Below are 72,089 nucleotides of genomic sequence, written 5' to 3' on the forward strand. Positions count from 1 at the left end.
ACGTGTGTGAGGCTCTTCCTTGTTGTGGTGTGTCGAGGCCCACATCTTTACCGATTTCCCCAAACACCCACTCCTGCACGGGGGCCGCATGCCTCCGGGACCGTCACCCGACATTCTGTGTGGGGGTGGGTGCTCTCATCGCCAAGCAGGCGGCCTCGGGCCTTCTTGCTGGCCTCACCCCCACGTGCCCCTCTTCCTCCTCCGCGTCCCCGGAGAGCAGACACACGCCTCGTGGGCCACAGAACATTCCCACTCACGGGAGTTCCAGCTTCTGCTCTGGGGCATTCATCAAAGAGCTGCATCGGAGTGACTGTCTTCTCTCCCCAGAGGCTGCTTTCTCCCACTCCTTGGGACAGAGAGACAGCGAGGGGAAGGGAACGGCTGGCATTTTATCTGTTGGAGCAGCCTCAGCGGAGCAGGAAAGAGAGACAGAGCCTACGTTCTGGTTTTCCTGGGACTGTCCCAACTTAGGGCTAAGGCCCCCCTTTCTCAGAAGCATCACGGTTTAGAGGATAAATTATATGGTCATCCACATGGAGGACGTTTGTGTATTCCTTGCTTTGATCACGACCGCTCTAAGGAAGGGAGACTCTTCCGGGCAGAGGGCATAGCCAGCCCTGGGCACAACGTAAAGGCGAAGCGTGAGCAAACATTGGCGTGTCTGTTCACGTCTGTCCGAGGAAGGAGCGATTGCTCTGGCTACGGGACCCGTCCCATAGGCAGGCCGCTCTTGGTGAGGACACAGCACCGGGGGTGGTCATCCGTGGACGGGACAGTGCCACTCCAAAGGCACAAACATAAATACCCTCTGATGAGGTTTTGGCTTCCCATAGAGTCTGGCCATAGAAAGGAAAGTTATCAGACACATGGACACGACTCTTTCCGATGATCCGTAAGTTAAAGCCCTTGTTGTAAAGAATCCTGCGTCTCCCTAAACCATCTGCTCATTTATTTTTGTTGGGTTTTTTTGGTATTGTGGGAAAATACGTATAACACAAAATGTACCATTTTAGCCATTTTTAACTGTACAGTTCAATGGCATTAAGTACATTCACGTTGCTGTGCCCTGTTGCCACCGCCCGTCCTCGGAACCCTTCCATCTTCCCACAGAAGCTCTGTCCCCACCGAACACTAACCCGTTCCCCGCCCCCGCCACCCCCAGGTCGCCTCTATTCTACTTCCGTCTCTGTGAATTTGTCTCCTCCCGGTACCTCATGCGCTTGTCCTTTTGTACATCTGCCCATTTTCTCAATTTTATTTTCTGTTTCATCATCTGTTTCATAACGGGAGCTAACCTCACATTTAAGGTTATAACTTACATTTGTGCAATGTTTTGTACCTTCTAAGAATTTTCTAATGTATTTGTGTGTATGAGTCTCCTGGCCGTTCACTGAGGCAAGCACAGACCCTCGTGAGACTGAAGTCCAGAGAAGCTAATTAGGTTGTGTAAAGTCACACAGCAAGTGGCTGAATTACAACGAGAAGCCCGGGTCTGCAGACTCGATCACTTTTTCCAGAGTCTGGCAACTTGTCAGAAGGAGGGGACGATTTCTTTCCTCTGGAATCTAAGCCTAAAGCTGGGCTAACTGCATTTTGCAGAAGCAAAGAAAGACTCATGTTGCATTTGTGAGCATGTAATTAGGGGAGAGCCGTCATGTGGCGGGCAGAGCCCACTGGCGGAGGGCCGACCTGGGTGGGGGTCCTCATGCGTGTTCGTCTTCCTGGGAAAGTCTCCACCTGCTGCCTCCGGCTTCATGCTCCTCAGGCCCGCCGTCTCGACCTGGGTTTCTTCCCAGCGGGAGGGTTTATGATGCACAAGATACGCTCTTCCAGAAAGGTTGGGCATTTCTCCAGGAGCCAGAAAAATCACCGAGCGCTCAAACAGGCTGGAAGACAATTTTGTTTTTCCAAGCTCTGAAATAATCAAGATCTCACTGTGTGCGTGTTTGCAAACAAGAGGGAGACAATAAGCTCATTCGACACGTAGAGTTTTATTTGCAGTTCCGCCGTGCAGGACACCCGCTTGATTTGCGAGGACTTAATACGCTGAGGTCACTTTGTGAAAAACCTGGTGAGCCCGGGGTCCGACTCAGAAGTGAGAGCCTGGGATCCATGATGGGCCAGAGCGTGATCTCCCCGGGCATTAATGGTTCTCCTGAGGGCCGGGAGGTCAGTTTGTTTATTTATTTATCTGTATTTTAAGAAAGCTCTCCATCCAGCCTGGGGCTTGAACTCAAGACCCTGAGATCAAGAGTTGCACGCTTGCTCAGGGAGGTTGGTGTAAAACAAAGGAAAGCTGACCAGAGCTGAGGGACCAGACCATGGTGAAGGCATCTGCTCACCGATCCTCTGAGCTGGAGCGGTTTCCACTTTAACGTGGCAGTTCTGTGTACACGCATGAGTATTCTAATTACACTTCTAAGGTTAAGACTCAGATTTGCTTTGCAACAGGAGTACTGATGTTCTGTTGACTTCCGTAACTGGGAGTGTAGGGGGGAGAACCTTGGATGACGCAGGGGTTTGATCAGTGAGGTTTCCAAGCCCGTGTCTGTGCACAGAGCGAGGGCCCCCTGCCAATCACTGACTGCCTTTTGGAGGAGAGGTCTTCTCGATAATTCTGTGTAGCGTGGGGCCTCTCACCCCCAGGCCCTGCTGCCTCCTAGTCACCCCAGGTAGAGCTAAATGGCAGGGCTGTTGGGGATTTGGGGACCTATGACAAAAGCCAACTGTATACAATTTCTCAAACTTCCATCCCCCACCACCTGACTTGGTTCCTGCTGAGAATGTGGTGTGTAGTAATAAAAGTGACATGAATGACCGCACACTCTCCTTGCGTGTGGCGCTGGGGCGGGGGCAGGCACAATTCCAAACATTTCACCTGCAGTAACTCATTTTTGAGTTCTCACAGTTCCAAGTGAGATGGTTTCTAGCATCTTCATTCATGGTTTATAGGTAAAAACACAAACAGAAGTTACTTGCTTGCCCCGAGTCTGCACGGAGAGGTAACAGAGATGACACTCAGACTCTAGCCCCCACCCAGGCCACCCTGCTGAGGCTGCCTCCCTCTGGGCCGTGGGGAGAGGGGGGAGAGTAATGGTATCGAAATCCCTAATGTGAACAAAACTGCGGAGACACGGTGAAACTAGGCACTAGAAAAACTTTCTGAGCATTTGTGCAGTGCACCTCCTGATCGCTAATATTTCTGTCTTTTGAATCTCTGTGCTGTGTCACAGTGTCTTCCTGTTAAACCACATTGTTTAAAAGGTGAGTACGATGTGAACCATTTCTTGATCAGACAATATCGCTCTGATCATGGCTGACATCATACGCAGCATTTGTTTCCCATGGACGTGCCAATGTCGCTCAGCATTCAGCAAGCACTCTCTGAGCAAGTACGTTACGATCGTGGACTTTCGTCAGATGGGGCTGGTTATCAAGAAAGGCGTCCTATCTGCTACATTGGGAGCCCTTACTCTGTGACATTGTGCTAAAGCCTCTTACAAACACTATTTCATTTAATCCTTACAAAATGCTGCCACCACGAGATAGCACTATTATTAACCCTTCCCCTTTTTAAATAAAAGAGGAGAATGGGACAGAGAGATAGGGGGAACTCCCCCGAGGTCATGTGATGCCAATAAGTAGATTCTCTGCCAAGGTTCCGTGGATGGGGGTGGCAGTTGTGAGAAAAGAGATGTTACTTACATGGATTTGAAAAAGCAAACTGACTCGGAGCTGAAGCTTCATCAAGAACCGCCTAACAGATCATGATGCCCAGACTGCACAAAGGTATTATCAGAAAGAAAACCAGACAGTAACTTCTCATAGGAATATATGTAAGAGATGCTGAAATCCTTTATTTTTTTTATTTTTTATTTTTTTAAAGATTTTATTTATGTTTTTGTCAGAGACAGAGCACAAGCAGGCAGAGAGACAGGCAGAGGGAGAAGCAGGCTCCCCGCGGGGCAGAGAGTCCAATGTGGGACTCGATCCCAGGATCCTGGGATCATGACCTGAACTGAAGGGAGACCCTTAACCAACTGAGCCACCCAGGTGTCCCGAGATGCCAAAATCCTAAACAAAATACTACGCTATTGAGTCTTGCACTGTATTAAAAAGGAATACACACCATTCTGGGAATGCAAGGATAGTTTGGGATTAAGAATCTATTAATACAATGTATCAAAAGATGAAGAAAAAAATTATGATTATCTGCATATTCTGAAAATATATTTAATACAATTTAATATCTGATATTGATTATGTTTTTTGAAACACTATTTGGGGGGGATGGGCAAAGCCAGCTGAGGCTTTATTTGGGACAAGACACTCGAATTGGCTTATAGTTGGAAACATGGACAAGACGGGTACCCAGGGCAGCAGACTGCCCCCAAGGGCAGGCTGAGGACTGGGGCTGAGTCTTAGGTGGGTCTCCTGTTCCCGACGCTCCCCTGCACAGCTCCTTCCCCCAAAGGCTCTATGGCAGCCACGAGAGTGGGGGGGCTGGGCGGGACCACGGTGGTTGTTCACTTGGACAGGACATCAGATGACTCGGACACCAGCTTCCCGTCACGGGTCTCAATCTTCTTCACTACCACAGCTTTGGAGGAGCTGCTACGGCTGAAGGACGCAGCGGGGCCAAAGCTGGCCCGGAAGGAGCTCAGGCTATAGTTGAGGCCAGGGCTTGGGAGGCCCCCACGGGCCGAGCTCAGGCCACATGAGTAGCTGCTGGTGGTCTTAGTATGGATACTCAATGTTGGGCATCCCAGACTCCAGCCGGCTCTCCTCGCCCTCCAGCAGCTTGCGGTAGGTGGCGATCTTAATGTCCAGGGCCAACTTGACATTCATGAGCTCCTGGTACTTGCACAGATGCTGGGCCATGTCCTTCTTGGCTCGCAGCAGGGCGGCCTCCAGCTCGGCCACCTTGGCATTGGCGTCCTTAATGGCCAGCTCCCCGCGCTGCTCAGCATCGTGTTGGCCGCCTCCAGGGCAGCCCTCTGGTTTTTGAGGGCCTCGATCTCAGCCTGGAGTCGGCTGATGCTCCGGTTCAGCTCAGAAATCTCCATCTTCGTGCGACGGAGGACATCTCCGTGCTTTCCAGCCGATGTCTGCAGCTCCTCGTACTTGATCTGGTACAGGGTCTCGGCCTCAGGCCAGCTACGGTTGGCAAAGTCCTCGTACTGGGCCTTGGCCTTGGCAATGATGCCGTCCAGGCCCAGGGAGCAGCTGTTGTCCATGGATAGGACCACAGACATGTCGGAGATCTGGGACTGCAGCTCACGGATCTCTTCACACATCCGCCCGAGGACGTCGATGTCGTCGGTCCGCCCTTCCAGGCAGGACTCGAGTTCTACCTTGTTCCTGTAAGCTTCGTCCACATCCTTCTTGATGAGGACAAATTCATTCTCCATGTCTGCGCGCTCTTGGAGCTCCTCCTCGTACTTACTCCTGAAGTCGTCCTCCTCCGCCTCCGGCTTCAGCCTGTCCGGCCCAGGGTGTCCGCGGCCGCCGGAGGTTGCTGGTGCAGCTCTCGAGCGTGTGTGGGCTGCTCTGCGCGGTCTCCTGCTGCTGCACGAGGCTCTTCTTGGTCTCCCAAATTTTGTTCTGCTGCTCCAGGTGCCTCGCCGTGTCGGGGAAGGAGGCAAATCTGTTGTTGAGGGTCTTGATCTGCTCCTTCTCCTGGGTGCGCACAGCTTGGATGTTGGGATCCACTTCCAGCTTAAGGGGGCTCAGCGGGCTCTGGTTCACCGAGACGGCCGTGATGCTCCCCATGCCCCCGGCCCCGCCGCCGTAGCCCCCGACCACACTCATGCCCCTGCTCACGCCCCCCCGGAAGCTGCCGCCCAGCCGGGAGAAGGCGGATGAGCTGATGCGGGCGCCAGGCCCGCTGGTGTAGGAGCGGCTGCATCTTGTAGGACTTCTGGGTCACCCTGACGGACACGGTGGAGGCCGGAGCGGAGGCCGGAGCGGAGGCTGGAGCGGAGGCCGGAGCGGAGGCGAGTAGGCTGAACCTGACAGAGGTTCTACGAGGAGCCGAGAAGCTGCTTCTAGTTGAAACACTATTAACAGCCTCTCAGTAAGCCGGGAGTCGAGAGGGCACTCCGCGAAGAGGGTAAAGGACGTGAACCCGAAGCTGTCAGCCTGTATCTCACCGCCCGCTAACGAAGGGCGGGAGGCCTTCCCCTGGAAGGAAGGTAGAAGCCGGGAGCCAGCTGTGCTGGAAACCGTAAGTCCCGATTCGAAAACACACACAGAAAAAGACAGCAATATCCGATGGGACTTTTAGAAAGGAGAAGATGGGAGCGGCATTCTTTGCAGGTCTTATACCTTCACTTTTTTTAAAAGATTGTGTTTATTTCAGAGAGAGCGAGCACAAGCGGGCGCAGGGCGAGGGGCAGAGGGAGACGCAGACACCCTGCTGGGCAGGGAGACCAACGTGGGGCTCCGTCCCAGGACCCTGGGAGCGTGACCTGAGACGAAGGCAGACGTTTCACCGACTGAGCCACCAGGCGCCCCAGTATTAGACCTTCTCACCAAGAGTCAACGGATTGACGTCTGGAGCTCAAAAGCGAATCCAGTAAGCCTGTGCTTCTTAAACATACAGCACACAATCTGATGCAATAGGGAAAGAACAGAGTTGGGTAGTTGTCAGAAAAGGGAATATAAATGGCTCTTAAACATACGGAAAGAGATTGAGTCTCGTAATCAGAGAAATCACATGAAAACCTTGCCGAGACGTTGCTTTTCACCGATCAGACTGGCAAAGACTGAGAAGTTTAAAACCACCCTGTGATGGGGCGAGAGACTCTCTTGTTCTTGCCGTTGGGATGTAGACGGATGCAGCCTTGTCAAAAAACAAGCTAGCCTCATCCACCCATACTCCAGATGTCCGTACCCCTCGACCTATCAATCCGCCCCGTATTTGGAATTGATCCTACAGAGACTTCCATGTGGGTGGGCGAAATGATATGTTTACAAAGTTACTTACTGCTGCATTTTTTGGAAATAGTAAAAGATCACAACATTTCAAGTGCCAGTCAGCAGGGGATTAGTTAACTAGGTCACGGCGTCCATACTATGATGGAGAACCTAGTCAAAAAGGTGGGTACTTTGCTTTAGTTACGAACATGGGGGTCATCTTCAAGTTACATGTGAAGTGAATGAAAGCAAGGACAGAGCATCGTTACAACATGACAAGGAGAACACCGCGTGTTTGTTTGCACCTGTACAAAAGGCCTTCCAATGCCTGGCTGAGGAGCCCACGCTATTTCCAGGGGTGAGGATGTAGGTGGGAGACTTTGTACAACTTCAAGCCTTTGGGCCACGCGAATGTAACAATATTTTAAACTTAAATCAAAAGATGATTCTACGAAAACAAACATCTTTTTGATGAACCATCATCCTCATTAATAAGGTAAAGGACGTATTGGAATAAGATCCTATTCACAGGAGTCACAAGCACGAAATAAAATCTTTAACAAGAAGTGCACAGGGCTCGAAATGACAAAATATGTAATGGTGGCTCTCTGGGTGACAATACTGATCAAAATCCTCAACATGGACCCAACAGTTTCACTTCTAGGGGTTTATGCCCAGGAAATGGTCCCAGATGAAAACGAGGGTTAACTGGCGAGAATGTCTGGCCCAACCCAGCTTGTAAAGTAGCACAGTGGAAATGAGCCGCGCGGGTAATGTTGGGAGTGAAACATGGGTTGAGTGAATTACACTAGATACACACGCAGTGGACACAAAGTCTGGGCCTTGTCAGAGTCCCTAGGCGGTCTGTTCGTCTCTGTCTTCCGGGCTTCACGCCTCTCCCGCGCAGTCACCCTCTCCTCCCAGCTTAGACAGGGTCCCACGAGGCAGGGCTTCCTGAACGAATGGCGGCGCACTTCACAACAGCACTGTGAGTGTGGGAGAGTCAGCTCCTGGTGGGGGTGACCCTTGACCGATTGGAAATCGGGCAGATACACCCCCATCGTGCTTCTCCCCTTGGGGAACTGTGTGGTGATCAGGTCCCTCCTTGCACCCCTTCTGGGGGAAGCTCCTGATGCCAGGGGAACGCGTCTGTGGCACGACCTGTGTGTCTCTCCGGAGCTCGTCCTGAAATAGCTGCTGGTGTGCTGACTCATCGGAGAGCACTGCTTTGTGTTTTTCCCTGGATTTTTTTTCTTTCTTTTCCTCACCATCTAGGCCCTCAGCCCGCACCTCCCAAATAAAGTCTCAGCCCTTCAATTCTTGCCTGAGGCTGTCTATTCTGGAAGATGTATGTGAAGACATTAGACACTAAGCCATTATTTAAAACGAGGTTGAAGACTCTATTGTTTATATGTATTTTTCATCTTCTCTATATTATGATAGGTTTTGACATCTTAAGAACATTCTGGCTGGGGAGAGACTGCCCCTCCCCGGGCTAGCAAATTCTTAGAGATGGCAGACGGCGCCGCTGGAGAACCCCCTTCGCGTGCAAACTAAGTAGTCCAGAGCCTTACCTCTTCTCTCGGTCTTGCATACCCCAGGAGGCACCACTCCCTGCTCTCATTATCCCAGGGCTAGGTACAGACAACCAGAGGACACCCCTGGAGCCCAGAGCCTGACAAAATTATTCAAACTAGCTAATCTAAGCTGCTTGTCCTGTCCCGTCTTCCCTTTCCCAAGGAGAATCTGCGTGCCATGCTGTGCATCCTGATTCTAGGACCCGGTAGGATATTAAACTTGGCTTTCCTGAGCCTCTCCTGTGTCCTCTTGTGACTATACTTGACTGACCATCACCCAAGGGAACACTAAGCAAAGACTATTTTATGACACACAAAAACATTCACGTCGGGTGCGTAAAGAAAAGCACGTTTATAAAACAATATGTTTTAAATAAACAAACATACAAGAAAACATTTGGAAGAAAAATATCAACATATTGATGGTAGCTAACGTTGGAGGTAAGATCGTGGGGATGTTTTTCTTTTTGTACTGTTACTTCTGAACGGTCTACATTCATTTAAAAATTTGTACCTGTTATCTATTGCTGCATTAAAAATGACCCCCAGACTTAGTGGGTTCAAACAGCTCTGTGGTGACCATTCTGCGAGTCAGCAGTTGAGGCTGGGCTCGGCTGGGTAGTTCTGCTGGTCTTGCCTGCCTGGGCCTGTGTGGTCCACAGGAGCCTACCACGTCTGGCTGTTGGCGTTGGCCTGCCCGGCCTCTCCCTCCAAGCGGTGCTTCATCTGCCCACTGCCAGCTGGGGCTTGTTTACACGACAGTGGCCTTCTGAGAGGGCAGATCTAGAAGCCAGAGGCCTCTTCAGACCCATGCTCTGTGCTCACCCAATGCCACTTCCACGCCAGTCTATTGCTCAGAGTAAGTCACAAGGCCTGCGCAGACCCGAGGGCAGGGGAACAGGCCCTCCTCTGGCTGGGAGAAGTGGTGAAGGGCCAGGGCGAGGAGGCTAGCAGACGGGGATGGAGGGAATGATCGGAACCTCCCTGTAGACAGGGACAAACGTGTGACCCTGGCGTTCCAAAAACGTTTTCAAAGTTTCTTCTAGTCTGTGTACCCGTTTTGAGACAATAAACATAAGTAACACTTTTGTATCGATCATTTGGGGCAGGACTCAAGATTCTAATGGGACTTGAAAGGCGAACTTAAAAAAGTATTAAGTGAGTCCTAGGGTGGAGATATATATATATATATATACACACATATATATATATGTGTATATATATATATATTTTTTTTTCCCAAAATTGATTGGCTCTTCCCCTCCATCAGTTTGAATTACTGAGATTTACAGCATACGTATCAGGGAAAGAAAACTTCTTTAATTTAGTTCCTGGCTGCCAGACAGATGGTCAGATTTGTGCTAGTGATTAAAAAATGGAGTTCTCACAATTCTGCAATGAAAACCCTACCCACTTTCCATTCCTGATTATGTGATAGGATAGGAGACCTCTCTGAGTAGCTTCATATTATTAGATCAGCAAGAAGATGTCTAACATGACTCAGTGTTGTTCTTGAGAAATAATTAGCTACTCAAGTGGAACAGACCCCCACGGAATACAAGTCTCTCTCTTTTATAACATTTAAATTTGGAGGCTTAATTATCCAGTGAAAAATAGTCACTTTAGCTCTTTAGTCCACTTGGCTGTATATTGACATTATTAAAATGCTTTCCTGGTCTTTATGCAAATTGGCTTTTTTTTTTTTTAAACCAATTTATCTCCTAGCAACCCAAAGCGAAATAAGCACTGAAAAATGACATCCCAACAAGACTTTGGGCTCTTAATCCAAGCAAATTCCTCGGGTTTACCTGTTGATTGTCTAAATGAACAAATGGATGCGCCCACAGGTGTGTAGGACGCCGAGTCACTTCCTTCAACTCAACTTTTAAGCGACTAATTCAATAGTCAGGTTCACACAAATAGACAGTTAAATCTACTGCATTTGGTCACCAGTTCCGAGCTGTAAGTCTGCGCTCAGCTGAATGAGAGAACCGATGTACACTTGAGACTTAGCCATGCCCTGGGTATGCGCAAAGTTTCTTTTCTCTCTAGAGATGCACCTCGGCTGTGGGGAGCTGGAAGCCACCTCTCCTCCCAGAGCTTAACTTCCTTCTTGGTGAAATGTGCATGATGGGGTACCCAGGTGGCTCAGTGGGTTAAATGTCTGCCTTCAGCTCAGGTCATGATCCCAGGGTCCTGGGATGAAGCCCTAATCGGCAGGGAACCTGCTTCTCCCTCTGCCCCTCCCCTCCCCCTGCTCATGCTCTCTCTCTCAGATAAATACACAAAATCCTTTTTAAAACAATGTGCACCAAGTCTGTGCTCTAGGCTCAAGGCTGAGAAGGTAGAGTTAGACAACAGTATAAACGTGCTTTAGAGACAGCACAGAGATGCCAGCCATGACTTCTCTCTTAGATGATGCAGCAGTCAAGATGGAGGCTACAGGCCCAGCGATGACCCAGAGGGTACCACCCCCTTCCTGCCAGCCCACCTCCCTGGCCTGAGGCTGTGTCCCTTGGCTTCCTGACTCAGTTGCCTTGCCATTAGAGTGCACTCAGACTCACTTCCTCCTGCCAGTCCCTTCACTCCATCCCTGAGCAGGAGGGCTGGGCTCCAAGTGTGGGGAGACCCCTCTTTGCCCTGTAGACCATGTGTCATCATGGCCTTGGGATTGGGGCTCAGGCTCCCACTCCTGCTGTTGTGGCTGCAGGCTCTCCCTGATGGGAGGTCAGAGGGTACCCCTGACAACCCAAGCCTCTGCCCGGCCAGTGGCACTCCCAGGGCTGCCGCTTTTCAGACACACTCACTTCTAAGAAAAAGGATGCATGAGCCTGGACAAGGTCAGAAGCCAACCACCCCACAGCCCCCAACAAGCAATCACTTCCCTCACAGCATGGTATCTGTGGTGACTTGCTCACCTGTTCTTTTCCAGGACTCTTTGAGTGTGACAGAAGCGCCATTCAAACCCGCAAGTTTAAGCAAAAAGATATTTAGGTTTAGGCAAGCTTCCCTGTGTTTTGGGTTGTGCTAGCTGGAGAAGGCACAGGTAGAAAAGAAGCAAGCCGCGGGGACTCGAGGCCGGTAACAGACCCCAGCTGCCTCTGCTCGAGAACCCAGGTGGACCTTGTGCTACAGCGTGGGCCCCATTGTTTTCTACTCTGGGCCCAGATTGCCCTCGGGACTCTCTATCTCCTTGGTCTGCCTCTGCTGGTTGTTTCACTCTCCCTGACAGCAAGGGGGTTTTCTTCTGGGAACTGGATCCCTCCAAGCAGGTGTCCATTCAGATCATGGAGGACTCTTCCCTTCCTGCTCCATCCAGCCAAGTCCCAGGGCAGGATTCTGATTGGCCTGGCTGGATCATGTGACATCCCTGAACCAATAACGGTGGTCTAGGTGCTGAGGATTATGATTGGCCCAGGATGGGTCATTTGCCCACCCCTGATCAGAAGACTGGGTGTGAGGCTTCAAGGAGTGGTTGGGTGCCTTGTTCATCAGACATTGGCCAGGACCAACCCAAAGAGCTGGACAGACTTAAACCGGGGAAAGGAGGATGTGGGGTCTTGATCTTTCCCTCTCAGAAGGCTGCTGGACTCTAAATTTAAAATTTCCCCTTTCTCCCTATCAATCTTCTAGCTCTATATATCAATGATTTCTCTCCTCCTCCCTCTCTGCTTTTACTTCTAATTCATCAGGCACTGTGAGTTCGAAGGGCACTTATACCTCCTAAGCTCCATCGAGCTGGGTGTGTTTTGTGGTGTTCTAGGAAAACTCTCTTCTTCCATTCATCAGGCATGAATATAATATGGAGAAAAGTTTTGACAAAGGATACTACCACCAAAGAGCAAATGGAGAATTTTAAAATATTTTTCACACCTTAGGGCAATTGACATTTTAGATTCATGCTTTTGCTCTCCCTTACTAGAAATAAGACTTTCACTTGCCTGACCTTAATGAATGTTAAGGGAATTCTTTCATCGCTCAAAGACAAGTGCAATATGTAGGAAGCTAGTGGTAAAAACCAGGGGAACACTGACTGGTGTGAAACTGACACTCCAACAGATCATCGTCCATGCCTGATAGAAAACATGTCTTTTTAGAATCGGATGTTCATTCACTCTTTCATTCAACTAATATTTGTTAAGTACCCAGAAGGTGCTTCCTAAGGAGTGTTGACTAAGATCAACAACATTCCCGCTTTGAAGGAGCTTACTTAGAGTGGGGAGATAGAAGATAGGCATGCATGAATGAAAAAAACAAGATTGTTCCAAGAGTGAATGTGGCAGAAATGCAATAAAGCAGAAAGTAGCCAAGGAACCCTCCCCGAGCAAGATCTTGACTTTGATTCGAGACCTTGGGGTTGTATGTTTGGGATGTGGGTGTGATTAGCTGGGGAGAAGCAAGAACCAATTAGCGGTTTGGGGAGACTAGAAGGGACACCTGAGTGGCCGAGGTGCGTTGTGTGGGCAAAGGGAGAGAGGGGGTGGGTCAGAAAGGGATGGTATTTGTAGGGCCATGGGCCATGGTGAAGAATGGGGATCTTGAGTCCGTGCAACAGGAAGCTGTGAGCAGGGGAGAGACGCTTGAGGTTACAGTCGTTGGAGGATCCTCCTGGCTTTCATGAGTGCAGGTGAGAACTGCGCGTGGTCTGGCTGCAGGTGGAAACAGAGGAGCGTGTAGAGGTAGAACAGGCACTTCTTGTGGATGGAGAGGATAAGCGGGATGAAGAATGGAAGGAGATGGAGGTCACGGCACCCCTCCCTCCCTCTAGGCTGCTCAGGGAAAGCTGAGCCCATTGGCCGCCCAGTGAGCCCATAGCCAAACTTGGCTGCCTGTGGCAAACTGAGTTATCTGAGTCACTGACAGTGCCTGAGTTCTGTCTGTGTTATCTTGGGGAAAAAAGAAATCCAGGTCAGAGAATGACATAGAATTTGGTTTGGTTACATGAAGACAACTGAATTCCAGTTGAAATGTCATTTCTGTGCCAGCAAACAAACTCCGCTCCATCACTGACCTTGTGGGACCTGGGGATTTCTTTTCACCATCCGTAGTAGTCAAGTTGAGCTACAACAGAATTCGGTTTGGATGTGAATTTCAGCTAAGCAGCTTCAGAGTCCATGGATTTGGAAGCACATGTTACCAGCAGCTTTCAGAATAGTATCCCGTCCTCACCTGAAGACGGAAGCGCCTTGCAAAAAATCACGTTACCACCCACAACTCACAAAAACTGTATGGATTCTCTGGGAAAGCACTCCTCTCCCTGCAGGACCCTGTGTCAGGAAAGCGTCACCCTCCGCTGGCACTGGGACTGTCCCGCGAACTTGATTACTTAAAAAATTGGGGTGGGCAACTGCGTTTGGTGGTAAAGGACCACTATGGATAGAAGCACAAATCCTGTGTCATCTGTTGGTCTCAGCGGCTCTGCAAGGGTCACAGAGGCTTGTGCCTTTCGTCCCTCTTTCTCCTCTCTGCTCAAATTTCCCTAAATCAAAACAGCCCACACTCCTTCCAGTTAACTTGTACAGGCTACACATTCTTCTGCCAAAGAGCTGGAGTGGGAAAGGAAGTGGATTTGTGCAGGGCACAGAGTCAAAGGAAATAACATGAGAAAATCCTTCTGTTATGATTTCAAGTAAAAAGAGCAGGATGCAAAATTGTCTATATGATATGGTAGGACTGTATTCAACGTGTGCATGTGCCCAGAAAAAAAGGACTCGGAGGAAATATTCCACAGTCTTAACTACAGTTGATTGGGGGATGACAGGATGATGGGTGATGTTTTTGCTCTGAATTTTTAACATCTTTCCATGATTTAAAACAATGAATATTTGTAGTAGATATTTCTTGTTTTGTCCGTTCAGAAGAAACGAGAAAACTTCTTTCTCTGCTTCAGCCCTGTACCTCTGCTGAGGGCTGCCCATCACTGCCCCCCACCACTCTGAGTTGAAGGGATGGAGATACTTTTGACCCAAATAGAGCCAGTAATTCTACCCCATTCCCTGACCCCAGCTCAGGAATGAGCATAGGACTCAAGCCAGGTTCTACGATGTTCTAGTAAATGGAGGAGCAAGGCAGGCAAGAGAGTCAAAGAGTTACACCACGTGAGGAAGACATAGCACAACATTGCTGGCTTTGAAGATGGAAGACGTGTAGGCAGCTTCTGGAAGTCTGGAAAGTCAAGAAAATGGATTCACTGAGGAACCTCCAACACCCTGACTTCAGCTCAGGGACTTCTCCGCCCCAGAACTGTCAGATAATACACGTGTTTTGTTTTCAGGCACTAAGTTTGTGGTCATTTGTTGCAACAAGCAGTAAGAAACTCATACAGAGGAAGAGAGGCCAACTCTAGATGTGGCGTGTTGCGCTTGGCCAAGAACGTTAAGGCACAGCTGCAAGCTGGCTGCCGAGTCCACCTCGGGGAACTCTGGGGGGAGCCCTCCAGTCCCACTGCAGCCAGTGGATGCTGTTGGCTCTGGTGCTCCAAGCACACATCTCAGTTCTGTGGGTACTCACGGGGCCCCTGGGATTACTGGGGAAGCGGGGGGGAGAGGCAGTCCCTCTGGGGTGGCACAAGTGGGCCATCTTCCAACCATGGCCTGTGGGAACAGGGCATCTGGAGGCAGAGGGGGCCAGCTGTGTGGGAGCATCAGAGCACAGGAGGCCAGCTGAAGGGTTAGGGGCAGGTACTGGGCACCCCACTGACATCTTGGGCCCCAGGGGTCTTTGGGGAAGGCCAATGCTAAGGTGTCCTCCCACCCCCCCCCCATTTCTATCTCATGGATAGCTGAGTTAAAACCAGTCAAGGTGAGGGGCGCCTGGGGGGCTCCGTCTGTTGTTGAGCATGTGACTCTTGATTTCAGCTCAGGTCATGATTTCGGGGTTGTGGGATCAAACCCCATGTTGGGTGTAGAGATTAATACTTATAATTTCACATAGAGCAAAGTTTCTCTAATGTGAAATTAATAGAAACTAGGAATTCTAAAAAAAAAAAAAAGAAACTAGGAATGCTGATGACTCAAGAAATGTCTAATTTGACATTATTCCACAGGATAAAGTATGTGAGAATTTTTATAAGGGTATAATTAGTGATTTTGATGAAATTAAGTCAGAAATACAAATTTTATGGAATAAGTATGTAATTTATGAATTATGGATTTCACCTATGCATTACTGACCCATCAGTAAAATATGTGTATACATATACATAATAATTAAATTTGACCATCTTTGATATTTTGGCCAATTTTCTGTCATGTAAAAACTAGAGTCAAACATATTTTTACATATTTTACATATTTTAATTTGTTAATATTTAACATACATCTACATTTTTAACATATTTAATCATTTTTAACTTGTTCTTATGAAGTTGTTTAAGTTAAATGTAATTGCTTGAGTGGCATTTACTTGGCATTCCCATTTTAAGTCTTAGAGAGGTTGTAGGTCAGATTTGATATATGCTTGATCAAACTGTTCCCTTTCTGGGCAGATCTAGAAAGTACCCTTTATATGCTTGGTTAATTATTCTGAGGAATGCATCACTAGCTAACCTGAGACCATGCGTCCCAGTAACAAAGTCGAATTATGAGCTATCCACGCGTTGCTTCTAACTTTCTCGCCAAAAAACTTGGGGCCATACACTTTTTGTTTACTGTGTTTGATGCCATTTTCATAGACTTATTCTCAACAAGCTTTTAACATCTTTAGATATAATCTCTACACCCAATGTGGGGCTTGAACTTACGACCCTGAGATCAAGGGTCACATGCTCTACCCACTGAGCCAGCCAGGTGCCCCCTTAGCAAGCTTTTAAGTCAATGCCACAAATTGAAAGTTATTTTTCCAGTTCTTAAATAAAAAACTACTAGGTATAACAACAGTGCAATAAGTTCTTGTTTTCTTCTTCAACAATACATATAATCAATGTTTGCTGTTCAACATGACTTTTGTCAGTGATACATCTAGTTGCATTGAGTAATGTTTATTTATGGTATTATTGTATGTAGGATTGATTCTCTCACTTTCTTACCTACTGAATTAATCATCTCATTTTTAATTATTCCATCCTGAGTAGTGATTGTTTGTTTTATGACTTTTATCCGCCTTACATTTTTGGCCATCCTAGCCTAAAAATTGGGATTATTTCTATTAAACCTGGAACATTTTTATTGCTTTCTGTAAATATTGGGGTTTCAGTACTGTAAAAAGCACCATAACTCTCAGATAAACACTGAGCTCAGAATATATCATTTCAGAACATCACAATAGTGTTGTAGACTGGCATGTACTTGTCATTGTTAAATACTGTTAGCGGTTTGCTCTTTATTCACCATTCTTAAATTTTTAGTACTTGCATGTGTGTACTTTTTTCTTACATATGCCAATGACATTTTGTGTTATTTTGATAAAAAAAATCCAAATGTTTCTGGCAACAAATAACATCTTTGGCCAAAGCTGATCTCAAAAGTCGGCTGTGAGTTACATAACACATGTAACAAAATACGTTGTCTTTCACTTTGGATTACGAGAACCAGCTTTTAGAGGTTCCTTCTCCGTTTGAAAGAATGTTAGTATAAAGTGAAATACTTCGTTTTCTGCTCTGCTCATGCTCATCCAACGAAAAATTGGATTTGCTAATTTGAATCGGATTGTTTTGTTAGAAACATCCTCATGCTGTCAAAGAACGTTGGACGCCATTTTTAGGATTGTCCTACCATAACATTCTCGTGCTGTCAAAGAGCGTTGGATGCCATTTTTAGGATTGTCCTACCATAAATGAGTGAAGCTCCAGAGGCTTCTCTTTCTCATCCAATTTGCTAATTTCATGAATGGATTTTTCTTCATCTTCCAACACACAGGCCAGAGTTGCACTTGCTGCTTCTGAGTTGTGAATTTGTCACGAACAATCCTCTTTTTCATTCTCACCACTTTGATCAGTAATTAAATCTTCATGTAGTGGGGAATATGAGGTCCCAGGGATTTCCTCTGACCTCTTGAAGTTGTGAATTTGATTAGAATAATTTTCTCCCTCATTTTCATTGTTTTGATCAGTAATTAAAACTTCATTAAATATAGAACTTCTAATGTCTTACTAGCAAATTTTGTGTGGGTCGTGTCTGACAGAGACTTCTCATTTCGTTTCTAGCTTTAAAAAATTTATGCAAATCACTTATTTGAAGGTATTCTGTTTCTTTTTTCTTTTCCTTTTTTTCTTGTCTGAGCTCTACGTTCTATTTTTGATTCTCATCATGATCTTGCCTTATATTTGCTCTCAGTGATTTAAAGATTTAAAATAGAATGTAGCTGTGTCTAAAGTAAATACAATTCAAATATTTTTATATCAAAAAACAAATGAAAGCTAATGTGACTCCCCAAAAATCAACATTATTTTTCATGTTTTTAAGAGTTACTTTCTTTTAAAATATTACTATCCGTGAAATTTAAAAGGAAAAAGAAAAGAAAATATCGTTAATGGTATAAAAACTGAAACCATTTTTTAAGAGCTGAATTTCTCTGAAATCTTGAAAGTCAGGCTAATCCCATTAAGTAGTTGACAAAAATAGGACTACTTTCAGTTCTAGTGTTCCCAGTCCATCCAGTTGTAACCACGGGAGCTGGTACCACGCTTCATGTCTGTCATATCTAGATCCACATGTATGCAAATTTTAGAGCAATATGAATTATTTAACTACTGCTAAGTGTTCTTTAATACATCTGGGCCACAAATTGGAATACAAAGAGAAGCAAGAAAATGGACTCTCAGTATCACAAAGAATACTTCCCTATGCGAAAATCTTTTCTGTTCATCCTCTCTGGGAGGATGGATTTGACAAGGGAATTAATTAGTCATTTATCTTACCTAAGCACTTCTGCTGCTCAGATCCTCCCCTATTTTGAAGCTGTGTCTATTTCTGACATCCAGAGGCACAACCCACAAGACTTCACGGCATTTGGGCTCAGGTACTTTTTGTTTCGAGAACGTAAGGGCTCAGGTACTTTTTGTTTCGAGAACGTAAGGCAAGAGCCGTAGAGAAGTGTTTCCCTAGAGCCTGAGCTGTTTTCACCTGAGCAAATGTTTGGGGCTGGAGGGCAGGACAGTGGTGCCTGCGTGTTCTCTGAACTATCACTATGTGTGTGTGTGTGTGTGTGTGTGTGTGTGTGTGTGTGTGTGTGTGTGTGTGTGTTGGGGTGGGATGTTCATACCCCTCAGAAGTCTGGAATCCAGAACTAAGGTCTTCTACTCATTGATCCAAACTAAACTCCTTTTTTTTTTTTTTTAAGATTTTATTTCTAAGTAATCTCTGTACGCATGGTGGGAATTGAACCTACAACTCCCAAATCAGGAGTCTCATGTTACCTGTTGAGCCAGCCAGGCGCCCCTAAACTGAACTATTTTTTGAGTAGCTCCCAGATTCCAGGTTCTGTGCCAGGCGCTGGAGTCACAAACTAGGGGCACTGAGAGTCCTTTGGGGGGGTGGGGAAGAAAACTGGAAAGGTGTGTGGACAGGGCACCAGTGGGGCTGCTCTTGAAGAGCGAGAGAGCACCAGGGAGAGAAGAGGGAGAAAGTGCATATAGAGGTTATAGTCTGTGCACACACAGATCGACAAAGAGCTGTGACGTCTGGGAGTCAGCACCGCTGGAGGACGGTGCTCCAGGAAGCCAGGGACACACACCCCTCCTGAGAGGTCTGATGCCTAGTTTTGTGGGGCCTTGGTGCCTGGGAAGGAATTGGTACTTCAACATGTCAGGCATCAGCCTGACATGAGCAAATGTGTCATGTGGGACAGGGAAACCTCTCTTCTGCCTTCTTAGAGCAGTGGTGGGGACCTGCAAATTAAACCAACAAAAGACAGACTAGCAGGAGAGGAAACCAGGTTAAATGACCCAACAGCACGGGAGTTCTCGAAGAACGTGAGTCAGGAAGTGGTCAGAATCCCAGACTTCTGTTCCATTCTGTAGGGGATGGGGAGGGCAGGGAGGCACTTCTGAGAAAATGAATGCCTTCTCAGATGGGAGAGAGGGCACTGATGGAAAAGCCAATGACATCTTGGAAAGGAAGCTGGCCCCTTAAGAGGATAGATGGGAGATGTGATATTCAGGTGCCAACGCCTGTTGGGGTTCAGAAGATTAGAGGTGAGCTGGGGAGGGATATATGTGCATTGAGTTCTTTGGGGGAGGCTCCGCTTTCAGACAGAGAGGAGATTTCAGGAACACAAATGCCTTCAGCTCAAGGTGATTTTACAGTAGCTTATTCTGAACCCCTTCAATAGTGTGGAGACGCCCTCGAAATGAGGGAGAATAGAGAGAGGAAGCCCCCTGGAAGACCACGGAGGAGTCCGGGCAAGAGAGCCTGACTGAGACCAAGGCCAGTGCTCCTTACAGTTTTACACGGACACTCCACATCTGGGGGTCTGGTTAAAATGCAGGATCTGATTCAGAAGCTCTGGGTTGGGGCCTGGGATTCTGCATTTCTCCTGAGCTCCCAGATGCTGCCGATGCTCTGGTCCATGGGCCACACTGGAAGGCTTTGACCGAAGCAGGAGGCAGAGCTGAGAGGAGAGGGGAAGGTTCTTGACTTTGGCTGCACAACACCATCATCTGCCTGTACCCAGAGCCCTCACCTTCGAGTCTTTGGAGACTCTGAGCTCAGAGTCTTGTAAGGCTGCCCAGGTGATTCGAACCGCAAGCAAGGTTGGGCGGCGGGTCTCAGAGCCGGCGGCAGCTGAACTCAGAGCTTCCTAAAGCCGAGTCACTCGGGATCACTATCTGGATGTCTGAGCTGACCCTGGCATGGTGGCTTGGAATGGCTTTGGGGAGACAGACCTGGCCGGACAGAAGTGATGACCATTTTCTTCTCCATCTTCTTTGTTGTTTTCCATTGTGCTGTCTTCCTTGGAAATGGTCTTCAGTCTTCGTGGATCTCATTTCTCAGAGTCAGAAAGCAAAAGGGAAAATCTGCTGTTGTTTACCACGACTGGGTAAACAGCCTTGAACCCTGGGCCGAAACTGCCATCCACAGAAGACGGAAGACAGAGCGAGGCAAAAACGGAGTGTGAAAAAAGCCCATTGTTTTCTTTTGTTTTACAGAACGCCAATTGCTTTTTCTAATTACAAAAATTACACGGGCTCCTTGTAAAAACTTTCAAACATGATGATAGGTAAGACCAGAAAGGGCCAGGCGCCAGCATCAAGTTGTTTTATCTTAATTTCCATTACAAAAAAACCCCCACAAAACCCCCCCACAACCTGAAAGCACAGCCCCAGAGCGTGCACACAGTTGGAACCGAGAGCAGCTTTCCCGTCAAGCTCTGCTCACATTTGCTTTTTGACTTCCAAACTTTCGAAATGTGAAGTTGCTCTCATCTCCTCACCTGGAGTGATCACTGCTTAATGGTAGTGATTAACCCTCCCGCTCAGAAGGCAGCTGGTTATTAAATAACAAGCTCCTGCCACATTATCCTTCTCCAAAACAATGCGCTCCCAAGCCCCCGTGTTCTCCTCCCTCCAGTCGGGCCCTGGCTGCCGGGGCAGGTGGCACCAACAGTCTCCCCAGGGGCGGGCGGGCACCAGACCCCACCACCAGCTTCTCTCACCCGGGCCTGAAGGATAGTTGCTGCAACAAGACCATTTCCAGCAATTCAACTCGCTTCTTCTGGTTCAAAGCCCGCAAGTCTGCGCTGGTGATGAAATGTGAAGCCAGAAATCTGTGAACGGCATTAATGAAATAAGATACAGATTTTTAAAACACTGTATCGGCACCACCGTGGGACAACTGAGGGAGATATTAAAATTCTGTGAATTCTTCAAGGTGCCAGAGGAAGGGAGGGAAGGGCGGGCGGGACTGCAGACGAGGCACCAGGCTTCTCCCCCCAGAGACGGAGAGAGCTGGGGGCCGGCGTCCACGCGGGGCTCGGGCGCGCACACCTGAAAGAGGCCTGTCCGTCCCACCAGAACTAAGGAGGAGACGGATCTTCTTGAAAGTACCTATCGCAAAGGGCTTGCAGCGAATGAATGAAGGGGGGAAGGAATGAGGCCCGGGTGAAAATGTAGCGAGAGGAGAGTAACCGGATGGGGTGGTGGTGAACATTACCACAGAGGCCTAGAGGTGGAATATTCTAGCCAGAGAGAAATCTTCCCATTTTCTCATCTTGTTTTATTTTCCCTCCATAAGGCCAGGAGGAAAATTACATCAATTGAGATAATTTAAGGTTAAACCCTTTTATTTCTCCGTAACCCCTCTCTATAGCCCCTTGTTTCCTCTGGTGCGACTCAGTCCATTCACCTCCACCGTGTGTCCGAGCTCCTTGGCTGACAAGCAAGATCTCTGCTCCGGAAGAGGCTGCCTGCGGTGACGAGGCGAATGTTCAAGTTAAGTCCAGTTTCCCACAACACAGACCCTCTTGCAAGGGGCCCTCTTTCCCTTTTAATGGTGCCATTTTAATAATATTTTTATTTATTTATTTGACAGAGATCACAAGTAGGCAGAGAGGCAGAGACAGAGGAGGAAGCAGGCTCCCCGCCGAGCAGAGAGCCCGATGTGGGGCTCGATCCCAGGACCCTGGAATCATGACCTGAGCCGAAGGCAGAGGCTTTAACCCACTGAGCCACCCAGGCGTCCCTAATGGTGCCATTTTGCTTGGAGGAGCTGATCCCAGATTCAGGGTCTGGCAAACCGCACGTTCTGGTGAGGGGGTTTCACCTTGCAGGTGCTCTCTGTGTACTCTTCAGAATGTTCCGTGGGAGCTCAGGTCTATGAAAGGGCTCCCACGTAGCCGTTTCTCATCTTTCTGAGCCCCTGCCTCCCATCTGAAGTGTCAGCGAATCAATTCAAGCCACAGCCCAGCAATGCTGATTTTTAAAATAAGTTGGGGTCAAAGTATGATAGAGTATGTCCCTGATGGGAAATGGGAAAGGGCCGCGTATTTTTAGACCCACTCTTATCAACCACAGTTGCCTGCATGATTCAGATAGAAATAGGGTCTCCTGCCACCCAGATGAGCCAGGTAGTTCAGGCTGTGAACTTTGGTACAGGCTGGTAGGCACTGATTGTGGAGGAGTCGCACGGTAGTCATCAGGTAATAACCAAATATGTTGCAAAAATTACTCCCATCAGAAGTCTTGATCTCTTAGTATTTGTGATGCTCAGAAACTCACCATGAAAGCTCTCTAAATATGTTGTTAAGTGAATAATGCAAGGTTCAGAACAATGTATATGCTGCTATCTATGATTAAGGTAGGGGGAGAAGGTATATTTGTATTAGCCTGTAAGTGCTTTAAGTCTCTGGATGGAGAAAGAAAACAAAACACAAATAAAAATTTAGTAATCCTGGTCCCCTGTTGGGAGAGAAGGGGAAATTAACATCATTTTAGGATTTCTTCAGTGTTTGAACCATATGAATGAATAATCTGGCAAAAAAAAAGTCAAATAATTAATTTAAAAAAAATTTCATACCATGAATTGGGGATTAAGGGCTAAGTGAAGGAAGGCTATGTTTAGATGCCCCACCGGTTTCTAATACTTGGTCTTTAACTGGAGAGAAGGAATACTTTGAGCAAAAATAAGGGTTGATGTATTTGCCATCTCTCATGAGCAACTCGAGGACAGCACTTGACTATCCAGCCTGAGGTCATGGAAGAAGCCTGATCACTTGGAAGATTGCTGGCCAGTCGGTGAAGTGCATAGCACAAGGCCCCGGTGTGCACTTAAAAATGGTTAAATAAGGGGCGCCTGGATGGCTCAGTTGTTTAGGTGTTTGCCTTCGACTCAGGTCATGATCCTGGAGTCCCAGGATCAAGTCCTGCCTGGGGATCTCTTCTTCTTTTTCTTTCTTTCTTTCTTTTTTTTTTTTTTAAAGATTTTATTTATTTATTTGACAGAGAGAGAGATCACAAGTAGGCAGAGAGGCAGGCAGAGTGTGAGGGGGAAGTGGGCTCCCTGCTGAGCAGAGAGCCCGATGTGGGACTGGATCCCAGGACCCTGAGATCATGACCTGAGCCAAAGGCAGAGGCTTAACCCACTGAGCCACCCAGGAGCCCCCTGGGGCTCTCTTCTTAACAAGGAATTTGCTTCTCCCTCTGTCCCTCACCCCACTTGTACTCTCTCTCTCTCCCTCAAATAAATAAATAAACAAAATCTCTTAAAAAATGGTTAAATTAGCAAATTTCATGTTGCGTAGATCTTATCATAATCTCAAAAATAAATATACAAACCCCCATTGAATTTTGTACTGTATATCTGAACTGAGATATATCTCAGTAAAGCTGTTAAAACATATCAGACCCAAATTTGCCTTTTTCCGAGTTGTTGTAAGCTCTTTGGAAACAGAGGCCAGGCCTTCTACACACTCATGTCTCATCTTTAGGAAGGCTGGCTCAGACAGGTGCCACTACTGTTTTGATGGCTGAAGGGTGACTCCCATTAGCCGTATGGAGAGTTCAAAGTAATCTACTAACCCTAACTGGCCTGTATTGGAAACCTCCTCTGTACAGTTATGTGATCTTCATTTTCGTAGTCTAGTCACTTTTTCTTTTACAGTTTTTATGATTAAAAACAAAACATAAAACCTTCTTTATGTCTCTACTTAAGAAGACATCACAATTCAGCAATGACAATGAAAAATCAAACAACTCAATTAAAAAAATGGGGACAGGACCTGATTGGTAATTCTCCAAAGATGATGTACAAATGGCCAAGAGGCACATGAGAAGCAGCTCAACATCCGTCCTCATCAGGGAAATGTGAATCAAAACCACAATGGGATATTACCCCACACCCATCAGTATGGCCACTATCAAAAAACCCAAAGAACAAAATAACAAGTGTTGGTGGGGATGGGAAGGTATTAGACCCTTGCACAACGTTGGCGTGATGCTAAACATGATGGACTGCTGGGGAAATGCCACAAAAAGTTAAAAACGGAACTGCCACGTGATCCAGCAATCCCACTTCTGGGGCTATATCCAAAAGAACTGAAATCAGGATCTTGGGCACCCAGGTATCTGGACACCCACGTTCACAGCAGCACTCTTCACAATCGCCAGAAGGTGGAAGCAACCCAAATGCTCATCCACGGATGAATGGATAAACCAAATGCGTTCCATCCCCGCAATGGAATATTACTCAGGCTTGAAAGGAACGAAATCCTGTCACATCCTACAAAATGCGCTAAGCTTCGAGGATGTGATGCTAAATGAAATAAGCTAGTCACAGAAGGACAAATACTATGTGATTGATTCCATTAACATGAGGTACATAAAGTAGTAAAATTCAGGGGCGCCTGGGTGGCCCAGTCAGTTAGTTAAGTGTCTGCCTTTGGCTCAGGTCATGATCTCCGGGTCCTGGGATTGAGCCCCGCTCAGCAGGGAGCCTGCCTCTCCCGCTGCTCACACTCTCTCTCTCTCTCTCTGACAAATAAATAAATAAAATCTTTAAAAATATATATAAAGTAATAAAATTCAAAGACAGAAAATGGAATGGTGGTTTCGGGGGGAAAGGGAAATTGGGTGTAAGTCTTCAGATTTACAAGATGAAAAAGTTCGGGAAATCTGTTTTACAACCATGTGAATATACTTATCACTGAACTGCACACTTCAAAAGAGTGAAGATGGTAAATTTTACGTTACGTGGGTTTTTTTTTCCCACAATAGAAAAAATCAGCCATAAGATTGATGAAAGTTTGCCAATAATGGAAGCTGATGGGTACGCTGGGATTCATCATGCTGCCCATTTTAGTAAAGGCTTGAAATGTCCTGTAATATAAAGTAACTAAGAAAAGAACACAGCTCTTTGAGCACAGGCCACAGTGAGGAAGACCTATGGGGCATCTGGATTTCTAAAACATCCAGAGGGATTTAGGATGCATGAGTTTGGGCGGACACACCATTTTGCACATGGAGCATTTCCGGCATCCAAGAGGGAGAAGATTACTCTGGGCTGCTCATCAGAGTCTAGACCACAGTCGCTAGGAACTTAGCGACAGAAGGTGGCACGTTTTGGCTCCTCAGGTTCCTCTAACACACTACAATAATCTAGGCATTATCCTTATTATGTATGTAATTCTCAGCTGGAGAGATGCAAATAACTCTGATTATAGGACATGTATTTCTGGTCTATTTTATTTACATTGTCTAGTTACCTGCCTGATACCTGATTAAACTTCTCTGCCTACCTTCCTGGAATCAGCAGTATCAACACTCTTAATGTTTTATTAAGCTTCTCAAACACACCATCGATCCCCTAGCCAGAATACTCTGCTTTGTTACCATGGCTTTAGTCCCAAAGCAGCTTCTCAGGGATATTTGCCAAAATATTCTTGGATTCATTTGTAATCCACTTACTAACTTACATTTGAAGGATAATTGTTTGTGTAAAATATTAACCACATTATTATGCCTGTGGCTGGCTACCTATATGAATCAGCAAATGATACAAAAATAACAATAAATAACAATATAATGCTAATGCTAACCAAATGTGGAAAATTGAAAGAATAGGCTAGCTTTCATCCAAGAGATCTCTGCATCAGGCCGAAGTTCCAGATGAAAACAGAAGGAGACACACAGCCGGATGTTTTATTTACCTGCTGTCAGATACCTACACATTTGGACAGATCAGGGATGATTATCAGTGCTGTGGATACAGATGTAACCACAGGCGACTCAAGGAAGACCAGACTTCAAAGGTGATGAAGATGGTGTTGAAGAGCCAGTTGGAGGGAGCAAAGTCCGGGGCATGTGGATATATTATGAGAGGATAAAATGCCAGAAAGTAGTAATGATGGAATATATGTGACACATGCACACAGAGCCACATAGTATCCAGCTCAGGAAAGGCAGTGTTCTGGGGCATCAGAGGGTTCTACCATATTATTTACAGAGGTTTAGTATCACCTTCTTCATTAGGGAGGGGTGCGCTGAGAAGATAGGAGAACAAGTTCCAAGGGCAATATATCCCTCACTGTTCAGCCGGCTGACTGATCTCTCCTGACACTGGCTCGTAAGTCTCCAAACCTTGAGTTATGGGCCTCAAATACAAGTTACCCCCCAAAATAATAATAAAAATAAAGGGCGAGCCATTTCTTGTTGTGGTATTTCACTTCCGAGGCTAGCCTTTGATCTCTCCAGTATACTGAGAAATCAAGTTACTAGGTGTTTTTTTCCCACTCCAGCCATTTGTCAGCAGATGCCATAAAAATCTGAGTTGTCCCTCTTGATCTTTATCAGAGATCGAAGTTTCCTTTGATCTTCTCTGTGTGTGACATTTGTGCATGGTTTCCCTGCTTAATTGTCTGACTTTTAGTTGCTGTTTTAGTTTAAAAGTTAACAGTAGTTTTTGTTCTTTTTTTTTTAACTCCTCCTATCCTCAAGCCAGGCGTCTGGATGAAGTATTCGATCTCCCAATGGCACCTTGTCCGATTAGCAATGCGTGACTCAGTTCAGTTCTGTGCAGACGTGAATTCTCTGCAGTGATGAGGAGCACCTCGAGGGAAGGTTCATGAGGTTATCATGACTCCTCGTTTGCCAGTGTCTTTGTAGAAGGCATCCGGCTGGTTTGCAAAGAGCAAACCTCAGTTTCCCACAGCGGGGCCCAGTCTCTCCAGGTCAGCCAAGTTCCTCAGTTGACTCCCCCATTCCCTTCCTTTCGTGTGACAATCAACAGTGAAGCAGGAAGCAGACACAGGTGACCCTGTTGTCTGCCCTCCCCACATTGTCCCTCCCTATCCCAACGTGGAGGTCTGTGCAGATGCCCCTGCCAGTGGGGGCCTCCAGAGCCCACCACCTCGAACACTAAGGCTTTTTGTATAGTTTCCCACATTTGTTTGTGCTCGTGCCGGGTTCACAAAATCTACACTTTTTTTTTTTTTTTTTTTTTGAGAGAAAGAGAGAGAGAGAGAGAGACATGCAGGAGCAGGGATGTGGGGGAGAGGCAGAATGAGAGGGAGAATCTCAAGTAGGCTCCACTCCCAGCGTGGAGCCCAATGCAGGACTCAATCTCACAACCCGGAGATCAAGAGTCGGACGCTCAACAGACTGCGTCCCTCAGGTGCCCCCACAGTTGGGACTTCTAAATGGCATATATCAGGGAAAGTAGATGGCATTTATTGGTGCAAACAGTGTGTGCAATGCTTTGGAAATCTCTCTGTGCTATGGCTCTCCCACGTGACACAAGGGAAAATGGAGGCTGAGGATGTTAGTTAATGAATTTCTTTTCTTTGTTCACTATTTTAGTGCCTGTTAAGACTCAAGGGTTTTCTGCATTCTATCATAGTACAGGTGCCTTTGGGCTCTCACAGCTCAGTACACACACTTGTGTTTTCAAGTTCACAGTTGAGCTTCACCCAGTGTGGACACAAACAGCAAGTGAGCAAGTGCCGGGAGGAGGCAGTGGTCCCGTGTGGAAGGGAAGGCTGAGAAAATGTGCTCCTGCTTCATTTGAGAGCAAAAAAATTGAGAACGCACTTGAGGCCACTCAAAACACTTAGATGTGCCAGTACACAGGCCCAAGCCCCCTCCCCAGGGGAAGGACCACAGTCCAGTGGTTTTCACCATCCCAGTTCCTGAAGAGTACAAGAAGACTGGAAGGCCATGTCCACCCAAGAGGAGGAGCCCGCCTGCCATCCTCAGGGCCTGGACGTTCTCGAAAGCAGGAGCAGCAGCAGTGAGTGCCCGTTGGTGCCTAGGGTCCTTACCAGGAAGTGAGTGCACAGGACGTGTATTGATGGATGATACACTTACTTTGTGCCATGCGTGGCCATCGTGATGACAACTTTTGGTAGACATTAGCTCAGTGCGAGTTTCCCTGCGTGGCTTCAAGTGCCTTGTAGGCTGTGGTCTCATTAACCACAGGCTTCCTCGTTCGACAGAGCCTGGTAGGTAGAAGGTGCTCAATGAGGAGTTGTTGAATGAGTGAACAAGGCCTTTACTCAGAGCAGTGCTTTTGTCCGGAGAAGCTAAGAAAGATCCCTGGTGGAGGCCGAAGGGAAGCAAAGACAGACCTCACATGGAGAGGAGGGGCTGATGGCAGGGAGAGGCACCTCCTTATCAGGACAGAGGAGGTTAGAAGGGTGGCTCAGTGGAGGCAGGAGGAAGGCCATCAGGTGGGACCTGGGTTCAGGCCGGAGGCTGGGAAGGGGCCTGGGGCGGGCTGTGTGGGCAGGCAGCCACAGGTCCAAGGGAAGGTAGCTTTGCAGGGCAGAGTCAGAGCATAACTTCCTTGTGGGAAGCCATCAGGGACAGGAAGGGGATAAAGCAGGGACAATGAAAAAGGAAGAGAAAGAGGACCTGGGGAAGGAAAGGAGGAGGAGAAGAGGAAGGATGGAAGAGGGAGGGCGGGAGGCAAGAGAAGGCAAAGAAAAGCCAAGGAGAGGAAAAATGTCCCCTTCTCCTCTTAGGCAGAGAAAGCACGAAGGCCAGGCGGACATGATTATTTTATAAAACATCACAGAAGGTGAGGGAAGACAAATAGTGGGGGAGCGGGAGCAGCTAATGTGTGCTGCGGAGCATTAGGGAGAAGAGGCTCCTGTATCCGTAATGAGAGAGCGAGATTGACAGGGAGAAGATGCGCCAGGCAGGGGAGTATAAATAGTAGCCCCGCTTGTTTGTAACTTTCATTTTTAGCTAAGGATGATTGGCACCTGGATGGCTTGGATGAAGGGAGCCTCCTGATCTTTAACTTGCAGGTCACATGGAGAAAACTTTGAGAAAATGCTCCGACATGGAGATGTCAACTTGAGTGACAGCCCCGAGTGAGGTGCCCTGCACTGGCTGCCTCCTTTACACGCATCACTTCACAGAAATGATGACTGCCATTGGAACAGAAGAATATCCTTGCCGACCGGGGTCAGGAAACTGACAGGGCCCACCCATTAATAGAAATAACTGTCACTTAAAATAAAACGCTTGGTGGAAAACTTCAGGAATCTATTAGATAATGTGGGGCCTGTGATCAGGGCCCCCATGAATCACTGGCGCTCCGATGGGAGACGATTACATCCAGAGCAGCCGCCTCCCCCGCCCACGTGACTTCTTCACGCTGGAGGTGTGGGCTCCAGCTCCCCGTTTACTGGCCACCTATATCTCAATCAGGAGCTTTCCCTGCGGGACTACACGGGAGGGGATCTAAAGGAAAAGACGGATGGCAACATACTTTGTTATGTGACAACTTCTGGCAAAATCTCTCCTGGGGAACTTTCATGGGATCTTGTTTTTGGTTTTCGGTTTTTGATGCAAATAAAATGTTGCATTGAGATATTTGGCTCCTTAAAAGGACAATATAACATATAGGCAATTTTTCTTAGAAAATTCAATAGATTTCTCAAACAGAGGGGCCTGCGCTACCCAGAAACAAGAGGGCTTGATGATAAGCTTGCAGGAAATTGCCCTTCATGGCCTGTTCTTGGGTGTGTGATGTGTGTGGTTTGTGCTCAGGCTGGTGGTGTAAATAGGAGAGGTCAATGTCATGCCAGGCATCCACTGTCTGGTCTGCTATGATCTTTAGAACGATGATATAAGTATTAATGAGGTCCTTTTAACAAGGAAACAGCTGAGGTGCAGAATGATCAAGGAGTCTCCCAAGAGCAGCCCCCTACCCAGACTCCAGTGAATGAGACCGCCTTGAAAGATAGGCATTATCTCCCTCACGTTAGAGGTCAAGAAACTGAGGCTCAGGGGTCATGCAGCTGAAAAGAACAGGAAGGAATTCATCCACAGTCCATAGTGTTCCAAAATCTGTTGCAAAGAGCTTTCAAAGAAGACTGTATCAGTCTTCTGTTGCTGGGTAACAAATGAACACAAACGTAGTGACTTCAAACAACAGCCGCTCTCCCACAGTTTCACAGGTGGAATTCTGCTGGGCTTGGCTGGCCTTGGTTTAGGCTCTCACAAGACTGAAATCAAGTTGTCAGCTGGCTGGGCTCTTCTCTGGAGGCTCTGGAGAAGAATCTGCTCATCGAGGCTGTTGGTAGCATTCAGTTCCTTGTGGTTGTAGGACTGAAGTCCCCACGCCCTTGCTGACTGTTGCCCAGGGTCACTCTCAGCTCCTCCAGGCCACTTTCCAGGCTTTGCATGTGGTCCTCTCCAACTTCAAAGTCAGCAATGATGCACTGAATCCTTTTTCTGCTGCAAACACCTCTGATTTCTCTTTCTGCCACCAGCCAAAGTCTCTGGTTATGTTAGGCCCACCTGGGAAATACCCCTATCTTAAGGTGAACTGATTAGCTGCCTTAGTTATAGCTGCAAAATCCCTCTGCCACATCATGTACCATGACTGCAGGAGTGATGGCTCGTGATGTACAGGGGAAGGGATTACAGGGGAGTGGGAGTCATCTTAGAATTCTGCCCACCAGACACCATGGTCAGGAGTCACTGGCCCTTGGGTGCACACCAGTGCACTCTCGGCTTGAGGGACTCCACTAACTCCTTTCTCCCAGGAGGGGAGTAGGGAGTCAGCCCATCAGCCAGAGTCCATAGACACAACTCCCCCAGAGCCTCTGACCTTCCAACACTCAGCCAACAAGTTCTGTTTTCCTCAGAACCCCTTCCCCCACTCCAAGTGTTTCTGGGTCTCTCAAGAATGCTTTCTTCCCATGAATCTGACTGAATTACAGTTTATCACCTCATGTCCCCTCCCTTATGTCACTCTCATTGTCTGGGCTGCTGGAACTCATCTTCTACATGCCAAGTGTGATCAGGCCCTTCCCGAATATCTACATGGCCATGGAGGCTTGGGGGTAACATCAGGGTCTATAGTGGAAATGAGAACACTTATTGTTTTATTTATTTATTTGTTTAGAGAGGGAGAGAGAGAGCATGTGTGTTCATGTGCAAGGTGAGAGGAGAGGGGGAGGGAGCAGGAAAGGGAAGGAATCTCAAGCAGAATCCATACTGAACACAGAGCCTGAATCAGGGCTTGATCCCAAGACCCTGAGATCATGATCTGAGCCAAAACCAAGAGTTGGATGCCCACCCGACTGAGCCACCCAGGCTCCCCTGAATGAGGAAACTTTTAAAATAGATTCCAGAAATTAAATCTCCTAGAGTCCACTGGCCATGCCCTTCACAGGGTCCCCTTCTGGCTCTCTCCCTTCTTAGGTGTCCCTCCCAGATGGCCACCCTCAACGGGACCAGCCACCTCCTCCCAGGAGTGAGGGGACAGCTTTCATCTCATCCCTTTAGCCAGAGCTGATTCAAAGCCATGCCTCTCGTCAGCCCAGAGCAGGAAAGAAACCCCTCCTCCCTGTCTGGTTTCCTGAGTAAGATGAAACTCCTTGCCTTGGAGAGACATACTTGAACATCACCACACAGTGTTTGCTCATGTTGTGGCCTCAACCTCTCCATTCCGGAGCAGGCCTGGGGCTCTACTCTCCATGACAACAAGGATGCTGAAAAGTCCTTCCCACCCCCACACGAACAGACCAGCAGTCTTTTCTCAGGGACAAGGTCAGCCTCCATCTCTAGCTAAGGAGGAAACTGAGAGCAACTTAAAATCCATAACTTCATCCTTAGTCATCAAGATTTAAAAAAAAATAAGTATGATGGTGAGTTCAGCCTCAGAGCACCCAGTTAGAAAACAAAATAAGACACAAGGTGCCATGTAGTGTCTCAATTCAGATTCCCCAGAGCAGACTCTGAGAGGGAGAGCTGCAGGCAGAAGGTGTACGGGGGAGGGTTATGGGGAGGTAAGCCTGTGAGGAAGTAAGCACTGAGCAGAAGAAGCGGGTCCGCAGTGCAGGTGCAACAGGCATGGGCCCAGCTGATCCTTTAAGAGCTCTGAAGCCAAGATGTGCCTAAATCTTGGGAAATGGGCTGGGCTCGGTGTCCCTGCTTTAGCCAGTCACTGGCTGCTGGCTCCCCCGATGGGTCTAACCTTGGGCAAGTAAGTCTATTCCCTGTGGCCAAAGGCAATTGCCAGGGAGGGCTGCAGCTGTGAGCAGCAGGGAGATGAATGCTTTCATCCTAGAGATGGAATCTGGGCAAAATATCCCAGCATCCACCCGGAAAGAGGCACTAAGCGCTGAGAGTTGTGGAAGAAGGAGAACTCCATCCTGGGAAGGCAACCTCTGGAGGACCGGGAGGACCGGGAGGATGGGGGGAGGGAGGACCACGCCACGAACAATGTGGGACCAGGATCCGTGCCTGCCTGATTGCCGGCTGGAGTTGTGGAATTTGCCAGCCATTTCCCCTGGCTCTGGAAAACAGGAGGCGTAGGCTCTGTGAGGGCTGGGATGCCCACGGCTCTAGCAGGGTTTGACCCGGGGTCTTCTATCCGTCAGAAAAATGCACAGGGAAATAAAAATAATGGAGAGGTTAATTAATGGTGCCTGCAGACTTCTTTCTAACCTCCTCCACTTCACTATGTCAATAATAACTCAAGAGTAGACTTTCCCCAGGATATTCCAAAGCGTGACTAATTGCAATAACACCGAACACATTTCCCCCCTCCATGTCTGCTCCAATTTGGAAAATGATTTTGCCCTTTTCCAGATAAATGATGCGAAATGGGTGAAGCATTTGAGGCTATTTGCATAGTAAAAGCTCAGATGCTAAGACCTGGGCACGCTTAGCAAATCCTAGGCACTTCTTCAGAAACCGGGCCCAGCAAATAGCCTGACAGGTGGGTGCCCCATTGTGGGCACGAGGGCAGGGACCTAGAGAATCCCCCACTTCTGTTTATAACAATGCTTTTGGAGAACTAATCTCCAGAATCACATGGGCAAGATTTCTGTTTCTGGAGGTAAATTTTGCTACTAAGAGATACACCTCATGGTGATCCCAAAGGTCCCAAAGATTCCCAAAGGTCATGAAATACATTTATTTTGTAATTTTTATTTAATGCCCGAGACATGAGGCTTTGAGATAGATATGAGTAGCAAGTCTAGTGAGGACAGGAAGTTTACATGGCCATTGTGGGAAGGGATCTGCGTGTCTGGAACAACCAGGGACATAGATGTCCTGCAGGCTAAGCTTACCACATGCCTGTCAGCCCCAAGTCCCCCAAAAGGAAGTCTGCCATGTGGTCACTGTGTGCCCCGAGTCGGGTACTTACGTCGGATGACCAGAACGTTCCTCATTTAACGTGCTCTCTCTACCCGTCGGTTCATCCCCTCCTACACTAGCTCTGGGTTGGCCTTAGGTCTTGCTTTAGCTCCTGGGACATTAGCAAACATGCCAACAAAGGCAAAAAATGTGCCTGAATATTGGGGCTTTCTCTCTTGCTGCTCTATCCAGATATAAACAAATCTATATTTGTTATATAGATATATAGATATAAACAAATCTACATCCAGATATAAACAAATCTAGGCTAGGCTGCCCAGGATCCCTGTCGCCCAGTCAACGGCCAGCCAACCACCACATAGGTGGGTGAGGCCATTCCAAACCCCCGCCAGCCTCCAGCCCACCTACTAGCTGACCACTGAGGCATCGTGGTCTCAGCTGAGTTTGCCTCAGCGAGTCTGACTAGCCCAGCTCAAACTGCTGACAGGCAGCATTGTGAGCTACATAAATGGTGGTGTTCAGATATAGATACAGTTTGGGAGTCTCTGTTATACAGCAAAAGCTGACGGTTCAATCTTAGCCCTCAGTCTCTTCATCTGTAAAATGGGTTCATAGGGTTTCTTGAAACTGAAACATGTCCTAGTCCCAAAGAGGTACTCGGAATTTGTTTGTTTCATCCTTTTCTGTGAAAGATGGGATGTTGTGAATTGGCCCTAGTTCTTTATCATCTCTCCCATCACATCTTGCCATGGCCTTTCTGGGGGAGCACTGGCTTTGGGCTTGGCCATGCGATTTGCTTTGGGTGGGGCTACGTGGGCAGAAGTGGCAGTGACTGGGTTTTGAGTCTAGAGTTTGAGAGGCATGGAGGGCTCCCCAGGGGCCCCGGGAGCCCCTGCCATTGTCCTTCTCCTGGAAGGCCCCTGGTTGCGGGAGAAGGTTGAGAGATGAGTCCTCCCAGAGCTACCTCCAGAATTCCCCCAACCAGAGCGGTGTGAAGCAGAGCTCAGCCTGGATTGCTGATGCCAGCTGACCTTCACAGCGGCGAGAATAAATCCTTGTTGTCTTAAGTCACAGAGGTTTAGGGTAGTTTGTGGCACGGTGTAATTGTGGCAGTGGCTAACTCACACGGGCAGGAGGCAAACTCACTGACCACATTTGAAAGTCTGAGTTCTGGACGGTTCTCGAGAGGATCTGGAAGCAAGGCCAAGAGAGAGAAGGTACGAGCAGGGGCTGGCCCCTTACTCCTGCCATGTACTTGCTGACCATGAACATGCTTGTTGACCACTGCCGACCCTCCGTGGGGAGCAGCAGAATGGAGAATAAGCTCTTCCGCAACTGATGGACAATGTGCCCAGCGTCCAGGGCCGGTTAAACCCTCTGCATGCATCCGCCTTCCTCCTCAAGGCAGCACTAGGAGGAGGTGCTGTAGTCATACCTGCCCGCCGAGTTGGGAAACAGCAGCAGGGTAGGACTGAGGAACATGGCCAAGGGCGCGAGAGCTGAGAGTTCAAGTCAGAGGTCTAAGGTTCTCTCACTCAGCCACGCCCTGGCGGCCTAATTCCACATGGAGGGCCCGGATCTCCCAGGTTTTTACTGTCACCAGCCTCAGCCAGTGCTTTGTGCTTCTTGTAGAGGTCGGCAGCACTGTGGCCTTGAAATATCGTATTTCAGTTTACGGACTGAAGAAGGTCTTTGTGCAGAAAATCAGTTCCTCATACCAGAGTCTGCCTTCATGATGGGGAGGGGAGCACCACAAATTACAGTTTTCTCTTTTGTTGAGGGCCCGCTGTTGCAGACGTGCAGCAGTGCACTGGTTTCTGCGAACGCACTTGAGGTTCACGCCCGGGCTGGCACCTTCACAGGGAGCAGGGGTGGCTCGGCGGGAAGGAGCTTCCGCCAGCCACTAGCGAGGGACGGAAGTCGCTGCAACGGAGTCACCAGCTTGGAGCCCTGGGGCTCCTCTCGCGCTTGCTCCTGCACAGGTGATGCTCCCACGAGGGGATCCTGTCACCGGTCTGCCACATGGGGGCACCTGGAGCAGGGCACTTGGGCTAGGCCAACAGGTGTCACCTGGGACTTTCCTGGGCAAACCAGGGAATGTGTTGCCCTTTCCTGTCCGGGAAGGTTACAAAAAGAATGAAAGGTCACCTTTGCGAAGGACGTTCTCTCACGGAACCCCTTCGCCTCCCCTGTGAAGCATTATCAGAGGCTCAGTTTCCCGGTGGGGAGCCTGAAACCGGGAGCTTGAAAGGCGTGTGACAAAGCACGTGTGTGGCACAGCGGTGACTTGAATCTCGGCTTTTCTAACTCCAGATCTGATTGCTTCTTCCACAGGATGTCGGTGGGTCCTTAAAGTCGTTTTCCATGACCTGTGCATGAAGTCACCTGACAAATATTTGTTGAGTGAATGGGCGAACGTAACAGCCAGAAAAATAATAAGGAACAGAGCCGCACGGTGTCTCGGGAGGTCGTCAAGGACGTGATTTGTGATGTACGGGAATGGCTCTGTTCTGTTGGAACTTCTCTGAAATCTCCTAATACCTTAATTGCTCCTTAATATGAAGGGATTGTGCCAATATCCCCTTCTTCTGTTCTGGGGTTGCTAGAAATGAGTACTTTGTTCTTTCCGGCGTGGGAGGATTTGGTGGAGCTCTATAATCAGCAAAGTGGGAATAATGTCTTTTTTCATGTGTTCTCTGCCCCCCCACGCCCTCCAGCGATCCTTTCCTCCTTTTGAGTTTTGAGACGCTCTTTTATTTGTTGTCCCCCCTTCCACCCTGTGTCAGAGGGGGTGCTGCTGCCTTTTATAAAAGCTTTGAAAGGCTCCCTCTTTCCCTCCAAAGTTTCCACTGAGGCTGTGTTGCTGGAAACACTTAGGAAATTAGTTAAGTGGTGCGATTCCCCAAGCACTTCTAACATTAGCTTTCATTTTTCTGGAGAAAATGCTTTCATTCCTAAGAACTGGAGACAGCAGGGAGTGAGGTGCTCGCAGTATGTCCTACTCAAATATCGTGGTCGTGGCGTCCATGAATATAGCTTTTAATGATGTTTTTTAAAAGTGATTCTTTCTAGAAATAAACTCAGGCCCAGGAAGGAAAGTGTGCTCTGGTCTCTCTGTGCTCAGCCCTGAGGCCTCCGTGACTACCTTCTCAATCATAATCTCCACCTGTTTGCCAGACAGCTGAGGATAAGCTCTGATCTTCAGGAAGGAAGCACTTTCTCTGACTTCTTGGATTAACAGAACTACCCCTGCTCACCCCTAACACAACAGGATAAAACCCTTAGCGAAGACACCAAGGACACAGGTAGAGCCCCTCTTAGAATTGCACAAGGGAGCCCGTATTTGGGCTCAGCCCGTGTCTGTGGCTTCAACCCCCACTGTCCAGCTGGAGGCTGTGGAGGCAATCCCCCGCTGAGTGTGGCCCGTGGCGTCTGTCAGTTAGACACAGACTTCCAAGTCAAATAGAAACAAGGGCCTCCCCACCCCCAGGGCTCTTAGGTATTCCTGTCCCCACAAGGTGTAGATGTTCCTCCCAGATCTCCAGCTTCCTGGCCCTGGTCTCTCCTGGCTTGTCCCTGCACCAGGGATCCTTCAGAGGCCCCAAAGGGCTTTGGAGGTCCTGTTCCCCTGGGCTCAGCTTTGAGGTGCTGTATTAGGGTTCTCAGAGAAACAGAACCAATGGTATAGATACAGATGCAGATATGAGGGGATATAGTCTAGGAATTGGCTCATGTAGTTATGGTGGCCAAGAAGTCACCCAACGTCCTGGAAGATCCAGGGAAGCTGGTGGTGGATTTCGGTCTGAGTGCAAAGGCCTGAAAATCAGGGAACTGATGGTGTAAGTCAGTCCCCATCCAAGTCTGGAAGCCCGCGCACCTGGAGTGCCGATATCCGAGGGCAGACGATGCCCCAGAAGCGCGAAAGAATTTGCTCTTCCTCTGCCTTTTCGTTCTACAGAGGTGCTCTGCAAATTGGGTGATGCCCACCTGCTTTGGGGAGGGCAGACATCTCCTACTCGACTGATAGGAGTGTCAGTCTCTTCTGGAGACACCCGCACAGACACGCCCTGGAATCATGTGTAGACAGCTTTCTGGGATCCCTTCGTGCGGTGAAGTGGACACAGATCATAAGGCATCTCAGGTGTAATTCAGGCTGCAGAACTTTCTGTGGGATCAAGCTGGGACTGGATTGCTTCCGAAATTACCGCCATTCCCACCTGTGTTTCCAGGAGCACTGCCTGCATAAACATAAATCACTCACACATGAACGCTTGTCCTGGCGGGACCTAACATACGACTCCAGCTTGCAAGAAAAGAGCACATGAGCAGGAAGCAAGTACTACCACAGGAATTCCTTTCGTTTCTCTGCCACAGTGTTTGCTCAGGGACTCCAAACCACAAATCACTTCATCCACACAGCTGCCAGCGGGATCATCAGCAAGCTCTCACTGTGACAGCCGCTGGGAAGGTAGCCTCCAGGCGGCGGTGCCTCCCAGACCTGCACCAAAGCTTCGTGGCAGGTCCACGTGTTCGCCCGCCCACCCGCTCGTGTGTTCATGGAAGGCACAGGACTGTATGGGCTAGAACCCGTGCTTGGGGTGCTAGAAACCCAGGTAGGACCTTTTGCAGGACTCCAGGACGCACAGCGGGGACACAGGCAAGTAGAAAAAGACAACTCCAGGCACTGTCCTGTGTCCCCGACCTCACTATTCCAGGGACAGAGACTGTACGCTTCCTGAAGGCTAAGAGCGTGTCTTGCTTGTCTTTGTGTCCCAGTGCCTGCACATGGCCAATACACAGGAGGCAGCCAACAGGTGTCTGCTGAATGAGAGTCATTACAAAGAAGGTGCTCCCCCATCCCCAGACCATGTCAGAAGAGGGCGGTTGGAAAGGCTTCCCGGAGGAGCTGATGCTGAGCCGAGTCAGCCATGGCTGGATGAAGACAGGGGAGGGAACAGTGTTGTACTCAGAGGAAACAGCACGGGACATGGGTGGGGTGCTCGTGACACCCCAGAGAGCATGAGAAGGAGCAGCACAGACCCAACAAAGCCAGGGAGCCTGTGGGTTCAGGATGGATGCTACTGAAAGGCCACTAAGAGGGGAGCATCCTGATGGAGAGACTGGGGTGGGGAGAAGTGGGGAATTAGAAACCATCCAGCAGGACCCTTGCATGCCATTCCCACACGCGTCACACTCAGAGAGACCGGGGGGCACCGGCTCACACTCCTTGTCTTGTCTGCACTCCATCATCCTGGCTTTCCCCACCAGCACGTGCTAGGGGGCTCCCTGGTCCACAGGCATGTGCAGTGGGAACGAGATACTCATGCACACTGCCCCCACCCTGGGCCCTGCCCGCCCCCCTCTCTCAGGCTCATCTTCTCCTCCTCCTCTGTCCTTGTAGGAGATAACTTCCTTTCCCCGCATGCTGCCAGACTTTTGAGATACAGACCTAGGAAAATTAGAGGGGCACGGGGCTGGAGGGGGAAGAGGGAGGGGGATCAACAGTAGGAGAGGACTTAAAAGCCAGAGGGGACGGGCAGCCTATTCATGGAAGCAGAATTTTGAAAGTGAAATGTCTTGAGTCTGAGAGTCCCTACAGGAACTGCACAAGAACCGGAGGAGAAAAGAAAGAAGGAAAAGGAGTTTCCAGAAGTGTTTCTAGAGATTATAATTTGGGATTCCTCTGACATTCTTCTAAGGAGACTGGAATCTGTTACCCAGTCCTCGGGATGTGCTCCGGTCCTGCACGGTTATCCTGGAAAAGGTGGGAGGAGTTGCCAGGGTTTCTGCAGTCACTTCGCTCCCCAGCACGTGAGGAGCTGTGTGCCAAGTACCAAGGAACACTTGAATGCGATGGGTTGCACTATATCAACAACCACCTCCCTCTTGCATTGTCTCCATCCTCAGAGACTAGGCTGGCTCCTTCCGAGCTCTGTGCCCATTAGCATTACCTCAGCATACCTGCAGAACACGATCTGCCCAAGAAATCTCCAAGGTCAAGTATGTCTGGTTCATCTCCGGGATATTTCCAAGACCCCTAGAGAAGGAAGAAAAAGGGAAAGACAAGATAGATGTTAAGGAAAGAAGGAAGAAACTGTGTCCACCTACTCGGTGCCAGGCACTAGGCCTGACGCTCTGCACACTGGTTGAGTCCCCCACCGGCCACACACCCCATGATTCACTGTCCCCGATTTTTGAGGCAACCGAGACACAGAGAGATGCAGTAACTGACTCAGCCAGTAAGTAGAGAGATGAACACCCAGTCCTACCTGACTGACAGGTCTGGCCTCTTTGAAACAGAGTATTCGCCTTTCCAAGATTTCTGTCCTACTGCTGGATGGAGTTGCTCCGAAGGATCCAGTCCTCCCCATCCAGCGTTCCACGGACTGAGAGGGATGAAGGGTGGGTGTCTGTGAGCTTCTCCAGGTGAGCAGCCGGTCCCAGCCCACTGCACCCCAGCTGGAACTGACCCACAGGGGTTTAAGAACAGGGCCCTGGAGACATATCCAGTGTCCTTGTTCCGCCTGAAGACTAGGTGGTCCGGTGGGAATTGTGGAGGGTGAGGGACCTGGGCTCTGCTCTGGGACCTGACAGGTCAAACTCAATGCACCTTAGTTTTCTAACTGTGTTAAATGGAAAAGTAGTAGTTACTAAACCCTTCCAAAGCTGTTAGAGAATGAAATCTTCAGTAAAGAACAACACAGAGAGAATATATATGCTTGCTTCAGATGTGCTTGTATCTCATATGGTAATGAGGTTTTTGTTTTGTGGGGCTTCCCATTCTTGGGAAGTAGGCAGGGCAGGCATTTGTATCCCCATTTAGCAGATGTGGAAACTGAGACTCAGGAAGCCTTTGTCACGTGATTGGTAGGTGATAGGGGAACCCTTGCCTTCTGAGTCCTCATCACATGCCTCTTCCTCCCTGCTGCACCCCACACCTGCCTGCCTTCCGTCTGGGCCCATCGCCCACTGAGAACATCCCTATGTGCCCATGGCTGGCAAGGCCATGGTTTGACCTATTCATGGTCCAGAATGTCATCCGAGAGGCTACCGGCTTGACCAGGCATTGCGGGGCTCAAATCAGGAAGGGAGTGTGAGCCTGGCAGGACACAACCCGTCATCACTAACAGGAAGGAAAAGCCACTGAAAGCCCAGTGCCGCTGGTGGCCGGGCACCGAGTGTCACCTTCAGACAAGAGGGGGAAGTGACAAATGTGAGTACCCCTCAGTCAGTGCTCAGCAAATGAATTTACTACCTCTAGTCTCAAAGTGCTGGTCTCGTTTCCATGGAATAACATTTATTTCAGTTTGATGGATGAGACATAAATCAACTTCTCTGTATTTGCTGGGTGTACTATACTGTTTCTTTAAAAAAAAAGTTTGAAAGGTAATTCTTCCCCAAGCTGGATTGATGACTGTACGTCTCCTATTAGCAGGATTTGTAAGAACAGGATTGACAGCTGTTGCAGTGTTCCCCGGCTGGGAACGGTTTGTTTAACAAACACGGCAGGGCACATACATGTTCCCCTGGCTGCCCGTTCTCATTCCCACCTTGTAGGATGGCACTGTGCCCACTCAAAAGCCGTCAGCTCCCTGCCCTTGCGCAGAGGTGCCAGGAAATAAGGCTGTGAACTGGCATCGTGCAGAACACAGAGGATGCCTGGCTTCTCCTCTGTCTGAAGTCACTCGGTGACTTCAGCAGCCCTGCGTCTCTCCATCTGCACGTCCTCAGTCTGGCACCTGAGTGTTATGACAAGACTCTGAACAAATGATACGATTAGCAATAGTTGCTAGCGTGTATTGAGTGTTTGTCATGGGTCAGGCATGGTGATAAACCCTCTAGATTCTTCCTCTCATTGAAAATCCTAGCAGCTCTCACAGATGCTCAGCTGGATAACGTTATCACCCCCATTTTGCAGATGAAGAAGCAGAGGTTTGGAGAGCTTATATAGCCCACCCACCACCTGGAGTTTGTACATGGCAAAGCTAGCAGAGACCCAAGGGCAGGAACAAACAACTCATCAGTGGGAAAATTCAAGGGGCAATAATTATATGAAGAAGTTGAGGATTTTTTGGAACGAATAAATTATAAGGAAAGCAACTTATCTAACCATATCTTATATTTTGTATTGGCAAGCAAGTAAATATTTCTTACAATAACACTCAATGCTCTTACATTGAATTAGAAGTGTCTACAAATGTTTAATGTTCCTTCTGCTGGGACATAATGCCTTGGTCCCCTCCCTGGAGGCTGGGTGGGCTCTGTGACTGCTTTGACAACAGAATATGGCAGAAATGACACTCTGCCTTCAGAGATGGGCAGCTTCCACTTCCTTCCTCTGGGAACATTGGCTCACTTGTGCACCCCAAGCCACCCCGTAACAAGTCTGATGAGCCTACTGGATAGACCATGTGAGGAGGTCCTGGGACCACCTGGAGAGAGGAGGGATTTGATGGAGCCAGGATGAAACCATCCTGGACCCTCCAGACCAGACCAGCTGCCAATCGAACCCCTGCAAGAAACCCCAGTCAGTGGCCCTTGGGGCAGAAGAACCAGCTGGCTGGGCGCCGCCTGAACTCCTGACCCACAAAATTGTGAGAGAGAATGAAATGCCTGGAAATTTAAGCTGCTCACTTTGGGGACAGTTTGTTCTGCTGCAGTCAGTCATGAGAAGAGCTGGTGAACAAAAGTGTGGACAGAATCAAACCCTCTGGGAGCAGGGTACACAGAGGCCAACTTTCTAGAAAGCCATTTGGTAATATGTATCTAATTAGGATCCTTCAAATGTTTGCTTCCACTGATTCTACAATTTCCTTTTGAGGAACCTATTCTAAGCAAGTAACCCAAAATGTGGGCCACACTTTATAAAGATTTCATTTCAGCTTTATTTTTATTAATGTAAAATTGGAACAAGCCACATGTCAAACACGATGAAAATATGTTATAGCATGAGCAACAGTGTCTCATGCCATAGTGCTTTAGAAAGCTGTTGAAGAGTTTTACTGACAGTGGAAAGTACTCTAAACTGTGTTTTTAATAGTGCTTATCAATGTTAAACACACACACATATATAAATGCTGTAAAGAAATATGCCAAAAATAATAACTATGGTTGCCTTTAGGTCATGGGATTATGGGTGATTTTCCTCCTAATTCTTCAAATTGTCTCCACTTTCCAAGTTGTTTACAAGATGGCATTGCATTTTTCTTATGAGAAAATAGAGCAAAAACAAGCAAACACAAAAATAACACAGGAGAAAAGTCTTGGAAACTAAGTTAGAGAACATGGAATACAAGTGGGCACTTGAGTAAAATATGCCTTTCACCCAAATACAAGCTGTAAGCTATGCAGGTTGACATTCTAACATCTTTTCCATGAATTTACACTCAATATGTAAAGGTTTGAACGAAGACGTCTTGTCAAGTTCTACAGATAAGTAGGAGTTGCTGGGTCCAAACATTTCTTTGTTCAGGAAGTCCCAGTCCACTGACCCACCCCAAGCAGGAAGTGATCCACCCCCCAATCCCAACCCAACTCCAAATTTCCAAAGCGCTTGATGCTTATTGCTCATTTAACCACGTGAAGTGGACGTTGGCTCCCCCCAGACCCTGGGCTTGGTGCAGAGATATAAAAGAGCAGGATCTTGCCTTTAGGGTGTTTACAATCGAGTGTCAAAGCCCTTGGTACCTTCTAGGTTGTACTAGATGGTGTACTTATGGCTTATCTCGACCATCTGCCTGCAAGGTACAGGAGGGCAGCAGCTTCCGCGTCAGACCCTCTTCTGTGTTCCCAGGCTGGGGTCAGGCACAGAACAGGCACCTGTTAGGATTCTGTGGAAGGAATGATGCATAGAATGCCCCGCCCATTTCTGTGTATTGTTAGAGTAAACTGTGCTAACGTACGGGAAGTGGTGTGTGAGGTAGCAATCCAACATAGAAGCAGGAAGTATTAGAGTTATTAATTACATGGAATGAAAGTCACTGAGCATTTTCACATAAGGGGGAAGGTAGTCCCTTGTCTGCGTTTGTCTGAGAAGCGATTCTGCCTTCTAAATAAGATTTTCTTGTCCCAAAAAGTGGGAGCAGAGAACACGGAGCATCAGTCTCCAAGATATCAGGTCCCCCCAGGTAAGCTGTTCGGGGCACACAGATGCGCCCTGATTGCTCCTACCATCATTCTGCTGTGGCAACCTTCCCCACAGTCTTCATGGAAGGGGTCAATGCTGCAAGCAAACAGCAGGATCAATGAAATTCCATAAGCATTACTGAATGCCAAAGAGAACACTTATTTTTCCTTCCTATCTGCGAATGTTTTCCAAAGGCATAATCCCTTTTATAGTTTTAAATCTAATTGTTTATAAGGAGATCCCTGCATCATCAACATTAACAGAAGGGCAGATATGGAGTGTTGGTCCTCAGACTGCCATGTGCCTGGCTTTCAACTCCAATAGCTGTTGACACTGCAGATACCAGACTCCACCTAGAGAATCTTACTTAGAAGGTCAAGTAGGGGTGGGGGGTGGCCATGAGATTTCCACACAGGTGGCCTGGGACCTCAGGCTGAGGAACTGTGATGGGGGGGGGGCGCTGGCTGGGGGGATCTCCAGAAGTAAGCTGTTAGAGGGGTGGGGAACAGAGTGGGCAGAAATAAGCTGAGTTTTTCTTAGAAGATTTTCTATATTCATTTGTTTGTTTATATATTTTACAAAAACATTTCTTTAAAGTCAATTATGTGCCAGACAAAGACTGAAAGGACCCAATGGAGATTACCGGCAAGCTGAGGGACCTTTCTATGGGGTGATGGGACAGAAACCAGCTCAGCATGGGCTGAGTAAGTAGAAGGTGAGGAAATGGAGCCCATGTGTGCTGGTGGCTTTTGCATGAAGCTTGGTTTTGAACTAGAGGATAGGAAAGAGTGAGAAAGAGAATGAAGGGGGAGTGGGAAGGAGGAGAGGAGGGAGGAAGAGAGGAAGTGGGGAGAGGGAGAAGACCAAAGACGACAGAAGAGAGATCTTGGACTTCTTAAAGATGGGTAGATGGGTATATTTAATTGCTGATAGGAAAGGACCAATAAGAAAGGAGAAGCTGTTGATCCAGGGGGGCAGGGAGGGTTGTTAGAGTGAATCCCTCAGAAGGTGGGAGGGGAAGGGTCTCCGAGGCCGCAGAGGAACTGGCTAGAGATAAGCAGCTGATCTCCATCTTAGCAGAGTGGCTAAACGGTGGTCATATCCCGGCTCCGACACAGCTTACGCGAGTGGCCCCGGCAAGCGCGTCAGCCTCCCTGTACCTCAGCTTCTTCATCTCTAAAATGGGGATGAGACTAACGCCTACATCACAGGGGGGGTTACGAAGACTAAGTAAAGGAGCACAGGTAGAGACTCCATGGTGAACGAGACATAAGCACTATCTGTGGTTGTCGTAATTATTTAAAAAGAGAAATGAGGAAAGGATGGGTGCGGCCGGGTTAGTTTACAAGGTTGGTGATGGTCCTGTTTAGTCGGGTTAGTTTACAAGGTTGGTGACGGTCCTGTTTAGTCGGGTTAGTTTACAAGGTTGGTGACGGTCCCGTTTAGTCGGGTTAGTTTACAAGGTTGGTGATGGTCCTGCCTGACGGCTTCTGTTTCTCTGCGAAATGGGGAGCAAGGTCGTTTGCTGAGAGGAGGGGCCGCTGCGGGATAGCTGGGCAGACTTTTGAGGAGGGGCAGAGATTCTAAAGGGTCTTCAGGAGGAGCTGGAGAGATGGTAGTGTTGAGGCCCTGGGGTACAGGCTCTAAGCGGCGTGGGAGCAGCCGAGGGCCATGCAAGGACATGGCATGCAGTGGGGTCCATCCAGAGTAGGGTCTGTGCCAGTGGGCATGAGGGACAGACGACTCCTTCTGCTTCACCCCTTTCTCTCTTGGCCCGCTCTGGGCTACAGGTGCACCTGTTGGCCACCCCCGCCCCCCGGCAGCAAACCCCCAAGCGGGTCACTCAGACTAGGTATGCAGATGGTTTAGCCCAGATCCTGGATCCTGTCAGGCAAAAGACTCGTGCTCGGACCATGGTCCTGCGTTAGTAGCATTCGCCAAAGTCTTGAGAAAACGTCCACAAAGTGAGTCAACAATCACATGATGATGCCAAAATGAAGCTCTCATTCTCTTACAGGAGGTCAGTCCAGACAGCAGTCCTGTTGCCTTAAATGAAATCTTTTATTTAATTTCTCTTCCCGGGGAGCCCCTGCTGTCCGTGCATGCTGGGTGCTCCTGGGTCACCAGCATCCAGGGAAACGTCTAGTTCCGGCTAGCCCTCAGACTCCTCTCCGCTGTTTACCGCACAGGACACTGGCTCGGAGTGACGGGACGCAGACTGACAGCTACAGAGCCGAGGAACAAGACTCACTTTGTACACACAACTCCTAAGGGCCAGGAAGAACGCTCTGTCTCCTCCAACATCAAGGCTCGAACCTCTGCTTGACAAAAACGTCTGATTGGATGAGTCTTAAGCAACAAAGTCTAGGATATCAAGCTCCGTTTCAGAAGAGCTTTTTCACTGCTCACCACTTAACATTAGACTAATAACATTCAGTATTTGTATGGTTCATTTCTGTTTTCAAAACACACAGAAACATTTAATTAAGCAGTAAATATCCATCTTTTCCTTTCTAAAAGAGCTCAACGTAAGGTCCGTCAAAACACAGTTTTAATTTGATCACCTGCTTTTTGAAGTCAAATCTCCCCGACTCCAGCAAAGTGTTGGGTGGAGGCAATTATCTAAATTATTCAGGAAGCAGAATTTTGGCCTAAATCATCACATTCCTAGAGAACAAAGAATATCTGTCAGTTCAGCCGAAAAAGGCAGAAAAATGGAACACTTTGCTCTTTTTCTACATGAAATAGCACATACGCTGCCTTATTTTCTCTGAGGTAATTGGCTAATGAATTCTATTTGACCCTGTCCAAAGATGGAGAAAAATCCCGAGAAGGTGAAGCCAAGAAGTTAAAGATTCCTTCTCCTTGCGCAAGCCAGAGGGGAGAGAGCTGTATTTACCAAAGTTTTTCTGCTGTAAGTTTTGGTGCCAAGTTGGAGCTTCCCGAGGAATGGGGCTCCAGGGGTTTTAGCCAACCCCCCTCCATTCCTAGCTTTCCTGAAAAGATTCCGTACTCACAGAATGAACTGTAAAGAATAGTTTTTATATTCGATTTTCCATTCTTTACAAGTGATGTGGCCTCAGAGAAGTGACTCGGAGCTAACACTAAACTCACGGAGTTAACCCTGAAGTTTACGAATTACACTGCTTCAGCGCGGACGACATAACTTAGGAGGAAAACCAGCCTTGTGTAAAAAACCTCTGGCCCCGGAAATGGTGAGTTTAGCCAGAAGAACTGGATAGCCTATTCTGGTCATGAAGACAAAAAGTTTCCTCCTGACATGGACATGAGTTTGACTTTGAATAAAATCAAATAAACTCAAGTTGACTGGGCAGAAGGGGAGCTTCAGGGGTGGATCATGTCTCCCCCCAGATAAAACAGATCACCAATTAATTAGGATCTGAAAGAACAGAAGTACCCATGGATTTCTAATGTTGAAATTCTCAAAGTGTAAGTCCTTTTCGACTCACAAAGCTTATATGGTAGCACAATGTATTTGGAATGAAGTCTGGGTGGAGTTTGGGTCTCTGTCCTGGAGTTCCTCTGAAGGAAGGAGCGGGAGGGCGCCATTATGTGCAAACTGGAGCCACGGGGGCTTGGTCAACGCCTCCTGCAGATGACGAGCCATCAGCTGATTCATCTTGATTTCGATGCTGCTGACACCTGCTCTGAGAGCCTGTCCTGTTTCCATGGTAACCAAGGGAAAGCATCCTTGTCCACATACTTTCGGAACCTCATTAAATCAGGCAGCAGGACAGCAGCTGTGTTCTCCATGCGTTACTCTGACAGCCATGGACTAATTTTACGATGCTCAGGTGATTCTGGGCCCTTTCGAGGCCAGACTGTTGAGAATGTGTAGATAGTGAGACAGATGGCAGAATAAATAAATATTGCCAAAGTGTTTAATGCACACAAATTTTCTGAAAGGTGCGAACCAACAACGGTAATTTTATTGACTGAGGTAATTTGAAGCCAAAATAATAAATATGAAGGGGATGGGAAGCTCTTGGAAAATGTTAACTTGAGACACTCTTCTGACGATAATAATCTCTTGGAAAAACAAAGCTTCACGGTGTCACTAATGTGGTTCTAAGGCAGTGTGAGATGTGAACTCCAGAACTTTCTTCTCCCCACCATCTTATTATTTGCTGGATTCTGGAAAACCTAAAGGACGTTTCCTTTACACACACTAGGATATAGATGTTTGATAAAACCAAGAAGTCAGTTCAAAGCCCAATTTATACTATAGTGACATGGGGATTTAACAAACGCTGAGGAAATAGCCAGATTATTCCCACGGCTGTTTTCCTCCAAGGGTGCTTGAAGATACATGTTCTGTCGAAAGGAGTCTGGGATAGCTTGCCTGTCCCAGAACAAATGTGTCTTGCTGATTCCCAAAGATAATCCAAAAATCTCTTCAAGCTGAGGACAGTAGAGCAAGCGTCAAATTCATCACTTTTTTTTTTTTTTTTAGATTTTATTTATTTATTTGACAGACAGAGAGATCACAAGTAGGCAGAGAGGCAGGCAGAGAAAGGGGGGCGGGAAGCAGGCTCCCCGCTGAGCAGAGAACCCGATGCGGGGCTCCATCCCAGGACCCTGAGATCATGACCTGAGCCGAAGGCAGAGGCTTAACCTCCTGAGCCACCCAGGCGCCTCAAATTCATCACTTTTAATGGAGATGACCAACAGGCAAGAGGAGAGTCCCAAGGGCTTTTGTCATTCTCACGCAGCTTCTTCCTCCCATCTGGAGCCGACTCCTTGGGGTCCAAGCTCTGCCCTGCTGCTGCCAAGGGCATGGCCTTAGGCAAGTTGTCTCACCTATCAGGACTCTCACTTCGCCTCTAAACTAAAGATAATAATGGTGCCTACCTCCTGAGGTCAAACTGAGAATGTAATAAATTCATACCAGGCAAGTGCTCAGAACAGTGCCTGGTGCATATTAAGTGCTGCTTAGGGCTTAGTCAATTGGGGGTTTTCCTTCTATTATCATCATATTATATGAGTATTGTCAATTTCATATGCTAATTCCAGTTTTCCTGTGAAGCTGTTACCAATAAATGGTGTGACTTTGAAGAGAGTGAGACCTGTGCTTGAAACCCCAGGCTTTGTGCGTTATTTATTAGCTGTGCCATCTTACACAGTGACTTCGCTGCCCTGAGCCTCAGCTTGTGCACCTGCGGTCGCAGAACCCATCAACCAGGGGGATTCTGAGGATGAAGCGAGTGACAGTCACCTGCTGTCTGGCTCAGAGAAGGAGCTCAGTCCAGGAAAACTATTAGGATCATGTCACTCTTGGTATTAAGAAGTCATTGTTAAAATCTTAGGGAAGCTAAGCTTTATTTTATCTGACAGAGAATTTAAAAATAACACAGAAGTAGTGGCCAAATAGATTCTGGATTGTACATGATTTTTGAAAGTAGGAAAGAGACTCCTCCATTCCTCCATGAAAAATATGCTCTTGACTTTGCCTGTATATGTATGTGTGTATATGGATCCAGTCCTTACAGGAGATTCTATATCTTTAGCCTTCAAAAATACATAGCAATGGGGCACCTGGGTGGCTCAGTGGGTTAAGGCCTCTGCCTTCGGCTCAGGTCATGATCTCAGGGTTCTGGGATCAAGCCCCGCATCGGGCTCTCTGCTCAGCAGGGAGCCTGCTTCCTCCTCTCTCTCTGCCTGCCTCTCTGCCTACTTGTGATCTCTGTCTGTCAAATAAATAAATAAAATCTTTAAAAAAAATACATAGCAAAATGTTCTCTGTGTTGGAAGAGGTCAAGAATTATGTAAACTGTAGTGTAATTAATTAGAATCAGAATACCATTAATAAATATCTCAAAAATTGGAGTTGTCACTAGTTACCTCAATTCTCTATCTCTTTTAATGAAAAAAGATGTTCCCTACTAGGTGATTGTCCAATATACAGAATTTTATTGTTACTCTGAAATTGGGTAATAGTCATATGTAATCAATTAAAATTATATTATGCAAAATAGAAAATCTCAACTTTGAATGGGGGAGTCCAAAGTCTACGAATAAACAGATTTAGAGGGAGAGAATTGGGAGTGGCCTCAGGGACTGTATAGAGCTCATCGTTCCTCTAGCATGTGTTCTTCCTGGAGCCATAGAATTCTTCTGCTTCCTTCCTCACTCTTTCATGCTGAGCAGGACTGGTCTGGGGGCACGTAAAAAAATGACACCCCTTACATTATATTAGAATATGAAAAAACATTTTTTGACATGTGTCATGCCTAAAGCCCTGTGCTAATTACCAGAGGGAACTCAAAGGTCCATCAGACACTATCTTCCTTGGAGAAGCCTAAGGTCCAAAGGGAAAGAGAGTCATCTATAGTTACTGCGAGGCTGGGATGGAAAAGGAGTAGGGTAGGTGGGGCGGGGAGTACACGCTGCAGCAGCCTGTTTTGCTATGTTAGAACCTGGTGTTGGCATGGATGAGAGGCTGCTCACACTTAAATCCATGCTAAGAATATGGTCCACCCTGAGGACGCCCTTCCATGGGCAGGAGGTAAAGAATATTACACAGAGACCCTGGCACCCACCCACTTCTGCTAGACATTCTTCCCTCTGCCCACAAACTTTCACTTCCATGGAAGAAATTGGGAGTTTCTATTATTTTGATATTGCCATTTTCCCAAACAAGGAAGCAATCTGTGGTTGTAGAAACATAGGGAGAAAAAATAAACCCAACCATCCAAGATGACTATTTGAAATTTTGTTTGATTAACTCCTTATCATTTTCTTTGTTTTCAGTTTTTTGTTTTTGGTGTTAATGCACGTGTGATGACGTAGTATATTTTTAACCTGATTTTTCACTTAACATTAAAAGAATGCATTTTCATGCCTTTATAAAATTCTTGTGCATAGCAGTTTCTGACTGCATGATGTTCCATTCTCCCATAATTTACCTAAATATCCCCCTCTTGTTTAGGTTGCTCTCTAATCTTTGCTGTTATAAATAATTTGCAAGAAACAGCTTTGTGCTTACAGCAGCATTTCCAAAGCTAATATCTCTTTAAAGATATCGTGTAGGATGTTTTAATAGGTAAGCTTAAAAGAACGAAATGTCTGTGCTCAAGTTTGCTTGGAAAGCCTGGGTTGAAGAAATAAGCTTCTTTCCAGTAGGAATTTCCAAAGGCTTTGTACCTGGTGTACTGTGAATCTCTAACAGATGGATATGTGTCCCAGACGTGTCGGATCATGGAATCCTTTCTTTTCAAGAGCTGGCTGGCCTGACTGACACTTTTCAATAGAATTAAGATGTAACGCATATTTTTTTTTTTTTGCAAAAACACATTTGGTGTGTCTTTCAGACCCATTTTAAATGACTAACATATTCCTGATATCAAAATCAGACAAGGACAGCTGAAGATAGGAAAACTAAAGGTCATTCGCTCATGAACAAAAATGCAAAACTGAAACAAAATGTTAGTATATAAATTACAACAGGGTATAAAATAAATTAAGAATGTAAAGGCTATTCACTTTTAAGAAATCTATTAGTGTAAATCATTACATTGAAAGATTAAGAGAAAGTCTTGTGATCATCTCAGGAGACATTAAGGCGTCCCACAAAATTTCAGATTTATTTTGGGTTTAAATGAAAAGAAACAACTCTTAGGAAATAGCTATAAAACAAAACCTTAAAAATGATATAAAATAGGGGCACCTGGGTGGCTCAGTGGGTTAAGGCCTCTGCTTTTGGCTCGGGTCATGGTCCCAGGGTCCTGGGATCGAGCCCCACATCGGGCTCTCTGCTCAGCAGGGAGCCTGCTTCCCTCCCTCTATGCCTGCCTCTCTGCCTACTTGTGATCTCTGTCTGTCAAATAAATAAAATCTTTAAAAAAATGATATAAAATATATGTTAGAATATAAAAATTAATATTTAAAGATATTTAAATAAGAATATTTGGGCTAAAGTTAGGGTCAAGATAAGAATGTCTTCTCTAAGAACCGTTATTCTACACTGTGGGATCTCTAGCTAATGCAATAGAACATGAAAAGGAAAATTAAAGAAACAAGTATTGGAAACCATCCATATTAATAGGTTATATGATTGTTTATCTAGAAAATCCAAGGAACCAAATGAACAACTATTATAATCGGCTTTAAAATTTAGCATACTTTTGTCTAGTATGCTAGACACAAGATAATATATAAATTAAGTTGCTCTCCTTTATTATAATGGTAATCAGCTAGAAAATATAATGGAAACAGAGATCCCATTCACAATAGCAATGGAAAGTACAAAATTTGGAAAAGAACATATGTATAACTTTGGTATAAAAATTGACAAAGCTTTTCTGAAAGATATTATATCCTAATTAACAGACACAGATCATGTTTTCAGATCAGGAAAGTCAATGTTTAAAAATGCCACTACTTGGGGCACCTGGGTGGCTCAGTCAGTTGAGCGGCTGCCTTTGGCTCGGGTTGTGATCCCAGGATCCTGGGATCGAGCCCCACATTGCACTCCCTGCTCAGCGGGGAGCCTGCTTCTCCCTCTCCCTCTGCTTGCTGCTCCCCCTGCTTGTGTTCTCTCTCAGTCAAAAAAATAAATAAAATCTTAAAAAAAAAATGCCACTACTCCTCAAAATCTACTTAATGCAGTTTCTATCACAATCCCAATTTCCTTTTTAGTTCTGAGTTTGTCAATGTTTCTAAATTTTAATAAATCAATGCTAAAACTTACCAAAATAAAATTTCAAGGATAATCAAGAACATCTTGAAAATGGTTTGACCTTATTGGGATAGAGTAGAGGAAAAAAGAAAACAATTCATCTTGGTGGGGTAAATACTTAGTATCTTGACTGAAAATAAAAACTTAGAAATATGTTTCTGTGTAAGAGTTCTTGAGAAAGTCCAATAACCGTTTATTTTTTTTTAAATTTTCTTCAATTTACTCATTAGCAAGTGGCAGAATTGGAATTCCAGGTCAAGTGGTGGGTTAAATTGTAACAAAGAGTGTACACCAAATAAGAACTGAGCAAGGAAACCAGAGTGACTCTCTGGGGAAAGAGACGAGACTGCTGTGATGTAAAAAATTTGAGGCAAAGATCCTAAGATTTGGATTTCATAGGCCTATACCTTTCCTTTTTAAAAAATGTGTTTATTATTATTATTATTATTATTAACTGGAGGAGCTGACATAGGACTGCAAGCCTTAGTTTAAAGTTAAAAAAATCCAACCATGTATAACTACCTTCTCTTTTTAATTAAAGGAAATAATAACACCAAAAATAGGAAGCATATGATTTCAAGATAAAAAAAATCCAATAACCATTTATTGAAGATAAATGTTCAGCTAAAATTCTGCATTAGCTAGGGGAAGATAAAATGAATAGTAGCTTGACTAAAGAAGAAAATTTTTTAAAGGAGAGAGAGAAAATAATAATGAAAAATCAAAAGTAAACATGGATACAGAACAGACCCAAGAAAAAATGCTCAACATCACTTATCACCAGGAAAATACAAATCAAAGCCATAATGAGATACCACCTCATACTGATCAGAATGGCTAAAATGAACAACTCAGGAAACAAGAGATGTTGGTAAGGATACAGAGAAAGGGGAACCCTCTTACATTGTAGGTAGGAATGGAAACTGGTACAACCACTCTGGAAAATAGTATGGAGGTACCTCAAAAAGTTGAAAACAGAACTACCTTACAACCTAGCAATTGCACTCCTAGATATTTACCCAAAGGATACAAACATAGTGATTTGAAGGGTACACACACCCAATGTTTATAGCAGCAATGTCCACAATAACCAAAGTATGGAAAGAGCCCAGGTGTCCATCAACAGATGAATAAATAAAGAAGATATGATATATATAGATAGGTAGATAGATAGATAAAGATATACGTAGATTATACACACACACACACACACACACACACAAAAACACCATGGAATATTACTCAGCCATCAAAAAGAATGAAATCTTGCCATTTGCAATGATCTGGATGGAACTAGAGGGTATTATGCAAGCAAAATAAGTTAGGCAGAGGAAGACAAATACCATATAATTTCACTTATATTTGGAATTTAAGAAACAAAACAGATGAATATAGGGAATGGGAAAGAAAAATAAAATAAGATAAAAACAGAGAGGGAACAAACCATAAGAGATTCTTAACTATAGGAAACAGGGTTGCTGGAGGGGAGACAGGTGGAGGATGGGGTAACTGGGTGACAGGCACTTGATGTAATGAGCGCTGGGTGTTATATGCAACTGATGAATCACTAAATTCTACCCCTGAAACTAAAAACAACAACAACAAAACAATTAGAGCATAATAAAAAAATGAATAAATAAATAAGCATGGGTACAGAAGGATAAAAATAGATATGTAAAAGCCATATATTATTATACCAAAATTTAAAAAAATTAAATAAACACTGACCAAAAATCTTGTGAATTTAGAATCACAATCCTAGTTAATCATTAGGTTAAACAAAAAAGTTAAAGGGAAGCCACAATGCAAAAGAATGAAACCATACACCAAGATTAACTCAAAATGGATTACAGAGTTTAATGTATTTAATAAATAAAATCTAAACATAAAATTTCTAGAAGAAAACATAGGCAGTTAGCTCTTTAACATCAGTCTCAGTGATATATTTGTGGATTTGACTCCAATGGCAAGGGAAACAAAAGCAAAAATAAATAAGTGGTACCGTATCAATCTAAAAAGCTTTTGCGCAGAAAAGGAAAGTATCATCAAAATGAAAAGGCGTCTATTGAATGGGAGAAAACACCTGCAAATCATATATCTATCTGATAAGGGGTTAATATCTGAAATAGAAAAAGAACTCATACAACTCCACTATAAAAAACAAACCCAATTTTAAAATAATCAGAGGATTTAAACAGACATTTTTTCCAAAGAATATATACAGATGGCCAACAGGCACTGGAAAAGATCTTCAATTATTACTAATTATTAGGGAAATGAAAATCAAAACCACGATGAGGTATCACCTCACATTTGTTAGAATGGCTGGTATCAAAAAGACAAGAAATGAAAAGTATTGGAGAAGATGTGGAGAAAAGGAAACTTCACGGACTGTTGAGGGGAATGCAAACTGGTACAGCCACTGTAGAAGACAGTACAAATGTTCTTCAAAACATTGAGAATAGATCTACCATATGATCTAGCGATTCCACTTCTGAGTCTTTATCCAAAGAACACAAAAGCACTAATTTGAACAGATATATGCATTCTTATATCACTACCGCATTATTTACAATAGCCAAGATATGGACAGAACCTAAATGCCCATCAATAGAAGCATGGATAAAAAGGATGAGGTATGTATACACAATGGAATACAGCCATAAGTAAGAACGAAACCTCGCCATTTATGACAACATGGATGGACCCAGAAGGTATTACTCAAGTGAAATAAGTCAGATGGAGAAAGACAAATTCCATATATTTCACTCATATGTGGAATCTAAAAACACACAATTGACAAACAAAAATTACAAAACAAACTCACAGATACACAGCGCAAACTGATGGTTACCAGAGGAGAAGGGGTTGGGAGCTAGGCAAAATGGGTGAAGGGGATCAACAGCATGGTTATAGATGGTAACTAGACTTTGGAGGGGGATCACTTTGTAGTCCACACGGATGTCAAATTATCATATTGTACACCTGAAACTTATATAATGTTATATAAAATTTTACCTCAATTAGAACACAATAAAATCACTAAACCATGAACACACACACAAAGAAAAATTAAAGGTAAATAGTAAACCTCTTAGAAAATAATGAAGAAGGGGCTCAGTCACTTAAGTGTCCGACTCTTGATTTCAGCTCAGGTCATGATCTTGAGACTGTGGGAGGGAAGGGAGTCTACTTGGGATTCTCTCTCCCTCTTCCTCTACCCCTCCCCCTGCCATTCGTGATCTCTCTCTAAAATAAATAAATAAAATCTGGGGCGCCTGGGTGGCTCGGTGGGTTAAAGCCTCTGCCTTCGGCTCAGGTCATGGTCCCAGGGTCCTGGGATCGAGCCCCGCATCGGGCTCTCTGCTCAGCGGGGAGCCTGCTTCCTCCTCTCTCTCTGCCTGCCTCTCTGCCTACTTGTGATCTCTGTCTGACTTGTGATCTCTGTCTGTGAAATAAATAAATAAAATCTTTAAAAATAAATAAATAAATAAATAAATAAATAAAATCTTAAAAAAAAAAAGGAAGAAAAGAATGAAAAGAACATTTGATTCTAAAAACCTAGGGTGCACACTTAAAAGCTTTACAACATCTCTATAGATTTAAGTAGTCATCAGAAAATAAGGAAAAAATAAAATTTTTAAAAAGATAAAATATTAAAAATAAAGAAACCAGAAATTAGAAATGAACTGTAAAATAAATAAAAAGATGAAAAGTGGACATTTGTTCATTTAAAAGACAAAATTAATGAAATAGAAAACCATAGCAACAAAGAGAGTAGAGGGATAAATTAATCCAAAAGCTGTTTCTTTGGAAATAACACTTAAAAAGATAAATTCCTTTCAAGTTTGATAAACAAAAAGAGAGCAAGGGCAAAAATATGCAGGATTAAGAATGAGAAAAGAGACAGAATCTCAGATAAAAGAGAACTTAGAAAAAACATGATGGAACATCACATGTAATACTCTGCCAAACACTTCAAACATGTAAAAGGAAAAACCCCAAATTCACCCTAAATTACCTAAGTTGACCCAATAAAAAGTGGAAACCTTGAATAGGCCAATCACCAAAGAAAAAACTGTAAAGCTGCTTTAAGATGTTTCACTAGGAAACATACAGAACAAGGTGAGTTCACAGCTGAAATTTATTTAACTTTTAAAGATCAGATAAATAATCCAAATATGTAAACTATTCTAGGCCAGAGATTTAAAAAAAAAATCTTTCCAATTAAAAATTATGGTTTGGATATATGTAATACCAAAACCTGTAAAAGAGTTACCAAAAGAACTATAGTCTGAGTTCACAGAAAAATCAATGTAGGGGCACCTGGTGGCTCAGTTGATCCCAGAGTCCTAGGATTGAGCCCCACGTCGGGCTCCCTGCTCAGTGGGGAGCCTGCTTCTCCGTCTCCCTGCTGCTCCCCCTTGCTTGTACTCTCTCTCTGTCAAATAAATAAATAAAATCTTTAAAAAATCAATGTAAAAATTCTAAATAAATATTAGCAAATTGAACCCATCAATATATCAAATAAATAATAAATTTTATTCAAAAAGAGCTTTTTACAGGAAAGCAAGAGAGATCCAACAATTCTACAATTATCAACATAATCCATTACATCAATAAATTAAAAGAGTAAAGGTATTTGATCAAATCAACAGATGATACAAAGACCATCAATAAAAATGTAGTAGTAATCTTTTTTTTTTTTTTTTTGAGGATCGGAGGTTTATTTAACACCGGGTAGGGGGTGGTGGTAATCTTATTCCTAATGAAAATTTTTGTCAAACAGAAAAAGAGAAAATAATTTAATAACTTGATAACAATGTCATTTGTTTACTAAACTATCTTTGAGTGTTTTTAATAGATTACTTACCAAAAATCAACAGGAAATATATCCTATAAGAGGAAAATTGAAAATAATTTTAACTAAATTAGAAATTAGACAGTGATGCCTGCCATAGTTGTTATTACTAAGTACTGTCTTAAAGGTGATAGGACAGGTGTTGTGGGTTGGACTGTTGAATTGTGTACCCCCCTCCCTCCATACCCTGCAAAAGATGTCCTAATCGCCAGTACTTGCAGTAGGACCTTATTTGGAAATAAGGTCTTTGCAGATGATCAAGTTAAAATGAGATCATTAGGGTGGGCCCTAATCCAATATGACAGATGTCTTTATAAAAGGGGGAAGGCACAGGGAGAATGCCCTGGGAAGGTGAAGGAAGGGATAGAGGTGATTCACCTATTAATCAAGGAATGCGCCAAAGATGACCAGCAAACCCCCAAAAGCTGGGGGAGAGGCACCAAACAGATCCTCTCTCAGTCTGTAGGAGGAGCCAGCCCTGAGGCCTCCTTGATCTTGGATTTCTAGCTCCCAGAATTTTGGGACAATACATTTCAGCTGCTTAAGCCCGTGGATTTATGCTACTTTATTGTGGCAACCCTCACAAACTAATACAAGAGGAAGATGAATTGACTGGAAGAGAAGAGAATCACCCGTTTTAAAGAATGATATCATGGTACAGCCAGAAAACCCAAAGGGATTCAATTTTTTTTTGTTACTAGAATTAATAAAATAATATGTAAAGTGGCTGAATACAAGACAAAGGCCAAAAAATTCAATAGCTGGGCGCCTGGGTGGCTCAGTGGGTTAGGCTGCTGCCTTCGGCTCAGGTCATGATCTCAGGGTCCTGGGATTGAGTCCCGCATCGGACTCTCTGCTCTGCAGGGAGTCTGCTTCCCTCTCCCTCTCTCTGCCTAACTCTCTGCCTACTTGTGATCTCTCTCTGTCAAATAAATAAATAATATCTTTTTAAAAAAAATTCAATAGCTTTCCTGTATTCTAAATTTGAACATGGTACTGGACAGACTCCGTTTGCCTTCCTGGTCTCCCCTTCTCACCCTTCTCTGCCCTCTGCCTTCCAGCTGGGCTCAGCCACTGGGTGGCACTGGCAGGAGGTGGGAGAGACAGGGTGTTTCCCTTTCTGCTGGACCCAGGATGGGCCCCAGCTGCCTCCTCTACCAGAGGCTCCTTTCCAGCTGTCCTTTCCTGCTGCTGCAGCTCTCTCTCCAAGTCTGTAAAGTGCTCCCTGCCAACCCTCACTGTCCTGCTGGGTCTGCCCTGGTATGCTTCTCCATCATTGTAGATTTCCCTTACTCATGTCCATACTTTTACAAATACTTTCTTTTAAAATTCTTCTCACTACCCCATTTGCATATATCATGTGTCTCCTGCTGGGACACTGGCACAAGCACCTGGAAGTAAAAACTGCCATCCACAATGGCAACAAAAGCCACAAATACTTAGACATGCATTTAACCAAAAAGTGTAGTCGTTTTTTAAAAGGAGAAAATCAAAGACCCTAATTGAATGTATAAAACCAGATCTGAACAGATATTCTTCTTGGATTGGAAGACATATCATAAAGAAGTCAATTCTCCCAAATTAATATGTAAAAGTAATCTAATTCTGTTAAAATCTCAAAGAGTTTTTCCAAATCAGAAGGAATGATATTGAAACTTGAAGAATAAGTGTGCTCAGAATAGCTAAGAAACTTATGAAAAAGAATAGTGTAAGTACTTGCCTTACAAAATAATAAGTCTACAATCAAGTCATTGCAGATTCAGGAGAAAACAAATGGATCAGTGAAACTGAGAAGAGAATCCAAAGTCAGATCCCAGTAAATACAAAAGTATAATAAATGACAAAGTTTCATTTTAGTGGAGCAAAGATTATTTAATCAATGGTGTCAGTACAAGGGCTATTTGAAAGAAAATACAATTGGATCCTTATTTATACCACACTAAAAAATAAATCTACATAGACTGAAGATACAAATTAAAAAAATAAAATTCTAAAAATCTTGAGAAAACCTAGAAGCAGATTAAAAAAGAGAGAGAGAGACGTATATGACTAGATGTAGTTTTTAAACATTTAGAAGACAAACTGGGCCCTGTACAAAGCCAATAGACAAATGATAAATTTGGGGGGAAAAGATCTGTAATGAAGAATTTTGGAAAAAAAATTGTAAAACTATAATGTAAAATATTACAAAAACTATTGTAAAACAATTTGTCATGTAATTAGGTGCCAGTTTTGCCACTAGAGGCACTGGAGGAAAACTGGGCCAGAAAGGGGTCTTTCTTCTCGGTTCCAGTGTGTTCTCAGCATGCTCCTGCTGTGTACAGTGACCAGCAATGCACAGGATATCCGGCGGTGCCACCCCCAGTGAGTCTCAGTGGCACTACCTCTGAAGCTGGCTTCCACAGAGCTCTGAGGTGTAGAGGTGGAGATCCCCACCAGCTGCACTGGCCCCTTGATGTTCGTTCCAAAAGCCATGCCAAACACGCACCAGCTTTAGGGCCTTCACTGGCTGTCCCCTCTTCCTATGACCCAATTCCATACTTCTTCCTCCACTCTGATGACAACTCTGAGATAACTTTCCTGAGCACCCTGTCTCAAATAGCACTGCCTGCTTCACCACCTCTGTCAGTCTTGTCCCATTCTTTCCAGGCCCTCTTTGACTCTCAGCATATTTGCTATCCGTTTACCTCTCTAGAATGGAAGCTCCAGAAGCACAGGGACTTGACCTATTCTGTTCACAGCTGTATAAAGCTGCCAACAACAGTGTCTGCTATGTAAAATGTGCTCAATAAATGTTTGTCAGATGAGTGAGTGAATCATTGCCCCTGACCTACAAACAAGTTTAAATAACTCAATATTAATTCTTAGTATTGTTAGGAATGAGCATAAAAGGGTAGGCATACATTGTAAATTGTCACAGCCTTTTCTAAGATGCCATGTGCCCATTTCTAGGAATCCAGTCCACAGAAATAAAACCAGAAAGACATAAGACATAAGACAAAGATGATATTTATGGGTGCATTATTTGTACCAAAAAAAGGAAATTAAATTAAGCCCTACCAGTAGGAGGATGACTGACTAGATTATGGCACATCCACATTATGAAATAATATGCAACACTTCAAAATGAATTAAAGTTATACCAGTTGTCTCAGAGGGATTTCCATGAGGTTTTGTTGAGTTTTAAAAAACAAGATTCGGAAATATGTATGTAATATGATCTTTTATATGTATATTTAAAAGTATTAATAAAATGAAATTTTTACTATGAAAAATCTAAGTTTGCTAACAACACGAGTACATACAATGCACTGAGGAATAATGCAAACATACCAAAGAAATAAAAGTAATTGTCTCACTCAAAAGAAATTACATCATTTATTATTCAGACAACTATACTGTTTACTTTCTTATAGAGTACCATAATGATTATGTAACACAACAGGAGTGTGGAAAAAATTCCAAGGCAGTGGAGTGGGGTGGTGGTGACTCAGTGACTCAAATATTTTCTCTAGGATATAAGCTATAACATAGTTTTAAGAGAAATGATAGTTTGGATCAAAAAGAAGATAGGGGCACCTCGGTGGCTCAGTGGGTTAAAGCCTCTGCCTTCAGCTCAGGTCATGATCCCAGGGTCCTGGGACCGAGCCCCGTATCGGGCTCTCTGCTTAGCAGGGAGCCTGCTTCCTCCTCTCTCTGTCTATCTCTCTGCCTACTTGTGATCTCTGTCTGTCAAATAAAAAAATTAAAAAATTTAAAAAAAGAAGATAGTAAATAGCAAGGCACCTGGGTGGCTCAGTTGGTTAAGCATCTGACTTCAGCTCACGTCATGATCTGAGTCCTGGGATTGAACCCTGTGTTGGGAGTCTGCTTATGGGCAGTCTTCTTCTCCCTCTGCCCCACCCTCCACACATTGTTCCCCTCTCTCTCAAATAAATCTTAAAAAAGCAAAGAAGATAGTAAATGGCTAGCAAATCTGCTTGCCAAAAATTTTCACTCACTGGGGACACTAGGCTTGAAGGCTCATGTATATAAGTTCTATGAACCAGGAGAATTTATATTAGAAATCCTATAAATCAAGATGATAGGCCCATTCATAATGGTGTAATTAAATAATTCGCATCATTAGTATATCATTTTTCAGAAAAGATCATGTTGATACATCTACTGAAGAATTATATTCAGTGTCATATGACACATTCATTTGGATGTGATCACAAGCTTGAAAACTTCTGCAGTATAGTGATCCCTAATAAACAGAGAGAATATAAGATTAACAAAGGAAATCAAGGGCAGATAGTCCAAGGTGGTGGAGGAGTAGGAGACCTTAGTTTCGTCTGGTCCCAGGAATTGAGCTAGATTGCTATCAAATCATTCTGAAGACCTAAGAATTCAAGCAAAGATCTAAGAAAAGAATAGCTTAAACTCTATAAATAGAAAAGCAATAACTTTTTAAAAAAAGGATTTTATTTATTTGAGAGCGAGAGAGCATGCACATGAGTGGGAGGGACAGAGGGAGAGGGAGAAGCAGATTCCTCAATAAGCAGGGAGCCCAATGCAGGGCTCATTCCCAGGACCCTGAGGTCATGACCTGAGACAAAGGCAGATGCTTAACCAACAGAGCCACCCAGGTGCCCCCAAAAGTGACCACTTTCTGCAAGAATGACAATATGGGAAAACTCCCCTCAAAAAAGAAAACAAGAGGCAATACTGACTGCCAGGAATCTAATCAGTATGAATAAAAGTAAGATGTCAGAACTAGAGTTCAGAATAATGATTATAAAGATACTAGCTGGGCTTGAAAAAAAGCATAGAAGATACTAGAGAATTCCTTTGTGGAGAAATAAAAGAACTAAAATATAACCTAGTCAAAATCAAAATGGCTATTAATGATATGTAATAAAAAATGGAGTTTCTGAGTGCTAAGATAAATGAGGCAGAAAAGAGAATTAGTGATATAGAAGACAAAATGATGGAGAATAAAGAAGCTGAGAAAAAGAGAGATAACTAGATCACAAGGGGAAAATTCAAGAGATAAGTGATATCATAAAACAAAACAAGATAGACTAATTGGGACCACAGAAGAGGAAAGAGAGGGGCAGAGGGCACATTGGAACAAATTATAGTGGAGAACTTCCCTATGTCCAGAAGGCAGAGAGCCCCTCTCAGAATCAATAAAAACAGGTCAACACCCCAACATATAATAGTGAAATTTGCAAATCTCAGAGACAAAGAGAAAATCTTGAAAGCAGCTTGGGACAAGAGGTCTGTAACCTACATTAGACTGGCAGCAGATCAAGCCACATAGATCTAACCCTACACCTAAAGGAGCTGGAGAAAGAACAGCAAATAAAGCCTAAACCCACCAGGAGAAGAGAATTAATAAAGATTAGAGCAGAAATCAATGAAATAGAAACCAAAAGAACAGTAGAACAGATCAATGAAAGTAGGAGCTGGTTCTCTGAAAGAATTAATAAGACTGATAAACCCTTGGCCAGACTTATCAAAAAGAAAACAGAAAGGACCCAAATAAATAAAACTATGAATGAAAGAGAAGAAATCACAACCAACATGGAAGAAATACAAACAATTAAAAGAACATATTATAAGCAACTATATGTCAACAAATTAGGCAATCTGGAAGAAATGGATACATTCCTAGGGAATATAAACTACCAAAACTGAACCAGGAAGAAATAGGAAACCTGAACAGACCCATTACCAGCAAGGAAATTGCAGTTGTAATAAAAAATCTCCCAACAGGGGCACCTGGGTGGCTCAGTGGGTTGGGGCCTCTGCCTTCAGCTCAGGTCATGATCCCAGGGTCCTGGGATTGAGCCCCTCATTGGGCTCTCTGCTTGGTGGGGAGCCTGCTTCCCCGCCCCACCGACCCCGCCTGCCTCTCTGCCTACTTGTGATCTCTCTCTGTGTCAAATAAATAAATAAATAAAATCTTAAAAAAAAAAATCTCCCAACAAACAAGAGTCCAGGGCTGAAGGCTTCCCAGGGAAATTCTACCAAATTTCTAAGGAAGAATTAATACTTATTCTTCTGAAGCTGTTTCAAAAAATAGAAATGGAAGGAAAACTTCCAAATCAGTTGCATTTCTATGCACTAACAATGAGACAGAAGAAAGAGAAATTAAGGAGTTGATCTTATAATACAACTGCACCAAAACCCATAAGACACCTAGGAATAAACCTAACCAAAGAGACAAAGGATCTGTACTCAGAAAGCTATAGAACATTCATGAAAGAAAATGAGGAAGACACAAATAAATGGAAAAACATTCCATGGTCATGGATTGGAAGAACAAATACTGTTGAAATGTCTATGCCTATACATAGATCAATCTATACATTTAGTGTAATCTCTATCAAAATACCACCAAGTTTTTTCACAGAGCTGGAACAAATAATCCTAAAATTTGTATGGAACCAGAAAAGACCCCGAAGAGCCAAAGGAATGTTGAAAAAGAGAACCAAAGCAGGTGGCATCACAATTCTGGACTTCAAGCTCTATTACAAAGCTGTAATCATTAAGACAATATGGTACTGGCACAAAAACAGACACATATATTAATGGAACAGAATATAAAACCCAGAAATAGTCCCTCAACTCTATGGTCAACTAATCTTCAACAAAGCAGGAAAGAATATCCAACAGAAAAAAGATAATCTCTTCAACAAATGGTGTTGAGAAAATTAGCGGCATTCAGAAGAATGAACCTGGACCATTTCCTTACACTATCCACAAAAACAGACTCAAAATGGATGAAAGACCTAATATGAGACAGGAATCCACCAAAATCTTAGAGAAGACCTCGATTGCTAGACTTCTTGCTAGACACATCTCCAAAGGCAAGGGAAACAAAGGCAAAAATGAACTATTGGGACTTCATCAAGATAAAAACTTTTACACAACAAAGGACAGAGTCAACAAAATCAAAAGACAACTGACAAAATGGGAGAAGATATTCGCAAATATCTTAATAAGATAAAGGGCTAGTATCCAAAATCTATAAAGAACTTATCAAACTCAACACCCAAAGAACAAATAATCCAATCAAGAAATGGGCAGAAGACATCAACACACATTTCTCCAAAGAAGATATACAAATGGTCAAAAGACACATGAAAAAATGATCAACATCACTCAGCATCAGGAAAATATAAATCGAAACCACGATGAGATACCACCTCACACCAGTCAGACTGGCTGAAATTAACAAGTCAGGAAATGATATATGTTGGAAAGGATGCGGAGAAAGGGGAACCCTCTTACCCTGGTAGTGGGAATGCAAGCAAGTCTGGCCACTCTAGAAAACAATATGGAGGTTCCTCAAAAAGTTGAAAATAGAGTTACCCTATGACCTAGCAATTGCACTACTAGGTATTTACCCCAAAGATACAAATGTAGTGATCTGAATGGTTACCTGCACCCCAATGTCTATCACAGCAATGTCCACAATAGCCAAACTATGGAAAGAGTGCAGATGTCCACAGATGAATGAATAAAGAAGATGTGGTATGGGGCGCCTGGGTGGCTCAGTGGGTTAAGCCGCTGCCTTCGGCTCAGGTCATGATCTCAGGGTCCTGGGATCGAGTCCCGCATCGGGCTCTCTGCTCAGCAGGGAGCCTGCTTCCCTCTCTCTCTCTCTGCCTGCCTCTCTGCCTACTTGTGATCTCTCTCTGTCAAATAAATAAATAAAATCTTTAAAAAAAAAAAAAAAGAAGATGTGGTATGTATATACAATGGAATACTACTACTCAGCCATCAGAAAAATGAAATCTTGCCTTTTGCAATGAGGTGGATGGAACTAGAGGGTATTACGCTAAGTGAAATAAGTCAATCAAAGAGAGCCAATTATCATATGATCTCACTCATACGTGGAATTTAAGAAACAAAACAGGATCATAGGGGAAGAGAGAAAAAAATAAAACAAGACATAAACAGAAAGGGAGACAAACCATAAGAGACTCACATAATCATAGGAAACAAATTTGCTGGAGGGAAGGGGGTTAGAGGGATGGGCTAATTGGGTGATGGGCATTAAGAAGGGCAAGTGAAGTAATCAGCACTGGGTGTTATATAAGACTGATGAATGCTGACCTCTACCTCTGAAAGTAATAATACATTATATGTTAATTAATTACATTAAAAAAATAAAAATAAAGGAATTTACACCCCCCTGAAAGGTGCCCTCCACCCTTTCCCACATGATAAGTAGATGACAAAAACCTGATTGGGTGACAGGTGCACAGAGGGTTAATCAGATTAAAACAGAGCCAACAAGCCCCTCAAACCCCTAGACTTAGAAACTCTACTTGCAACTCTTTAAGGGCCCCTCCATCTTCAGGAGATTGCTACTAATGCTCAATAATCTTTGCTTTGCTGCCCATCAAAAACGCCAAACAAACAAAAACAAAAACAAAATGAAGTATCTGTTTGTAGTAATAAGAAATTGAATTGTTTGATCTACTATTCCTAATGTTTCCAAACTCCACTTTTTTCCAGAACATGTATATTTGAGAATGTTGGATTGTGCAAATCCTGACAAGGTTAACCATGCCAATTGCATCGTGAGAGCCAACATCTATTGATGAGAGAAGTAATTAACTGCTTTCAAAAATAAACAAACTCAAACTATGGAAAAATTGCAACTCTGGTACAAAGAAGGTTTTATGAACCACTTCAGAGAAAGTTGCCTACATGATGCCCCAACATTCCCAAATATTTATTATATATTGTGTATTGCTACAAACAAGGATGTTCTCCAACATAAATAAAATTCAACCAAAATGAGGAAATTAATACTGATATACAAGTACTATATGACCCTCCATCAGCATTCAATTTTCTAGTTATCCCTATAATGTTCTTACAACAAAAGAATCCAGTTCAGAATCATATGTTGAACTTAGTTGTCATTTCTCTTTAATCTCTTTGGTCTTTCCTAATCATCACGACCTTGACACTTCAAAGATTACAGGCCAGTTATTTTGTGAAATTTCCCTCCTTTCAGGGTTTACTATCTCCTTGTGATTATATTCATACTATGTATTTGGGACAGAAATACCACAGACATGATGTTGTGTTCTTCTTTGGGATGCTAACAGGGGCATACAACCTCAATTTGTTCCCTTACTGATATTACTTGTTTTGTTTAAGGTGGAATCTTCCAGCCTTCTCCACTGTATCAGCTCTCTTTTCCTTTTTGTAATAAGTATTTTGTGGGGAGATATCTTGAGACTACGTAAACATCCTATTCCTTATCATATTTTCAATTTACTCATTTATTTATATCAGTGTGGACTTCATGGTTTCCTATTTTATTCAATGGACTATAATTCATTACTAAAATTATTGGGTTTGATACTCAAATTGTACCCGATTTGCCCGCGAAGAGCCTCTTCACTCTGGTTCCTGTGTCCCTTTGGCATGTCCTCCTCATTCTTCAAGCACTTTCTTACTTTGGGGCACAAAAACAAATTTCAAATTCATTTTGTTCTCTCTCTGCACCAGCCATAGAAACAGACATTTCTCCAAGGATCCCTGGTTTCTTTTAGGCAAGTTAGGAAGCAGTATCTGTGTGCTATATGTGCTCAACGCAATTGAGGTGTCCCTGCTTCCAGGTCCACATATATAACCATATGTTCACAACACAACTCATAGGGGTTTAACTTCTTCTATTCCATAACTGCAACTCCTTTCTCAGACAATGAGAAACCTAGCTCCCATTATCCCTAACATAAGTACCTATTTAATCAGAATCCAATGTCAACACCCTCCTCATTCACACTGGCTCTTTCTTCATCAGCCCCCTCACCTTTCCCCCAGTTTCCCCACCATGAACATGCTCTTCTTTCCCCACCCCAAAATCCTGCACTGGGCAGCTACCTTCCCGAAAGCATGGACACCCTAATCAGACCAGTCAGGGGCAAACTCAGGGCCACTGCACCTCCCCCTATTCCCTGACAGAGGCCTACATCACTCAAGCCCACTGACCAACCCTTGCACTGGATTTCCATCAACTTCTTTACCAGTTCATATTGTCCTAATAAGATATTGTTATCCAAATGGACTTTCTGGGGGCTCAGAGTCTCCAGAAAGTGGGGGGGGGGACCACAAGTCGAGTAGAGCCTCCTAATATGGCCTGCAGGAGATGGTCCACTCCTTTGCTGTACCTGGCCTGCCCTACTGAGAGCTGTCACCCAGCTATAGATACAATGTAAATGTGGGGAATTGGCTGCTTCCATGCACTGGGAAGTCTGCTCTAAGGGCCTTTGCAACCTTCAAAACCCTTTCTGTTGTAAATCCTGACTTTCCCCAAGCCATTGTTTCTTAAGTTCAGCTCTAGACAGAAATTCCAGGGTGTAGCTGTCATTGGTGCCAGGAAATGGAACCATCCTCTCTGCCTGTCGCCACCCTGCCTGCTATTTTACTGTGCACCATTCAGAGACTAGGGAACAGAGAAGGAAAGTCCTCTATGGAAGAGTTTGCTTGACTATAGATCTAATATTTCAAATGTGGCTAAAGATACCATGGTCTTTTGCCATTAAATGCCTGAAGGTGAAACTGAGTGAACTTAATGGATCTAGGAGAGTAATTATGAGACAGTTTTGATTGCCAGACCATCCTTTCTAAATTAGAAATTGTTCAAAGCAGAGTCATGCTCATAAACATTTAACATTTTATACTAATTTTTATTTTATGCCTGTAATAAAAATGATTTAACTGTGTTGTTGTCTTCTATTTGAAAGGTTTGGAAATGCCTGTGCTTTGACTATTACATTTTTGCCTCTCAGACACTTATTCAGAAGGATGTCATTTCTCAGTTTGCTTTTTCTTACATTTCAACAATAATGATATGGTTAAGAGAAAAACTTGCCACACTCTGGGAACTTAAATAACTGTGAGAACATTCCAGTCACAGGTTTGGATTTGTTCGTATGAGGTGTAAGTTTGTCACAGTCTTTACAGGTTTCTGTTTCTCAGGAATCATCTTTTATTTTGATAACTGCCACACAAACCCCATCTCCAGAGGCTTCCAGGGAGGAGCTCTAGTCTTCCTGTGGTGTCTGAGATCGCTCAGATATACAGAACATTCTAGCAACTCCAACGTGGGGCCCAGAGTTCATGTAGGTGTGATTGAGAACCCAGACAAATTATGTACTGATACTACAGGGCATTTCCCTCGTTAACAATTTTTTTTAAGTTCCTCAAATCCAGATCATTTACATTTTTTGTTTTATTTTTGCCTATTTGCGTCAGCTGTAAAACTTTTTTAACCTGGCTGGCTGTGAGGGGAAGCAAATGCCTAGAGCACAGCCACCAGCAATGCTGAAGCATTTTCCAGCTCCCTTAGGAACCAACCTGACTAGAGGAAGTAAGAGAAAATGATTCTTCATGCTTCCTCAGCTCAAGTTGGGATGCCTGCCCTCAGCCGCTACATATCTCAGCTCAAAGGGCCTTCAAAGGTCTGCATGGGTGCAGGTTCTCCTTGAAGACATCTCCGATCACCAGAGCCGGAAGCAACCCTCTCATCTTCTGAAGAACTGCTGTCCTTCTGGCGCCTTCCGAGTGACCCTCACCAACTCGAACAAATTGAGATGACGACCCTGGCGCTTTGTGCCATCTTCTGATCTCTCTGGGTAATTCTCAGCAATCTGAAGGCGGGTACAGGTATAGAACTCGGCCCCGGATCTCTTGCTGTGCATCAGTAGCACATAAACAGTTGTTGAATGAAGGAAGGAGAGAATCCAGAGTTCTGGAGAGGAAAACCTATGTACAACGGAGTTACTACAGCATGGGCGGTTGATCTGAGTCCTTCCTATCTCAAGAGTGAGGAGCCTGAGCTAATGGAGAAGAGAATGTCTAGGCAGGCAAGGATATTCCTATATTTTCCGGAAATCCCTTCAGCTTGAAGATGCCCATGAAAAATCAGAGAAGTATTCTCTGCTTCACAGTCTGGACTTAGGGCTGGGATGTGAACTGCTCAAATAAAAGCCCAAATCTTTGACAAGGAAAAAAAAATAGTCACGTTTGTTTACTAAAGACAGAAACAGGATGAGATGCAACGAATGATGAGAGAGGAGGGCCTGGGGCACTCTGATGGAGGCACCCCCCCAGCCCCACCTGGCCGCCACACGCTGACCTGAACAACGTCAATAATGCATGCACCTGACGAGCGGCTCCGTCACTCAGGTTGTACTCACCATCCTGAACCTGCTCTGTCATGGTCTGACTCACTGTGATCACGGGGCTCCTTTGTCTCTCCTCCCAATTGTGTGGAGTGGTTCTCTGGCCTCCATTTCACAGAGCTGGCTTTGGATGCTCTCCAGCGACTCAGCTCCCTGCTTACAAAGAACTGGGCTGAGAGGGCAAATTGGGACCAGAGAAGTTTTTTTGGAACTTCTTTTGGCTACAAGCCTAAAAGGCCATTAAACCTAAAAGCCATGTAATTTTTCTGCTGGGCAGAGAATGGAGTAAGGATCTGGTTCTACTTACGAAGTAAGATTCCTGCTTTTGTGGGAAGTTTGTGGTAGAGACAACCCATTCTGTGTTTTTAGTTTAAAAATGATTTCCTCAGCTCTGCTAGGTGAATAAATAATTGTGCTCCATTATGACGGAAATAGTCATTTTGTTCACATAAGAAAGCCTCTGGCATCTTGGAAATGGCAGACAATAAAGCATCCGTGCTGGGTATCAATAAGTCTTAACTTTTCCAAGTGTGTATCTTTGAAAAATGTTAAAGAATAAAGACATCTGGTAAAGGTCAAATTCATGTTCTTATTTAAGGCCTCTGTTCATTTGACATTTTGGTTGAGGAAAGACAGTTTCTCTGCTACTCAGAGAGGAAGTAAAAGTTGTCTAATGGCAGATGTAGTGCCGCTGTTAAACAAAACCCTAATATTAATTTCCTCTCTGTTCTAAATCACTGGGGGTTGATGGGACAGCTTAGTCTTTGCCAGATGAAGGAAGACAAACAGTAAAGAAAATAAAACATTTCCTTATCCCTGAAAAGACAAACACAAAAACCATACTCAATGAAACATTTTTGACAGACGTCATTAGTTTTAACACACACACAGAAATACGCAACCTGAAAAATGGTGTTAGAGAAAAAGGCAACAAAATGTTGGCCAAACACCCTACAGATCTCAAATTTTGTGCTGACTTGGAGAAAGAGAGTATCTGACAGAGAAACTCGTGAGTCTGGACAGCCTGACTTAATTGCTGCTATATAATGACAGTCACTTAGACTAGTGGAAGACCTTAGAGGGAAAAGTCATCGTCAAAAAGTACCTCAAATTGGTTTCTATCTCTCCTCCTCCAGCCACTCAATTCCTGGTACAGAGTTGTTAAGGCGTCTGGAAGTCCTGGCCAGTTGGATTGCTATGCTGAGACACTCTACTGGACCTGCTTGGGGTCGGGTCTGGAAGTCCTGACCTCTGATGGCCTCTGGGCACAGGCCAGCATCACTCCACCTGCCTACCTGCCAACACAGTCAGTCCTGGCATCCCCTACACCAAATTCTCCCAGCCTCTCCAGCAGCCAGGGAGCAATCATGCTTCTGAGTTTAATTCATCTTCCTCTTACAGACGGTGTTTAAGACTGGCTGGCAAAGATCAATGCCTCTCTTGCGTGCTTTAGACCAAAGAGGAAATGAGCAGAGATGTTTTTAGTTTACTGCAGCTCTAACTGTCTTTGTACAACTTTGTCTTCCCCACCTTGACCCACAGCAGTTACCTCATTTGGACCACAGCTGGCATTAGTGGATTGAGTTCTATTTAAGAAAAATCACCTGCCGAACTGCCTGGTCCTTGACATGATTATTCCAGCTGAGATATTCTGCTACTCACAGGGCACTTATTACAAAATCTTTACTCTCTTTTTATTGTATTTACTACATGTTCAATTTGCCAGGAAAAAAAATTCTTTTATATAAGGCCATTGGTATATCTTTTTTTGAATAAGAATGATCTAAAATTTTATTTAAATATTTATGGAAAGAGTAAAGGAAGAAATGATGGTTGCAAAAGTAATGCCTTTCAATATAATTTTCAAAAATTTGGTTTACTACATTTTAAGAGTATATGTTCTGCACCCGTTGTTGATATATAGGAAAGAGGGGTTTTTTTCCTTCATGAAAGAAGGGAAAGAACCAGAAAGAGTCCGGAATGCAGGGTTTTAATGAGCAAATACTTGGAAGTTGTGAGCATCACTATGTGTTCAGAGGGGGAAGGGGCAGGGAATGGAATGCCTTGCCTCAGCTATAGAGAGAGGAGAATCAACATTTTCAGAATTTTGCTTGAAAGGGTCACCTATATTCATTGTCACTATGGAAAATTGTCTTCCCATCAGGGGGCAAGGATCCTGGGTTGCCACCACAAAGGACACCTTTGTTGAAGACTCTTAATGTTTTATTGGGATTTCTGAGAAGCACACGTTTTGATGAACTTCATATAATATTTCCCGACTATTGACCACTAAATATATCAGAGTTGATGACACAAGAGAGCCCTTCTTCCTTTCCCCAACATTTCCCTCTCTCTCTAAAAAATTCACAGGTAAAGCCCTCATACTGTGATAGTCCATGGTTTTTTCTGTTTTGTTTGTTTGTTTTTTAAGATTTTCTTTATTTATTTGACGCAGAGAGAGAGAGGTCACAAGTAGGCAGAGCAGCAGGCAGAGATAGAGGGGGAAGCAGGCTCCCTGCTGAGCAGAGAGACTGATGCCGGGCTCGATCCCAGGACCCTGAGATCATGACCTGGGCTGAAGGCAGAGGCTTAACCCACTGAGCCACCCAGGCACCCCGGTTTTTTCTGCTTTAAAGCAATGCTGGGACGGGGGTGGGAGCTGGCCTACCCAGGGTGTATTTCAGGAAGGTCTTGATTTCTGACCTTAGAGAAGCA

The 72,089-nt window shown here is 45.0% G+C and overlaps 1 protein-coding gene across 1 annotated transcript; it reads right to left on the bottom strand.

Annotated features, from left to right (window-relative positions):
- Nucleotides 1-4,526: 4,526 nt before the first annotated feature.
- On the bottom strand, nt 4,527-47,182 carry LOC308354716 (keratin, type II cytoskeletal 8-like; the record flags this gene model as incomplete). The annotated part of the gene is given in 13 exon segments (XM_080822339.1): nt 4,527-4,754; nt 4,756-4,976; nt 4,979-5,493; nt 5,495-5,905; nt 5,907-6,023; nt 21,087-21,197; nt 34,922-34,985; nt 35,081-35,137; nt 35,248-35,389; nt 39,448-39,523; nt 39,818-39,951; nt 44,736-44,812; nt 47,083-47,182. Coding segments are annotated over 13 exon segments (2,253 nt in total).
- Nucleotides 47,183-72,089: the final 24,907 nt, after the last annotated feature.

Source organism: Martes martes (assembly GCF_963455335.1).
Source record: "Martes martes genome assembly, chromosome: 14".
In the NCBI taxonomy this organism is placed as follows: Eukaryota; Metazoa; Chordata; class Mammalia; order Carnivora; family Mustelidae; genus Martes; species Martes martes.